At 32.8% G+C, this 54,372-nt stretch overlaps 1 protein-coding gene, 1 long non-coding RNA gene, 1 other non-coding gene and 2 pseudogenes across 4 annotated transcripts in view; 2 read left to right on the top strand and 3 right to left on the bottom strand.

Annotated features, from left to right (window-relative positions):
• LOC107843686 (protein ABHD11) overlaps nt 1-1,342 on the bottom strand; it is a 9,177-nt gene extending 7,835 nt beyond the window's left edge. Inside the window, exon 1 of the mRNA XM_047397295.1 lies at nt 1,019-1,342. Coding sequence (XP_047253251.1) covers nt 1,019-1,250 — 232 coding nt within the window. The 5' untranslated portion in view covers nt 1,251-1,342. The remainder of the gene's footprint in view (nt 1-1,018) is intronic.
• A 14,500-nt stretch (nt 1,343-15,842) lies between these two features.
• Nucleotides 15,843-15,922, bottom strand: TRNAL-UAG. The gene has a single exon. It is a non-coding gene; the product is annotated as a tRNA-Leu (tRNA).
• A 399-nt stretch (nt 15,923-16,321) lies between these two features.
• LOC107844615 lies at nt 16,322-18,537 on the top strand (annotated as a pseudogene).
• Nucleotides 18,538-19,399: 862 nt separating this feature from the next.
• On the bottom strand, nt 19,400-35,479 carry LOC107844616 (annotated as a pseudogene).
• A 3,597-nt stretch (nt 35,480-39,076) lies between these two features.
• LOC107843687 lies at nt 39,077-45,465 on the top strand. 2 transcript variants are annotated; one of them, XR_007045445.1, is made up of 4 exons: nt 39,077-39,234; nt 41,086-41,293; nt 43,895-43,936; nt 44,808-45,465. It is a non-coding gene; the product is annotated as an uncharacterized LOC107843687 (long non-coding RNA). The 2 variants fall into 2 exon arrangements; XR_001666504.2 differs by having other exon boundaries at nt 39,115-39,328.
• The last annotated feature ends 8,907 nt before the right edge of the window (nt 45,466-54,372 follow it).

The raw sequence follows: 54,372 nt of genomic DNA, 5'->3' as shown, positions 1-54,372 counted from the left end.
AAACACAAATAAATTAAGACGATTCAACATAACTGATCGCAACTGATTTTTTGACAACCATGGTGTCCAAGCCAGCTTTTGCGCACTTTCGCGCACCTTGACTAAATACACAGGATCACAACTAATTTTACCGATAACTGTGTTGTCTGGGCCATCTTGCGCGCACCTCGACTAAACACACTGAATAAAATTTTTCATAATCATGGTGTCCGAGCCAGCTTTCACGCACCTCAACTAAATACACAGAATCGCAATTAATTTTTTTGATAACTGTGGTGTCCAGGGCAGCTTTTGCACCTCGACTAAATATATGGGATCACAACTAATTTTTTATAATTGTGGTGTCCAAGCCAACTTTCGCACACCTCGACTAAATCCACGGGATCACACCTAATTTTTGATAACTGTGGTATCTAGCCCAGCTTTCACGCATCTCAACTAAACAGACGGGGTCGCAACTAAATTTTTTGATAATCGTGGTGTTCGGGTCAAGCCAGCTTTCGCATCCCTCTTCTAAATACACAAGATCGCAACTATATTTTTGATAACTCCGGTGTCCAAGCCAGATTTAATGCACCTCAACTAAATTCACGGAATAACAACTAATCTTTTGATATCCGTGTTATACTCGGGATTGCAACTAATTTTTTAATAACCGTGGTGTCCGGACCAGCTTTCGCGCCCCTCAACAAAACACACGGGATCACAACTGATTTTTCAATAACCGTGGTGTCTAGACCAGCTTTCGCGCTCCTCAACCAAACACATGGGATCACAACTAATTTTTTGATAACCATCATGTCCAGGTCAACTTTTGCACACCTCGACAAAATACACGGAATCACAACTATTTTTTTAATAACCGTAGTGTCCGAACCAACTTTCACGCAACTCGATTAAATATACGGAATCACAACTAATTTTTTGATAACTCTGTTGTTCAGGCCAACTTTCACGCAACTCGACTAAACTAACTAGCTTGAAATGCAGAAATAGATTGATTAATTGACTAAATTACCTGCAGAAAGTGAAGCAGCAAGAGAGCGAGAAAAAGATCGCCAATTTCGACCGGAACCTAAGAGGCCGTGGAATATAAAAGCTGTGAAATCGTACGGTTTTTCCGGCTTAGACCGGATTTCATCGAAAGCTATGGTGGCGATGGACCGTTGGATATATGGCGTTGATATGGTTAGAACCCGGTTCAGCAATCTAAGGCCCTTGACCGGTTTGGTTCTGCAAATTGTCGACATTATTGGTCTGCTTTTTTCTCGAAAGCTCGTTGTTTAACTGCACCAAGAGAAAAAAAATAAATCTTACTAGTAGTCAACTTGTTTCATTTTTTATTATACTGCAATTTATGTATTAATTCATTTTTAAAAAACATAATACATAAATTTGCTTTTTAACTTTATTAATGTCCAATTTTAGGCATGCATAAATAGATACTTAAATTCATATAAAATTGGATAAGTAGATATATGAGTTTTATGTGGCGATTTACGTGACCAATTGGTGTCGTACAATTCTGTGTATTATGTCACATAAGACTCGTATGCCTACTTATGCAATTTTATACAAATTTGAATGTCTACTTGTATAAATCTAAAGTTGGAGGTCATAAATGTAAGTTGAGCCCAAATTAAAAAACATGTTTATGTATTAAGCCTCGTAAAAAAATGATACGTTTTATATTTAAAAATAATTTAAATTTACATTTAAATTTTCAATTTTTCTAGTAAGAAATTTTGTAAGTCTACAAATATAATTATAGAGCGGGTAGATTTTGAAGTATCTTTTTTCAGCTGATTTACAATTTAACAGATTTTTTCAAACTTTTTTAGTCCTCTAATAATTTGGTGCACCTAGCAAACATATTCTTAATATATTCTTCTTTATTTTGGAAAAGTTTGAAATCAGTAAAACTTTAAAAAATTTCAATAAGTTTGAGCCCTAATTACTCCATGTTTCTTCTTTTAATAAATTTATGTAGAATCATTGAATTTATCATTTTTAGATACATTCTTAATTATCCGATACATTCAATTATTCGATACACTTAGTGTGAAATATGTGCATTTAAAAAGGAAAGTAACAGAAAATTTGTTCAATTAATAGAGTAAATCACATGACTTTTGTTTAATTCTCTTTCGAATATCCTCAAAATTAGGTAATCAATTCAAACTTAGAAATTCGAAAAAAGAATACGACTTTTGTTTGTTCAAAACTACGTATAAATCAATTAATTCATTCTTAATATAGAGTTTATCAACAACACATAACTCATATTGATACATAAGTTATGTAACAGAGAACTCATTCAACAACACAAAAGCTATTTCGATATATAAGATTGTACGGTACAAGTTCAACTACAGACACATACCAACACATATAGATACAACCGATACATATATTTAATGTATCGCAGTATAAATTCAGCAAAACAGACACATACCAATACATAAATTCGATGTATCTGTAGTTCAATTTTTCAGACCCCACTTAGTGGGAATATACTGGGTATGTTGTTGTTGTTGTTGTTGTTCAATTTAGTATTCTCGATACATAATTTTGGAGTAGTTTTCACCAGAATCATCATTCTTATGTGTCAATAATACAGAAAACAGTACGATACATGATTTTTGTACCTCTTTTAGAGGCTCTCATAATGTATCTTCATGTCATTCACCATTCATCAATAATGACGGGACCTAAGATGAATTAGATAGGTTTTACACTTTTTTCAAAGAAAGAGGAAAGGTTGGCAGTTCAGGCTTCAGATGGAATTCAAGGATAAATTCAATAAGACAGAGCTTCCTCTGGAATAAACCTACTTATTTGATTGATGTTCAGTTTCCCCCACTCCTAAGCTAAGTAAGGAGCGAATAAAGCTCTTTGAAGGACGGATACCTCATGAAATCCCGTACACGACTTAAAACGAATCAAATTTTTTTTTAAAATTTTAAAGTTAACTCCAATAGAAATTCAATTAGACGACAAGAAAAATAGAATTTTAAAAGAAAACTTGAAGATTCGTTTAAAAGAGGTTCTTCGTCGGGACTTTGTCGACCCTGTGATGTTGATGTTTATTGTAGTTGCATTAAAGAAGTTCTCCTTTAATGGAGAAATTGAAGATGAAATGTGTGGGGTGGGTGAGAAGGGGGATAGGGAGGGGGACGAATACAATTCTGTGAGTTTATGTAGAAAGTAGATCTTCAGACTTGAAATAAGGAGTTTGGACAATCGATTTTGTGATGTATCCAATGATTTTAGGAAAAAGGGTAAGTCAAGGATTTAAGTAAATGATCAAAAGGATTGAAACTTTAAGTAGTTAATGCAACCTAATTCGACTTTCTTGTCTGATTTGATGATTGACATGACAAATATTTTTTAGTTTAAGTGATATCACAATATAACGTAACTCGACAATTCTTGAGATTAAACATCATAAATTTTGTAAGTGAAATATTTTATTTCAAAAGAATTTAATTAATGTATTTTAGAAGTTTCTTTACTTGGAGAGAAAGGAAAAATTACTTGAAGGGAAAGGAAAGAAATAAAAGGAAAAGAAAACAAAAAGAAAGCCATACTTTGAAAGAAAGAAAAAGGAAAAATAATAGTGTTGAATCAGTGCTATAAATAGTTTTCCCTTCATTTTGCAAAATTCAACCATCAGCACATCCTTTTCTCTATAAAATTTCTTTTCTCCTTTTCCTTAGTTCCAATTTAACTAACTATCACCTTATTATTATTTTTGGTTTAATGTTTTAATTTGTTAGTATTTGTATTAATAATTTTATTAATTTCTGTATTCTCTGATTAATTAGAGAAGATTTATTTAACTTAGAATATCCTCTAATTAATCAGGGAAGTGTTTGTTTAATCCTGAAAAAATATTTCACACTGCTGAAATAATTTCTTAGGACAGTGCCCAGCACGACTCAAGTATAACTAATATATTACTTAAAATCATATCGTTATAATATTTATTTAATATTTAGTATTATTAACTTGTTAAGAAGTAATTATATTACTGTTATAGTTACTATATTTATTATAATATTATTATTGAAGTAGTAATATTATCATACACTATTATATTATTGTACTGTTATTATTATTATATTAACATTTTCTTAATGGTTTAAACACTATTATTATTGGTATTTTTACCATTGTTCCCCAACAATCTAAGAAACTATTGCATATAATATTGGTCCTAAGACCGTTGATAATACTGATGTTGGTGTTGATGTGCTTGTTTCCATTTTAGTCAGTTTGTCAGAAATTATGATACTGCAGAATACAGGTATGAAAATAAACTTGGTTATACTTCTAATGCTAATAATAAAATCTTCGTAGAAGATGCATCTCAATGCAAAAGAATATGTGAAAGAAAAGACAATTCCGCTAAGTCAAAAATAAATTTAACTGAAACGGATGATATAATAATTGCGGTCATTTCAGAAATGAATATTGAGACCAACGCGAGAAATTAGGTGGTAGACCTGGTGCTACTAGGCACATTTGTATAAATAAAAATGATTTTGTATCATACACCCAAGTTGAGAAAGAAGAAGAAATTGTTTATCTTGGGACCTCGAGAACTATTCAAATTCTTGGAAAAGACAAAGTTCTTTTCAAACTCACATCTGGTAAAACTTTGGCATTGAATAATGTATTACATGTTCCTAATATCAGAATTAATTTGATTTATGTGGCATTATTAGAAAAACTTGAAATAAAGGTTATATTTGAAAACAATGAGGTCACACTAACTAAAAGTAATATTCTTATTGGAAATGGACGTTGTAATCGTGGATTATATATGCTTAATACTCATACTGATATTTCTAAAAATATTTCTACTTCTACGTATTTGACTGAGTTTATTTCTTTATGGCATGCTAGATTAGGACATGCTAATTTCTCTTATATAAAGAATATAATCACTTGGTTTGGTAGCTAGTTTAAACTCAAATAATTACGATAAATGTGAAATATGTACCGAAGCTAAAATTACTAAAAAGGCATATTTTTCAGTTAATAGAGAAACTAAATTATTATCTTTGATTCACACTGATTTGGGTGATTTAAAACAAACTATGACTAGAGGTGGAAAAAGATATTATGTAACTTTTATTGATGATTTTTCTAGATTTATTAAGTTATATTTACTTAGAAATAAAGATGATGCATTTGATGCTTATAAATCTGAAGTTAAAAATAAGCTTAGCAGAAAAATCAAGAAATTAGATCTGATAGAGGTGGAGAATATGTATCTTTAAATGCTCTTTATGAAAAAAAAAGAAGAAATTATTCATGAAATAGCTCCGCCTTATTCACCTGAATCTAATGATGTAGCAGAAAGAAAAAATAGAACATTAAAGGAAATGATGAACTCCATGTTAATTAGCTTTAATGCACCTGATAATTTGTGGGGTGAAGCTATTTTATCTACATGTCACTTACAAAATAGAGTTCCTCATAAAAGAACAGGTAAAAACCCTTATGAATTGTGAAAAGGTTATAAACCTAAATTAAAATATTTAAAAGTATGGGGGGTGCCTTGCTAAAGTTTTTTTTTGCCTAAATCTAAAAAGAGAAAAATAGGTCCTAAAATTGTTGATTGCATACTTATCGGGTATGCTGAACATAGTGTTGCATATAGATTCCTTGTATTGAAAAGTGATGTACTTGACAGTAATACTATAATTGAGATAAAGAATGCCGAATTCTTTGAACATATTTTTTCACTATGTGATAAAATCTCTCATGCACCTGTCGAAAGAGAAAATGAATCTAACTCTAATATTGAGGAACTGAGAAGGAGTAAAAGGCCTAGAAAAGAATATTTTTCTTATGGAAATGATTTTCAAACTTTTCTTGTTGATAATGAACCATCAAATTATTTTGAAGTTGTATCTTCTTCTGATGCTAAATTTTGGAGAAAGACAATAAAAATTAGATTTGATTCTATCATGAAAAATAATACATGGATTTTAATTGATTTACCTCCAGGTGCAAAACCTATTGGTTGTAAATGAATTTTCAAAAAGAAATTTAATACCGATGGATCTATAGATAAATATAAAGCTCATTTAGTAATAAAATGATTTGCTCAAAAACAAAATATTCATTATTTTGATACATTTGCACCAGTGACAAGAATTTCCTCTATTCGATTACTAATTGCCTTAGCATTAATTCATAAACTTTTTATCCATCAAATGAATGTAAAAATAACTTTCTTAAATAGTGATTTAGAAGAAGAAATTTATATGGTTCAACCAGAAGGATGTGTAGTTTTGGGACAAGAAAATAAAGTTTGTAAATTAATCAGATCTCTTTATGGCTTTAAACAAGCTCCTAAACAGTGACATGAGAAATTTGATTAAGTTTTAATAAAAGATGACTTTTCTTCTATTGAAGTGGATAAATGTGTTTATACTAAAATGGTAGACAATAATTATGTGATAATTTGTTTATATGTTGATGACATGCTTATATTTGGTACATGTTTAAATATTGTAAAACGTACCAAATTATTTTTATCTACTAACTTTGATATGAAAGATTTGGGTGAAATAAATATGATATTGGGAGTTAAAGTTATAAGGAGTGGCGATGGAATAATGTTAACACAGGAACATTATGTTAAAAGGATTCTTAAGAAATTTGAATATTATGAGATAACTCCCGTAGCTACTCCTTATGATGCTAACTCTAAATTGAAAAAGAATAATGGTGATCCAGTTGCCCAGTCTAAATATGCACAGATTATTGAGAGTCTAATGCATTTGATGAATTTTACCAAACCTAATATAGTGTATGCTGTGTGTAGACTAAGTAGATATTCTCACAACCCCAATAAAGAACATTGGTTTGCACTAATGAGATTAATAAAATATTTAAAAGGAACCATGAATTATGGTATCCTATATAGTGAATTTTCTTCTACCTTAGAAGGATATTGTGATGCAAACTGGATCTCTGATTCAGATGAAACAAAATTTACTAGTGGTTATGTGTTCACGTTAGATGGTGGTGCAGTATCGTGGAGATTAGCTAAGCAGATGATAATTTCTAGATCAACTATGGAATCAAATTTTGTAGCTTTGGAGTTAGCTGATACTGAGGTTGAATGGCTAAGAAATCTCTTAGCGAATATCCCTTTTAAAAAGAATGATCTGTTGCCTCATAGCCCTTTTAAGAAGGATGATTTGTCGCCTAATATCCCTTTGAAAAAGAATGATCTGTTGTCTAATATCCCTTTAAACAAGGATGATCTGGTGCCTCCTGTGCATTTACATTGTTATTGTCAAACCGCAATTGCTATTGCGAAGAATAAATCTTACAGTTGTAATAGTAGACATATGAAATTGAGACATGATGTTATTAAGCAATTGCTGAGAGATGGAAAAATTTCCATTAATTATGTGAAGTCAGAAATGAATTCGACCGATTCACTGACTAAACCCGTAGGAAGAAAATTAATTCTTCAAACATCAAAAGAAATAAGGTTAAGGCCAATATGTCTGTCAATAGAGATGCTAATCCAACCTATGTGATTAGAGATCCCATGAAATAGGTTCATACGGGTAATAACAAGGCGATATTGACACTGCGCACTTATTGAGAGTGTTCGAACTGCTACTAAAATTGAGGGATGAGTTGTTACAGAGACGGATCTAGAATTTAAAGGTTATGGGTTCCCAACTTGTAATTTTTACCACTAGACCAATAACACACTTTGTTTGTAGGTTTCCGAAAACCCGCACTTTATGTTGTGCATCCGCCCCTGAGTTATTAACTCTTAATGAATTCATAGCCCTTACGGGTGGTGTATTTAAAGCAGTGTACACTTAATGAATTCACCTATATGTGAAGTGGAGTGAGGTCGTTCCTATGAGACTTTTGGCCTTAGTCTCTAAAGCTCATATGAATACCAGGCACGCGCATGACCTATTGACGCAAAACCGCGTTGAACAATAAAATTACGGTCAAAATATGATTGATAAAGTTTCTGGCTTACAACAAAAATTATTCGGTTCATAGAAATATTATATTTCACCGATAATTCTGTGAGTTAAATTTTATTGTTCTAAGTTTGGTTTATAGTCCAGAAGACACCAAACCTACTGCATTTTGTCCATGCAAATCCAACAAATTAAAATATTTTTTAATAAATTCTTTTGAAATAATGTAGAGATTGTAGGTGAAATATTTTATTTGAAAAGAATTTAATTAGTGTGTTTTAGAAGTTTCTTTACTTGGAGAGAAAGAAAAAATTACTTGGAGAGAAAGGAAAAGAAAAGAAAAAGAAAGCCATACTTGGAGAGAAAGGAAAGATAGAAAAAAAAAGAGAAAGAAAAAAGAAAAATAATAGTGTTGCCGTCTCAAGCACTATAAAATTTCTTTTCTCCTTTTTCTTAGTTCTAATTTAATTAACTAGCACCTTATTTTTATTTTTTCTTTAATGTTTTAACTTGTTGGTATTTGTATTAATAATTTTGTTGATTCCTATATTCTTTGATTAATTAGAGAAGATTTATTTAACTTAGAATATTTATTTAACTTAGAATATCCTATAATTAATCAGGAAAGTGCTTGTTTAATCCTAGAGAAATATTTTATACTGCTGAAATAATTTCTTAGGACAGTGTCCAGCACGACTCAAGTATAATTAATATATTACTTAAAATCATATCTTTATAATGTTTATTTAATAGTCAGTATTATTAACTTGTTAAGAAGTAATTATATTACTATTATAGTTACTATATTGATTATAATATTATTATTGAAGTAGTAATATTATTATACACTGTTATATTATTATACGGTTATTATTATTTTATTCACATTTTCTGAACATTTAAAATATTATTGTTATTGATATTTTTACCATTATTCCCCAACAAATTTTTGATATACGTTTTTGTTCTAGTCTTTTAATGAGAAAAATTATCGAAGTAAATTGGTCTTGTTTGAAATTTTAACTTTTGCAATAAAGCTTCAACAATAATATGATGAGCCATGATCTATGCTCCAATTACTATAAGCAAATAACAATTGGAGTTAATACATAAAAAATGATCCTAAACTTGACATCAAATTATAACTTTGACCTTAAACTTTGACAGTGCACAAATATGATCTTTAACTATTCAAAACTGCATGAATATGACATTCAATCCTACGTGGCAAAATGCGTGTTCAACACGCAAAATTGGGCGAGTCCAGCTTAAAATCTAAGGGCATAATACATAAATATGACCTTAAAATTTGATAGTGCATAAATATGACCTTTAACTATTTAAAACTGTACAAATATGACCTTTAAATGACTTTTCACTATTATTTTTTCATTATTTTTCTGCTCAAAAATAAAAATGACATCTAATTTCTTTTATCATTGCGGAAAAAAAGCAATATTGAAGATTTATTAATTAGGCGGGTTAGCCTCATACGAAAAAATTGAGCGGATATGTATATATATTATAAAACAGAGGACGAATTTAAGTTATATAATATATCTAAATATTATTTATTTAAATATTAAATTAAAGATGAAACTATACTAATAATAAAAAAATTTATAGTTTTAATAAAACGTTATTAAATTAATGTTATTAAGGATAGTAGTAGCAGTAGTATATTAAATTAACGTAATTAAAATGTTATTAAATTAACTTTATTAAAACGTTATTAAATTAACGAGGGGCGAACCTACGTGGTTGCCATGGGGTTCAACCGAACCCCATCGGTAAAAAAATTACGTTGTATATATATAAGATAGAAAATGTATATTTATGTACGTATATTAATGTTGAACCACATGAAACAAGACACTTAGATAGCCCAGTGATGTTATTTGCTCTTCTTGGGCGCTTCCTTCAGCCTACTGTGCGGGTTCGATCCCTGCTAGTGACTGTTTTTTTTAATTAAAAAAAAGTTAAATGTTGCTGCTATAGAAATAAATAAAATAATAAAAAAAAAATTTAAATTAAAAAAAAGTTAGGTGCTGCTACTATAGAAATATATAAAAATAATAATAATAATAATAATAATAATAACGACGTCGTTTTAACACAAAAAGCAAAACTTTGACAGTGCACAAATATGACCTTTAACTATTCAAAACTGCATAAATATGACATCTCTCCAAATCAGCCCTTTTAACAACGTGGCACCGTGTGATTGGATTACCTTTCCACGTAGGCGCGAGTGAGACTCACGCATGGGGTTGCAAAATCGGAGGTCATATTTGTTCAGGTTTTGAATAGTTAAAGGTCCTATTTGTGCACTATCAAAATTTAAGGTTAAAGTTATAATTTGGAGTAAGTTTAGAGTCATTTTTATGTATTAACTCTAACAATTGTGATGTCAAGTTCTGATACTAATTGAAACTGCAAGAGCAGATGAATCGTACTCCCTCCGTATCATTTTATGTGTCGTCATTTGATCCGGCATGAAGTTTAAAAAAGAAATGATGACTTTGTAAAGTTTATAAAATTATCTCTCTTAAAATTTACTTTTTAATTGTTTTTCTGATAAAGTAGGACTCACTAAGGATAAAATGAAAATAATACAATTAAATAGTTACCAAATAAGTAAAGATTACATTCTTTGAGAGACATATAAAAACAAATGACTACATATAAAATGAGACAGAGGAGTAACTTTTTCCTTATAGTCGTTTGTCAATGAGACGCAGTAGACTATAAATCACATTAATAATGAATGTTTGATAGAAATGCAAAAAAAAAAAGAGAGAGAGAGTGAGACACAAAGTAATATAAATTTTTATATTGATTCAGATTCAATTTATGTAAATTATCCAGCATGACTAGTATTGCAAGAGAGTTTCTTCGTAAACTCTTTAAATATTGTCGTGTCTTCAATCTTGTAAGGCACTCAATTTCTTTATCTTTTTTGGTCTTTGTGTTGATGCAGCATTTCATAAACAACAATTTTTCGTCTTTATCATCTTCTTCTTTTTCTTAAAAAAAAAATAAAAAATAAACTTAATTACAATACTTATTAAAAATAAAAAACTTGAAAAATGCTTGAAAGTGTTTATAATTTGAATATTGAATTTGATTTATTTTAATGACAAAAAGAGTAGAGAGCATAAGGTGAGGGAAAATGGGAGATAAACCTGTCAAACGGGCCGATTCAGTTCGTTTCAGCCGATTTAACTCAATCAAATCGGTGGGTCAAGCCCGATTGAACCGGCCCAGTCAGCCTGTGGGCTATAGGGTTGTCAGTCCCCGGCAAAGATTTTGACTCAATGGACCGGCCCGATTATAAAATCGGATCAGGCCCACCGGGTAACCAGATCGAACCTGACCGGTTCATTTATTATTATTTTTATTTCTAATTGGACTAGCCATTGGGTATTTGGTCCAAATGGACAACGACTATAAATCCGTTGGCCTCAACGGCCTTTTGGCCATTTACCCTTTTTTCAAAAAAAAATAAATAAATAAATTTCAAAAATTTAGTATAAATACCCCTAACTCAAAATTCATTTTTCATGCAATTCTAATTCTCTCAAATCCCAATCTCTCTCAAATCTTCTAATTATCTCCTAAAGTGTTCAATTTTATTTTTAATTTTGCAATTACAAATACAAGAAAAAGTTTCTAAAGTCACAACTTTCGATACATTCGTAATTTGGTATTGTAGTTCCATCTCTTAACTTTAATTTCTAATTAGTATATTAATTGTTGAATATTTATTTTTATTATTTGTTTGTATTTGAAATATTTTTAGTTTATTTTTTAATATGGATAAAATAAGAAACCTCGGTAAAAGTATGTACTCACGATATGGATTATGCAGAAGCTCAAAAAAATTACGATATAGAAGAAGAAAATGAAGTAAATGCGTTTAATTTAGATGAAAATGGTGATAATATTGGTGAGACACCCGTAGTAGGAAATGCTAATGTTAGATCTGAATCGGTTAATCGTCCTCCCCGTCCTCCCTGTGCCTCAAGAGCTCGTAGAAAAACTAGTATTGCATGATTTTTTAAAAAAAAATAGAAGGAGAAAGTAAGGTGCAATGCAATATTTGTGAAATGATATATGAGCATAAAATCGAAGGCAATAAAGGGGTACAGGTTCGTTGATGAAACATTTAAGAGATAGACACTCTACAAAGTTATTTATTGCACAAGGGGGTGAGGCTGTTGGTGGGCCAACACAAACTAGATTGAACCCAACAACCGGTCAATTAACTAAAAAATATAATAAAATGAAGGACCGGGAAGAAATAACGAAAATGATAGTCGTGGGTTGTTTGCGTTTCACTTTTGCTTCTTCTGATATTTTTATTCATTATATTCAAGCAATTTATAATCCTATGTTTAATGGTATTCCTAGAAGTACTTGTCGGGCCGATATGTTTAGGCTTCATGCACAATATGTTTATTATTTATCTAAATTATTAAAAAATATTCATTGTAGAATTGCTCTAACCTTTGATCTTGATCTTGCCGTTAATAAAAATGATTATTTAACCATTACTTGTCACTGGATAGATAGTAATTTTGTTATGCAAAAACGTATTCTAACTTTTTTGTATGATAAAGATCATAGACATACTAAAAAATTTATTTCTGAATGTATTACTAAAATCGCAGAATATTATGGTATTGAAAAGTAAAAATTATGCATTGCTTTTGATAATGCATCTAACAACAAGACTGCTATTGAGAAGTTAAAAGCTGACCTTTCTCCGCCGTTACCTGCAATATTTCATGTTAAGTGTGTTTGTCATATATATATAACTTAATGTAAAAGATGGTCTTGAATTTTTTGAGCTTAATATTGAAAAGGTTCGGCTTGTTATTGGCTAAAATAATCGAAGAGGTAGAGTGAGAGATTTAAAAGTTAAACGTGAACAAAATGGACTTAGACCGATATTAATGTCTGAAGAATATGATATTAGATGGAATTCTACTTATAATTATTTAAAAACTTGTCTTGCTTATAAAGTTCCTATTACTATGACTTTTAATCAATTTTGTGGTTCTTTTTCTGAGTGTATGCTACATGATTCTGATTGGACTGCAATTGATGATCTTTTTAAGTTTTGGAAAGATTTTATATAGTTACGGTTGAATTTTTCGGTGTTTGTTATCCTACTGTTTGTAATATTTTAGATTATTTAGCCGACATTTCTTGTTTGCTTAAAGATTATAAGGATAGAGAAGGTTACAAAGAAGCTGTTGGTGTTACGTTTGCTAAATTTAAAAGTATTTTTTTCCGCTTTCCTCAATTTACTTGGTTGGTGTTATACTAAATCCATGCATGAAATATAATACTATGTGCGACTTTAATACTGTTATTTATAATTCCTTAGAGATAGAGCCTCAAGAAAAAACAGATTTGTTTACGGCTATGAGTGATGCAAACATTTACTTAGAAGCATTATATAATCATTATGTCGATTTAATTGATGTAGTTGTACCAACAAATATCACTCCAATTGTCACTCCTCAAGCTCCCGAGAGCCATCATCTTCTAAAAGGCCGGCACATAGTGGTTTTCCTGATTTATTTTAAGATTTAAATATTTGGGACAGGGTTTCTCCGTCAACAACATACACAATAAATTATCGGGAAGAGCTTAGATATTATCTTCGACAGACGGCAGAGGATCGTAGAGCAAGGATCAACGCATTGGATTGGTGGAAGAATAATGAAAGACAATAGCCTGTGCTTTCAAAATTAGCTAGAGATATATTGAATGTTCCAATGTCAACCGTTGCATCGGAGAGCACTTTTAGTCAGGGACGACAACAACTTGGAGACAATCGACACTCACTGGGAAGCAATGCTATGAATGTTCTAGTTTGCCTTAGAGATTGGATTAGAGCGGAATGAAGAAACCAAGGAATGGAGGTGAAGCCGAAAGACGAACAAAATATTGAAGAAATTCTGACTTTAAGGGAGAACTCAGCACAATCGAGTCCAATGCATGATTTTGCCTCATTGATTTTGATTCTCCTATGAAAGTTTCCGTTAATATTAACATGAACAAGTTGAAAAAAATGATATGAAATTTATAATTTTTCATTCATGTAAATTATAAGTTTTGGATCATTTTTCAATCAATAAAATACAACATTCATTCTTCTTTTTTGGTTGCCCAAGGTATCCCCACAGCCGGCAGCCGTGAGACTAATCCTCTGTTCCTCGGTCAGCGCATTTTATGGTAGGAAACTGGCCATAAAGTTTGCTCCATTCGCCAGAGGTGGGGATCGAACCTCCGACCTCTTGCTTAAGGGACATAGCACTGAACTACTATGCCAACTCTGGTGGTTAAATACAACATTCATTCACTCCTTACTTTGAAATTTTTTCATTTAAATTGAGTTTCTTGTTTGAATTAAATACTTTTAATATTTAATAATTTAACATATTACTATTAAACTTTACACTATGTAATAAACATAACAAACATATATACACATATATTCTACATATATACACAAGTGGTATTTAAAGTAATATATATATATATATATATATATATATATTATACATATATAGTGTATATATCTGGTATTTTAAGTTGTATATATTCTACCTATATGTCTATATAGTATATATATTCTATAGACTAAAATAATATATATTTAATGTGTATAAGTTTGTAAAATAGTATAATACTATAATATGTAATGTATGATACGTTACTTTTAATATATTACTATCAAACTTTACACTAAGTAATAAACATAACAAACATATATACACATAGTGAAAAAATAAATATCTTTTTAAGTTCATCAAACTTCAAACTAACAAAAAATATAGGTTGTATGTATATTATGTAGACTATTATATATATTGTAGTATATATTTAGTGTATATATGTCGTATGTATATTATGTAGACTAGTATATATATTTAGTATATATATGTTGTATGTATATTATGTAGACTAGTATATATATTGTATTGTACGTATATATGTGCAGATGTTTCCTATGGAATCTAAACTAGTATCTATTTAAAGTATACATGCGTATATCTTTTAGAAGTAGTATATATTTAGTGTATACATGTTGTATGTATATTATTTAAAATAATAAATATATTGTATTGTACGTATATATGTGCATATATTTCCTATAGAATATAAACTAATATTACTTAAAGTGTATACATGTAATTATTTTCTAAAGTAGTATATATTTAGTTTATATATATCGTATGTATATTATGTAGACTAGTACATATATTTAGTGTATACGTGTTGTATGTATATTATTTAAAATAGTAAATATACTATGGTGAATGACAACACTCCTACCTAACTAACCTTCTACTTTAAAGGGTCGTCGTTCGGTCGGAACAAGTTATTCCGAGATAATTAAATCCTAAATTAGTTATTTCGGAATTAGTTATCTCACGATGTATAGGGGATAACTTATTCCATCACTATGATATAAATGATAGAATTAGATAATCTCAAAATCAGTTATAATACTTTCAACCAAACACAAAATAAAATAATTCTATATTTTATTCCGGACAAACACCAAACTATTATATTGTTATAACTCACATCAAACTAGTTAACAATTGGAAAAAGCACATATTATATACAAGAATATATTTGCACAAATTATATACTAATAACACAAATTAACTAATATGAGGTGAGAGAAGTTAACACAAGGAAAAGCACATATTACATATTATATACTAATAACACAAATTAACACAAGTTAACAATTGGAAAAAGCAAATTCAGAATCAAAACAAAAATATGAGGTGCAAATATTATATACAAGAACATATTTGCACATCAAAGCAAAAATGACAGCTGTGGGATTTGAACCCACGCCCTTTCGGACCAGAGCCTAAATCTGGCGCCTTAGACCACTCGGCCAAACTGTCACATGTCTAATCGGTACCAAATATTAATAATTCATCCTATGTCAAAAACACGTAAACTCACACTTAACAAATTAGATCAGATTTAAAGCACCTAGTTAGCTATAAGCACATCACCCATTGACAATTGATACATAACAAGAATAATACTACTTTTCTTTTTAATTTAAACTCATAACATGAAAAAATATTTTGATATACTTAATATATTTTTAATTTAAAATTATAAAATTATAAAATTTATTTTATTTTCTTAAATTTAGTGTGAAAGTGAATTAGGTCATTTTTTTAAATCTTTTTAAAAGAGAGGAATAATAGCAAGAAGAACGAGACAACGCATTCTTGAAATCTTCATATATAGTTCCGAGTTTGGAAGAAACCTATTATCAAGAACTTTTTTTTTTTTTGACAACATGAAGAGAACATCAACAAAATCTTCCCAACAGAAAGCTGATGACTCCTCTTCACAATCACATACAGATATTCTTGATGATCAGAAGCCAAAACTTGCAACTGTAGCACCACCTCCTCCTATTGTTGCATCTGTAAATGATAGAATAAGGCCACTTCTTGAATGTGTTGACAAGCTGCGCCACCTTAACATCATGCAAGAAGGCATTCAGCTTCCAACAATTGTAGTTGTTGGTGATCAGTCTTCTGGTAAGTCCAGTGTTCTTGAATCTCTAGCTGGAATTAGTCTCCCTAGAGGACAAGGCATTTGCACTAGAGTCCCTTTGATCATGAGGCTACAAAATGACTCAAAGATTTCAGCACCAAATCTACGTTTGGAGTACAATGGAAAGTCTGTCGATGTTGATGAGCTTCGTGTTGCAGATGCCATTGTTCTTGCTACTGATGAAATTGCTGGACATGGTAAGGGAATATCGAACAAATTGTTGACGGTTGTTGTGAGGAAAAACGGTGTCCCTGATTTGACTATGGTGGATTTACCTGGAATCACCAGAGTTCCTGTTCAGGGCCAGCCTGAAAATATTTATGAGCAAGTTTCTGATATTATCATGACGTATATAGCACCTAAAGAAAGCATAATCTTGAATGTTTTATCAGCTACAGTTGATTTTCCTACTTGTGAGTCTATTAGAATGTCTCAGAAAGTTGACAAAACAGGTGAGAGAACTTTGGCTGTTGTGACGAAAGCCGATAGAGCTCCTGAAGGGTTGCAGGAGAAGGTTACTGCTGATGAAGTGAACATTGGGCTTGGCTATGTTTGTGTAAGGAATAGAATTGGGAACGAGACGTATGAAGAAGCAAGAAGTGATGAAGCAAGGCTTTTTTCAACACATCCCCTTTTGTCCAAGATTGATAGGTCCATGGTTGGGGTTCCTGTGTTAGCTCAAAAGTTGGTCCGAATTCAAGCAACGATTATTTCAAAATGCTTGCCTGATATTGTGAGAAAAATCAATGACAAACTTGCAGCCAATGTTACTGAACTCAGCAGGCTGCCTAAGCATTTAAGTTCCGTAGCTGAAGCATTGACAGCTTTCATGCGTATTCTGAGTTCTTCCAAGGATTCACTGAAGAAAATTCTTGTAAGAGGGGAGTTTGACGGGTACCCTGATGAAAAAGAAATGCACTGCACAGCTAGGCTGGTTGAAATGCTTGATCAATACTCTAATGAGTTGCATGCCAAGAATTTTGCAAAAAAGGAGGATTTCTTGATGGAAGAGATTAATGCTTTACAGGAAACCAAAGGGATTGGATTGCCCAATTTCCTTCCTCGGGGCGTTTTCCTGAATGTATTGCAGAAAAGAGTGAAGGAAATTGCTGCAATGCCAGAGGATTTCATTGGTAAAGTGTGGAGCTACGTGGAAAGGATTATTATCAAAGTCTTGATGTATCATTGTGATAACTATCCACAACTTCAGAGTTCTACCAGAAGAGCTGCTCAAAATCTGATTGCAAAGAGGAAGGATGAATCAGTTGATTGGGTAAGGAAGATCATTGGGATGGAAACACAAACTGATTATGCTTGTAATCCGGAATATGTAGCTAATTGTAGCAAGTTAATGGCTCAGCAAACGTCATTCATGGAGATAATGAACGATCAGAGGAAGCATTCTGTACTAAACCTTGAAGGAGGGATTGGAGTAATTGATGTTGGTCATTTGAGGAAGCATCTAGGTGTGGTGCAGCAGGCTTTTGAACTGAAAATGAGAATGGTTGCCTATTGGAAGATTGTCTTGATGAGGCTGGTGGGGCGTTGCACATAATGTTCAGTATACAAAACATGATTAACAAGGACATGGAACATGAGATAGTTCAGGAGCTGATGGCACCTCAAAGTGGTGGAATAGAGAGAATGCTCGACGAGTCTCCACTAGTGGCAGAGAAGCGCAATAGGCTCAACAAGAGTGTGAAGCTGCTCCAGGAATCTAAAGAAGTGGTGTCCAATGTCATGGATAGGATATCATTCCATGGCGATCAAGAAAGGGATCAGAGTGTAAATATGTGATGTTGCAGTGGAACTGTGGAAGAACTTTCTCCTTATAGCCCGATATTCTTCAACAGTTCTACTTAGTATCAAAAACTACCTAGCAGTACAATCTTTTGGTTTTGTAAAAACTAAATATTTTTGTTGTGGAATGCCTACAAGTGTAGTAGGAATTGAAGTGTATGTGGCCCTGTGCTTGTATGTAGTCCTTGTCTTCAATTCCGTAGCTGTTAGATATATGTAAATCAAGTTTCTTTGTCTTCTTATTTGCTGCTTTTACTGAACCGTTTTGAACTTAAATTCGTGCTGTTTCCTTTTCGAGAAGTGCTTATTAATTCTGCAAAATTTACATCATTGAGATCAGAGCTCAGTATCAAGCTCCTATAAAGGGAAGGACGCGCTATATGAGATCAGAACCTAAGCTCTTAAAGCATTACTAAAAAGGAGACAAAAGAATTAATAGTCAGTTTGCCAATTAGATAATGTGAAACATGCATCCATAATCCAATTATTATTAACATTATTCAGAGATCCAAAGCATCTGTGGCTTCAAGATTGAGCTGAGCATCTGTGGAAAACAATTTTTCTATCTTCTAACACTCTATCCTTCTCAGTTCTTGTTAGATTACGCTCTCAGTTCTTATTTGTGAGATTATGCTGAGTGTATTCCTTCTCAGTTCTTAGGAAGTTCTTATTTGTGAGATTACGCTGAATTTGTTGTGTTGTTGTTACAGTGGCTTCAGAATGACACCATCTGGTGCATCATCCACACACAAGGCTCCTTTTATATTATACATTGTCTTCACTCTTCAGCAATCGATCTGGTGCATTCAAGTCCGAAACATCTAAAGGTTCAATTAATAGTTGAGGTGTGTTTCGATAAATAATTTGTGGTAGATCAGTTAGGTGAAGCTTGAAAAACCGAAATACTTTAGGTGTGTTTTTAACTTTCCACACAACTTTGCACAAAGAGGATCTCTTCAGATAAAAGTTCTGATTGATTCAGAACAGTTGATTCAGGGCAAAATAGCTTCATTTGCATTTAGCTAACAGCTAGGAAGACAAGAACTACATACAAGCAGGGACAGATACTACCCTTGGGGCCAGCATGCATTTTACAAAAACCAAAACATAGTAAAATGGAGTACTAGGTAGTTTGATACCAAAAGAACATGGACAAAACAGTAGAAACATTATTGATCTACTCCCTTTCTTGATCACCGTGAGATGAAATCCTGTCCATGATATTGGAAACCACCTCTTTGGACTCCTTGAGCAACTTTACACTCTTTTTCAGCCTACTGCGTTTCTCTGCAACGAACGACGATTCATCAAGTATCTTTCAATTCCACCACCTTGAGGTGCCATCATCTCCTGAACTATCTCCTGTTCCATGTCCTTGTTAATCATGTTTTGTATACTGAACATTATGTGCAGCGCCATCGAATCCACCAGCCTCATCAAGACAATCTTCCAATAGGCAATCATTCTCATTTTCAGTTCAAAAGCCTGCTGCACCACACCTAGATGGTTCCTCAAATGACCAATGTCGACTTCTCCAAGTCCCTTAAGGTTTCCTACAGAACCCTTCTCCGGATCGTTCATAATCTCAATTAATGCTTGTTGTTGGCCCATGAGCTTATTGTAAGTTGCTAAATAGCCAGGATTACACAGCCCAATCAACTGATTCGTTCTTCTTCTTTGCAATCAGGTTCTGAGAGGCTCGTCTAGTAGAAGACTGGAGTTGTGGGTAGTTTTCACAATGATGCATCAAGACTTCCGTAACAATTTTCTCTATGTAGTCCCACACTCTTCCCACAGAATCCTGCGGAATCACAGAAACTTGTTTGAATCTTTTCTGCAATACACTTAGGAAAAGATGTCAAGGAAGGAAGTTGGGCAATCCAATCCCATTAGTTTCCTCTAAAGCTCCAATCTCTTCCACTAAGAAATCTTCTTTTTCGTCAAAATTCTTGGAATGCAAGCATTTCAACCAGTCTAGCTGTGCAGTGCATTTCTTTTTCTTCAGGGTATCCGTCAAACTCCCCTATTAGAAGAATTCTCTTCAATGACTCCTTGAATGAACTCAAAAGTGTAAATTTTATTCATGGTCACTTAACTGTGTATCTATTAAGTAAAAGTCATTTTTTTTTTCATTTATTTTATCCATGATCATTTAACTTTGTATGTCAAAAGTCACTTTTCTTTCATTCATTACACAAAAATCATTTAACTTTACTCCGACCATCACAAAAGTCACTGCAATCGAATTTTACAATAATTCCATCGAAAAAATGATGTGGCAATCTTAATTAGTTCTTAATGAGAATATAACATATTACACATATCTTGACATTTTTTATATGTGTCCAACCCAATTTTCTTTATGGCTTATATAACGGAGGAATATCAAATTTTCAATAGATTAGGCTACCAATTGAAGACTATTTTCATGAAAAAAAATTTGATTGATATTTTTATGAAACATTTCATAATATTGCATTAATTTGTCAAAAAGGCACATCGAAAAAGAGTGATAAACAAGGTAAATTCTTCAAAACACATAAAATAAAAATACATTTATGATATATATTTTTTTAAATATTTTAATTCTTTGAAGATAAATAAACATGCTAAAGATAGTTTTAAAATAAAATCCTTTTAATTGTGTCATTGAATAAGTATTGTCAAAATTTGTACAAATAATGTTATATCAATAGTTTTGTTAATAAAAGTTATAAAATATAGTACTTTAATAGATAAAGAAATTATATGATATCTAATTTCTATATTTATCAATTAAATTAATTAAACAATATGTAATTTATCAGAAATTGAATATTATAATAAAAATTTTTAAGAGAATTAATCGATTAGTCAAACAATTAAAAATATAAAGACAAACTCAATAAATAGAGTAGTTTATCATAATATTATGATATATCGAATGCAAAGACCCAAGTGGCAGGAAAAAGAATAGGTGAAAAAAATAATTTTATCAACTACATATCACAATTTTAGAGGAAGAAAAATAATTTTATCAATTACATGCCATAATATTAGAGGAAAAAAATAATTTACCAACACATGTCTCAACTTTAGAGGATTTTAAGAGTATATAAGTATAATTTTATTTCATAAAAATATCAATTAATTTTTTTTTTTTTTTATGAAAATAGTCTTCACTGGGTAGCCTAATCTATTGAGAAATTGATATTCTTCAGTTATTTAATCCATAAGAAAACAACACATATCACAAGTTTAGAGAATTTTAAGAGTATATAACTATAATTTTATTTCATAAAAATATCAATCAATTTTTTCTTTTATGAAAATAGTCTTCACTGGGTAGCCTAATCTATTGAGAAATTGATATTCTTCAGTTATATAATCCATAAGGAAAATCGGGTTGGGAATTTGGTAAAAAAGGTCAAGATATTATAATATATTATATTCTCTTAAATTAAAATTAAGAGCTAATTAAGGTTGCCACGTCATTTTTCGGTGGGTTTATTGTAAAATTCGGCCATAATGACTTTTGTGTAATGGCCGGATGAATAAGAGAAAAGTGATTTTTGTGTAATAGACATAAAATTAAATGACCATGGATGAAATGAAAGAAAGAAAAGTGATATTTGCGTGATAAATAGAAAGTTAAGTGACCATGGATGAAATTTACCCGAATACACATGAAAGCCGTTAAAGCTTCAGAAACAGAACTTAAATGCTGAGGAAGCCTGTTGAGTTCATCTAGATGCGCAGCAAGTTTGTCACTGATTTTGCTTTCAAATTCAGGCAAAGATTTTGAAATTATTGTTGCTTGAATGGACACCAACTTGTGTGCCAAAACAGGAATGCCAACCATGAACTTATCAATCTTGGACAAAAGTGGATGTGCTGTAAAGAGTCTTGCCTCATTTTCCCTAGCTTTTTCGTAAGAATCATTCCCAATTCAATTCCTGTCACATATGTAACCAAGTCCCAGTTCACTTCATCCGCGAAAACCTTATCAAGCAATACTTCAGGAGCTTTATCTGCTTTCGTCAAACAGCCAGAGTCCTCTCACTTGTTTTGTCCACCTTTTGAGACATCCTAATTGACTCAAGTAAAGAAATCAACAGTAGCTAATAAAAACGCTTTCGGAGATCGAGATCATTTGTCTTGATAATATCAGAAATTTGCTCCCTGAACAGGAACTCTAGTTATGCCAGGTAAATCCACCATGGTCAAATCAGGGACACCAAACTTTTTTACAGCAAGTGTTAAGAGTTTGTTCGATATTACCTTACCAGGTCCAGCAATCTCATCAGTTGCATGAATGATGGTGTAACGCTCCGAGTCTGGCACCCCGAACGCTACACGGTGTTCATGACCTCGAGGGACCACAAGCTAACCCTTTTTGATATCTGTAACTGAGCACTGCATAATATACTAAAATAAATGCGAAAAACTGATGGAAACTTGCCATAAGGTTCAAATACTTAAAGAACAACTGAAATAAAGTTTAACAATATCAAAACTAAAACATCTGGCTGAATAACTAGTTTGAAAACTCTGTAGTCTGAAAGCCTTTAAACTGTCTAAATAAGGAGTTGATGGGACATGTCCTCAACTAACTCCAACTATTGAAATACTGAAACTGGTAATAAAATGAAATAAGAACCATCCTCAAATGACGAGGACTCACGGCTAGGTCTACTGCTGCTGCCTGAAACTGAGCTGCTAAGGGTGCTCTGGATCTCGTGCTTCTGAACCTATGGTGTAAAGTAAAACACCATAGTGCAAATGCGTCAGTACGTGGAAATGTACTGAGTATGCAAGATGAGGTAAGGCTAAATGCAAGGGCTTATGCATGAACAATTACTTAACTGAATAACACAAGAGTACTGAATGAAGACATATGCATGAATGCACAAACCATAACTGAAATCATCGTGACACTGAATACTGAGACTCGAATACTGCTTTACTAACGTCTGAACTTACTACCAATACTGAGATGCTGAATAACTGAATCTACTCATATCAATAACTGAGTTCTGAGCTTGCTACTATCGACTGACTAAATCTGAAATTAAATCTCTCTAACGGATGATCTCTGAATCTACTTATAATGATAAGGAATGATTGTATCTAAGATCAGAACTATCTAGCGGAAGATCTATGAATCTTTTAATAATAGAAATGATGGATTGAGTTTGAGATCAGGCCTATCTAATGGGTGATCTTTGGATCTATTAGTATTGATATTGATTAACTTTATGTGAGACCAGGCCTATATAGCGGGTAGTCTATGAATCTATGAAACTATATAAGTTCTTTACTGAGATGGATTTTCTAAAGTTCTGAGCAATAAGAATGGGAGTAGTATTTAGCACCGAGTTGGGTATGATTTCATAGGTCTCATACCGCATAACTACACACCACCTTTAGGTTTATGATTTTCCATAGTGGGCTAAGATAGTGATCACTTAAGTTAAGGTTCTATTCCAATGGCAAGAGTAAAACAACTCTCCCCAACGTGGGTAAGACGTTGGACTCCATGATAGCTCACATGGTTTATCTCAATTAGAAGAACCTCCCAAAGTCCCTAACTCTTAAATCAAAATGTCAAAATAGTTTTGGGAAAACTAAGTGTAAAGGCTCATAAATTTACTCAGACATTGTTTTACTTAAGACTATAGTTATCAGATTTCTTCTTTATGTTTTAAGATTGAGAAAAAGTGAGCCCTTTTCACTTAGCCTACATAATTCGAAGGACAAAACAAGAGTATAGTTTATCAGAACTAAATATGGTGGCTCACAAGAATTTCTTTACGCCTCATTACTCATGTCATATGATTTGTCAGTTTTTATTATTCAAGCCAAGGTGAGTCACTCACATTTAGCATGCAATTTTGAAAGTTTATTTGAATTATTGCATTATTGTTTTACTTATACATTCACCCCTATATGCTCAGTACATTCCAAAAGTACTGATCCGCATATACGTCTATGTGCTACATTGTTTAATGATGTAGGTATAAGTTGTAGGGTGCATATCAATCAGACAGTTGTAGCTTCCAGTCAGCAGGTGATGATTCCTTTTGATTCAAGGTCTGAGTCAGTCAGAATTTGTGTAGTATTTTATTTTCTTTATTCATTTAGTTGTATTAATTCAGATAGTTGGGGTTCATGTCCCGACTACCTATACTCAATACTAGTAAAGGCTTCGTAGACAGTCAGTAGAGTTAATATAGTTGATTCAAGTTTTGCTTTGTATAATCAGAGATGTATCATTTCAATATAACTTTGTATTGATCATATTCAGAAAAGATTTAACTTTCGCATTATTCTTTCAGACTTATGTATTTATTTCAGTTGCTCATGAATTATGCCAGTAGAAAGGGTTAACTTGGGATCACTTGTCGTCCTAAGCATCGTGTGATGACTAGGGGTAGTCTCGGGTTATTACAAACTTGGTATCAGAGCACAGAGTTCAAGTTTCCTAAGGTGTCTGTAAAGTCGTGTCTAGTAGAGTCTTGCATAACGGTATAGAGACATCTGTATACAAGGCATTTAAGTCGTGTCTACAAGGCATTTAAGAAAAGTTTCCTTTCTTTCACACTCTAGGTCGTGCTTTAAAGTTGTTCCTTTAGAAACTTCTATTGATTCATGTGTTGATCCATACTTCTCCATCTATGATATATTCTTGAGATAACATGATTAGCAAGTTCCAATTCCTCCTAAGATGATGCTCTCAGTAACTTCAGAAGTCACATAAGGGGCTTGAGAGGAGCTCGCTAGTGTGTTATAAGTTCCTCAAGTTGAAAGTTATTTTCTCATCTCCATGAGTCCTTCAGTTAAGAAAGAGTAAGATATGTCTTTAGATTCTTCATTAACCCTTTAATACAGATAGTGCTCATAAGAGGAAATAGTATGAACCTAGATTGTTACATAGAGTTTGCATTCAAGAGATTTTGAAAACCTAGAGTGTTGTGATTTATAAGTAGTACAACCTTCTTATAGTTGGAAGTATGAGTTTAGAAGTGTAGAGAAAGGTGGTGAGGGTGATTGATTGAATATATATAGCTGAACTTTTGTATACGATTGAGTTAGTAGTGAAGTGATATGTCCTTGTGTGGCGCGTTACACACCAATAAACAAGATTCAACCCGATGAGATTTCGCAGACACCCTAGGATGATGAACCATGCTCTGATACCAAGTATGTCACGACTCAAACTGGGGCACTGGCCATGATGAGCATTCCGAATCATGAAGGCCCAAACACCTTTCTCTATCTGGCAGTCATGCACAATGTTCATACAATAAAGAAAGATATGAAAATATAACTTAATACAAAATTATGGTCATACTCTAAACTCAATTTAACAATAAGAAATTTAAAATCCAACAACTCTAGACAATATCTAAACTAGTCTGCGAAATCCTTATTACATGCTAAAATGACAACTGTCTAAATCTAGGCCCCAGTAGACCCAAAATAAAATAAATTACATAGTCTGGAATAAATAGGCCTTCTAGAATAAAGAAGGCTCACCACTACACAATCTCTTCTCTCTAAAATCTTTACTACTTAGCCAGACCTCTAGATTGATCCTCAGACCCTGAGAGATAGGGGGTCAATACAGTTGTACTGGTATGCAGAGTAAATCCAAAATAATAATTTTTATTCAACATAGATGAGAGCAATTTAAAACAGTTCATAAATATATCATATGTTAAGAATCACATGGGCATATTTAAAAGACTCTATAAAATCATCTGAACTCTGTGACATACTCTTTATTTTACTTCTGCACTAGGTGGTATACCCTACAACTCTGAAATTCCATGGGCTATATGAAATCTGCCATTAACTCGGCAGCCAAGCTCCCAACCCAAGTTTGCCGCAAGGGTCGGAGTCTCTGTCTCTACTACGCCACAGGACCATCGCCAACGTACAATAATAATATACCTGTATCGGCAAAATATGGTTTTAGGCAATGAGTCGATTGACTCGTGCCTTCTTCGGGTAACCACCTAACCCTCTTTAGGACCATTTTTAATTCTTTAAAACATGTATTCTCTGAAATCAAACTCTGAAAACTCTAACTCTGGTATGGATACATCTATATGGTATCGTTATACCATTGACTTGCAAGTTGCATCTCTGAGCCATTAATAGCATATTAAAATCTCTGTTTTCAAAACATAAGGTTTGGGACCACCATATCAATAAATCAAATCAAAGAATCCTCTTATAAATCAGGTAAAATCATGCAAACAACTTTCTTGATCAACTTTTCAATAATACAAAGTGGTCATGTCAAAGTTCTTATTCACAAGCAATTCTTTCTCTTTAACACAAAATATATTTATATAAAGAAAACACCCTCTCATCATCTCTACATCATGTTCAAATACTATGACATTGAGAAAACTACTATCGAATCATAAAACATGTATTTCAACTCTTTTCCGACAAGATCATAAACTTTAATCAAACACAAGAGAGGGATTTCATAATTTGTGCTCTCAAACAATCTTTAATTTCAATTTTTCATACATATATATACATGTAAATCAATTTAAGAGGGGGAGCGGGGACGAAAGGACAAAACAACAATATCACTAAAACATTCAGAAAGCATAATTAAAATCATGGGTTCCAAAACTCCTTTCTAAATTTATGCTTGATAGCTTTCAAATCATATTTGAAAGTTTTCAGCAAGCCCATATAGTTTAGGATAAACCCCACGTACCTTAGATTTCGTAGTTAGAAGAATGGAACCTAGGTCTTGATCTTTTTCTTGGAATTTTTGATCTTAGGGATGAGTTTCTTAATCTTTGGGGAAGGAGTTAGAGTTTTATTTTGAAAGAAAAACTGAATTATATCGTGTATTATGCTTTTGGGGCGTGAATCTTATGTTATGGACGAACCTTGGGTGAGGTAAAGGTCTAAATTGCCCTTAAAATGTGAAAACAAAACCTGAAAATTATGAGCATGCGACGGAGCGTGCGTCGCACGCTAATTGTGGGCAGCTACTGCCTCTCTCACAAAAATGGCTGTAACTTTTTGCCCGGATATCGATTTTTGGCAAAATTAGTATTGTTGGAAAGATAATTTGAAGAAATTTCATTTGATATATAGTAGGCCCTCTAATTTGATATATACAAGGAGTTGTGGTCGATGAAAGTTGACCCAAGTTTAAACATCCACTGAAACTTAATCGCTAGAAATGTTTTCAACTCGTCTTAGAGTTAGGGGAATTTTATGACTTCAATTCATATTTAAAGGTATTACCACACTATAGAATTGATAACCACACATATATTAATAAGGAATTATCTAGTTCAGGTCTATACACATAGAAATGACGGTCTATATTCTAGCCCGAAAGTACGAGGTATTACATATATGGAGGTGATCTAGTAGGCTTGAACAGTGCATGTAAGAATTTAAGTTTTTTGATTTGAAATTTAGCATGATGTTGTAGGTATGATGTAGATGTGTGCCCAAGGTGTTATAGGGTTGCATTATTTTTGAAGTTTATTAAGTATTGTGCGTGGTCAATAGTGCCCTTGAGTTTTTTAAGTGAAAGAAGGTTAGTATATGGTAGATGGTGTTCTTAATATCTAATTTGAGGTGTTTTGTATAGATGGTGTTGAGTTTGTAAGTATGATTTTGATTCTTACGACTTGGAGAAAAATATAAGTATAGAGGTGTGATCTTGGTAGGCTATGATTTTGTGTTAGTAAGGTAGATATGTTTGCTAATGAGAGTGTAAGTCTTTGATAATGATTATTGAAGCTAGAAAGTTAAGAATAGTATGTATCAAGGGGGTGTTCAGGAATGAACTTAGTATAGTTTGTTAAAAGGTTGGGAATATCCATGTTAAGTGTTAGAATCTAAGTTTGAATCTTTGAAGATAGAGCTAATAGAAAGTAGAGTTGAAGAACTTGATGGTGTGAAATCATGGTATGGTGATACTCCCAAAGATTCTAAGTTAGTAAGTATTCAAATTATTAGATGATGACTATTAGGGCCATAGAAAGATAGAGTTGTATCTTAGAATGAAGTATTAGCAGTGAGTTTTACACTTTCAGGTATAGTCTTTTAGGGTAAGTTTGTTATTTATGTGTATTGTTATACCCTAGACTCTAGAGTAAAGTGATTACAGTTTAGATTAGAGTTTAGTAAAAGGTTCCACAGACTTAAAATGATGATCTAAGGGGGAGATGATAGTAGTGATAAAAACTTATTGAGATGGGTTTTTTCTTGTAAAGGAAAGATTGTTGCCTGCTTGCTGAATGTTTGTTTTATATGAGGCTGTAAGTGTGAAGTAAGATCAATACTAAACTTTTGATATGCGTCATGGTTAGTTGAGATTTTGTATGTGTCTTATTAAGAATAAATTCAAGAAAGTTGTTAATGATAGAAGTTTAGAGATTACGAGGAAGAGGTTTTTTTGGGTATTTACCTAGAAGTTCTTATGTGGTTAAAATGATAAGCTTGAATGTTATGTGGGTATATAAGTGGATGGGCGCACTGTTCGCTAAAGATTTCCTAGTAAAAGGTTGAATTTTGTTATCGAAGTGATAAGAAGAATTATCTTAGAGAGGAAAAGTTGTGAAAATGCTTGGGGTATTGAATTCATGGTCCAGAATAGTCTTGTAATGTTATGTGTAGTACGTTGTGATTCAAGTTAGGCTTGATCATAGTGAGAGAATTTAGTTCAGATTAGATATTAGTATATGAAGTTATATGTATCTGTGTGAGCATGATATTCAATGGGAGAAAGTATAGTTGAAGAGAGTATTTGAAAAGTGTTTCTAAGCTTGAAAAATTAGCAGTTGCATTTTCTAAGCCCTAGTAATTCTAAATTAGTTTATGTTTAATAAGCCTATGTCCATGTTACAAAGATATAGCTATACTAAGAATTCCTTCTTCAGATATCTCACTCAGATCATAGCCAAGATTCTTTTTCCTTAATGTTATTATAACTTCTTGCAAAGAGTGCTGAAGAAATATTCCAGTTGAGTATAAGCTTTCAGTAGAATTCAGTTCGTATAGCCATCAATTTAGTTTAGTAGTCAGACAGACAAGTTCCCATTATTTTCCATATTTTCTACTCCTGAGGTAATTCATTCACATCCATGCAAGTTGCAAATTCAGTTCAGTCCAAGCATTATGTTTCAGATTCATCTATCTAGTCATGACTCAGTTCATAAGTGTTCAGAACATAACCTCAGTTTTCCAAGTATTGCAGTCCAGATAGTGTAATACCCCTTGTACAATCTTATTCTTGTTGTCTTATGGTTCATGTTTGCATGTGTCATCACTCGCAGATCTATATGTACGATTGTATCATGAACACCTCAAGTGAGTTCTAAACTCCAAGCATGAATCAGTTCCTGATGGTCAGTAAAGTCAAGTTAGCACAGAATACAGCTTCATGATAGAATTTTTAAAGTTTCAGCTCAACTATATCCTTCATTAGCAGACACATTATTCCATACTGTTAATGTTTCAATAAGTTCCTAACCATCATTCGAGGACGAATGATTCAAATGGGGAGATAATGTAACACCCTATATTTTTTTTGCTCTAGCATTCTAACCGTTGTTCTTACGCGTATAAGTCCTAATACAAATGATTCCTATGTGAAAATAAGTTTTATGATAATTATCCTAGTGTGTGAAGTGTCTAGTAGGTGAAGAACGTTCATAGAAATTACTTAGAGCCAAGTTGAGCTAAGAACGTTAAATTAGTCCAACGTTTGGTGTTCAATTCTACAAGAGTCAACTTTGAAAGTGTATAACTTTTGATGTATGTAGAATTTTTCAGCTGAAGAGCCACTAAATTGTATATAATTGAATTAACTTTTCAACGATACCGATTTCGCCTTAATCCGATACCCGAGCAAAAAGTTATGCTCATTTTTGTGAGAGGCAGTAAGTGTACGATGGGCAATATGCCGGCAAACCAAACTTGGGCGATGGGTAATGCAACACAAATCCTAGCTTGGGCGATTGACTGGGCGACGTCTAAGTCATTGCCAAGTGCCAAAAACACTTTATTTTGACTTAGATCAAGGGTATTGAAGTCATTTCACACCCCTAAACCGTCCCTAATCACTCCAAATCATTATAAGGGGTTTTAAATGCATTATTTACAATCCCTAAGCCCCAAATCAGTCAAGTTACGATCCAAAGCCGTCTTTCATTCCCAAGAACAATAACAATATTCAAGTGTTTTTCACAAGAAATCAAGGAATTTAAGCTTAAAGGTCCAATCTTTTCACAATTTCATCGTCATTAAGGTATGTGGGGTTTATGAACAAGAATGCCCTTTTATCGTTGTGCCAAAAACTTGATTTTTATTTAAGATTTCATATTTTGCAAATTAGGGTTCATACCCAATTATCATTGTTTAAAGATTTTGATGTTACAAGTGACTTAAATGTTGAATTGCATGTCTGTTTTCACATCTTTATGTGTGTGATATGATTTTACAGATTTCCAATTAAGTTTTTAAGCATGATATTGTGAGTTTGATTTTATTACTTTGAATTTTGTTGAAGTATTTCGAGAAGTATATTGAGCATGACATTTTACTATGAACTTGCAAGGGTTTAAAGCATGGGTTTTTACGCCCTAAGTCTAAGTATTGATATTTCAAGAAGATTATGATTTTAAGCCTCTTTTATAAGTTGTTTGCCAAAATTTATGTAAGAAATTGATCTTTTCATCCTAAGATAAGATAAGGAATCTACATTGTTCATATAGTTTGAAATTTTAAGAAAAATAAGCATAAATGGTTTCATTATAACTTTTGTGCTGTTTTAAGGTGGATTTCCTAAAGTTCTGAGTGATAAGTATGAGAGTAGTATTTAGCACCGAATTAGGTATGATTCCATACGTCTCATGCCCCAGAACTATGCGCCATCATAGGTTTATGATTTGCCTATAGTAGGCTAAGATAGTGATCACTTAAGTTAAGGTTCTATTCTGATGGCAAGGGTGGAACAGCTTTCCCCAATGTGGGTAAGACGTTAGACTCCATGACACCCCACATGATTTATGTCGGTTAGAAGAACCTCCCGAAGTCCCTAACTCTTAAATCAAAATATCAGAATAGTTTTGAGAAAACCAAGTGTAAAGGCTCACAAATTTACTCAGACATTGTTTTACTTAGGACTACATTTATCAGATTTCAGCTTTATATTTTAGGATTGAGAAAAAGTGAGCCCTTTTCACTTAGCCTGCATGATTTGAAGAACAGAACAAGAGTACAGTTTATTAGAACTAAATGTGGTGGCTCACAAGAATTTTTTTATGCCTTATTACTCATGTCATATGATTTGTCAGTTTTTATTATTCAAGCCAAGGTGAGTCACTCACATTTAGCATGCAGTTTTGAAAGTTTATTTGCATTATTGCATTATTGTTTTACTTATGCATTCACCGCCATATGCTCAGTACATTCCAAAAGTACTGATCCAGATATACGTCTATGTACTACATTGTTTAATAATGTGGGTATAAATTGTAGGGTGCATATCAGAATCAGATAGTTGCAGCTTCCAGTCAGCAGGTGATGAGTCCTTTTGATTCAAGGTCTGAGTCAGTCAGAATTTGTGTAGTATTTTATTTTTTATTCATTCAATTGTATTGATTCAGATAATTGGGGGTCATGTCCCGACTACCTATAGTCAATACTAGTAGAGGCTTCGTAGACAGTCAATAGAGTTAATATAGTTGATTCAAGTTTTGATTTGTATAATCAGAGATATATCATTTCAATATAGCTTTGTATTGATCATATTCAGAAAAGATTTAACTTCTGCAGTATTCTTTCAGACTTATATATTTATTTCAGGTGCTCATGAGTTATGCCAGTAGAAAGGGTTAGCTTGGGATCACTTATGGTCCTAAGCATCGTGATAAGACTAGGGGGTAGTCTCGGATCGTTATAGCAAATGCGTAGTCCTTTTGGGATACTGATGCCAGCAAGGGATTCAAGAGCACTAGATTTTCCAGATGATTGATCACCAACTACTACGATCGTTGGCAGTTGAATTCCTTCTTGGATTATGTCAAGGTGATAGAGCCTATCAGTACAATCAAGAAAAGGCCTGATTCTATCATTGACAGATGCAACAATTGGAGAAGGACTACTACTTGGTGATACATCAATTGTAAGTGACTATGAAGAGGAGGAATTGATTTTTTTTTAATATTGGAAGGTTTTATTGATGTTTTTGCCATTGTTTTCTTGATATAATATTTAGAGGGGTTCGTTTCAAATTTGACAATATATAGAAGATTTTTCAGAATGTCTTTATTGGTTTCTTAATTATTGCTTTTATAGGTACTAGAGTGAAGTAAACCTTTACAACTTGTTTAGATGTGATGATTAACAGGATAATGATGCTCAAATATGAGAGAAATGCAAAATACAGAGAAGTAGGAGCAGAAGAGTTTAGAAGAATAGAGAAGTAGAAGAGAAAGAAGAAGGAAGAATCATTGTAGATTAGTATTGTATTCAATCTGATTAATCTGAGTTAGCTTTACATGGTCGATATAGATATAGAAAAAGATAGATTGATAGATAGAGAGATATAGGAGTAGATGATAAGCTTAACTAAGGAGCCTAGTTAACTATCTACCTGCAACAGTATAACTAACTTCTAGCGTGTGATAGTGTAACTAACTTCTTGAGTGTGATAATTAACTTTCCTTCCTTCTATTCTTTGATATATAACTTTATTCCTCTATACTCTACCTCAAACTTGGCACTGCAAAGAGATTGACAAGGCCAAGTTTGGAAATAAGATATTCATGTTAAAACTTAGTCTAGCCTTTAGTAAATACATCTACAGGTTGATCATGAGTGGATATATATTCAATCTTGATCAGTCCTTATTGGATTTTTTCCCTCACAAAGTGAAAGTCTATTTCTATATGCTTAGTCCTCTCATGGTAGAAAAAATTTACATCTATCTGTAAAGTTGCTTTGCTATCACTGAAGATGGTCACTGGTAGTTGTAGTTGAACACCTATATCCTTGGTCAAGCCAACCAGCCATGTAAGTTCTGCAACTGTTGAAGAAATACTTTTATACTTTGATTCTGCTGAGCTTTTTAAAATAATTATCTATTTTTTTGACTTCTAAGAGACTAGTCATTCACCTTGTTTGATAGTAAAGTCAGTAATAGATCTCCTGGAAAAAGCACATGCAGCCCAATCTGCATCACAATGAGCTGTGAGAACATCTCTTTTTGAGATAGACATTAGAAGACCTTGTCTTGATTTTTCTTTTATGTAGATAATCCCGAGTCCTGCACTCATGTGAGACTATTTTGGAAATTATAAGAACTGGCTCAAGGTCTATACACTGTATGCTAAGTCTGGCCTTGTTACTGTGAGGTATAACAGTTCTCTTATTATCCATTGATACATTTCTCGATCAGCTAGTACTTCATCTTTCGATCTTGTACCTTTTGAGACATGTTGATCATACTATGTAGTTATCAATTTTTCTGTGACATCAAATGGTGTTGGAGCTGGTTTGGCAGCATTGAGACCAGTTTCTAAAATAATTTAAGTGCATACTTTCTTTGGTGCATTACAATCCCTTCTTTAGACCTTGCAAACTCAATTCCTAGGAAGTATTTCAATTCTCCTAGGTCTTTTATCTTAAAGGATTTTTGAAGAGCTTCCTTTGTTTCAACGATCTAATCCAACTTATCTCCAGTTACTAGTATGTCATTAACATATACTAGTACAACCATTATACCATCACTGTTTTCCTTGATATATAGTGAATGGTCATATTAACTTTTCCTGAACTTGCAATTGATTAGAGCTTGAGATCATTTTGCATTTCACTATCTTGGTGTTTGTTTCAACCTATACAAAGATTTAGTAAGTTTGCATACCTGTCTATTCTCCCCCTGACTTCCAAAGCCTTGTGGAAGCTCCATGTAGATCTCATCCTATAAATATCTTTGTAAGAAAGAATTGAACACATCCATTTGATGGATGTGCCAATGTCTAGTAGTTGTTATTTCCTAAACTATTCTTAGTGTGACCACTTTCACTACTGGACTGAAGGTTTTTTGGTAGTCTAGTCCTTTTTTTTGCTGAAACCTTTTGCAATCAACCTTATCTTAAACGTTTCTATCTTCTCTGAAGCTTTGTACTTAATATTATAAATCCACTTGCATCCTATGGGTTGCTTATATACTGAAATTAACTACCATCCAGATGTTGTTACTTTCAAGTGCAACCACCTCCATTTGCATAGCTTTCACCCACTTAGAATCTTTCACAGCTTTCACATAGGATGTAGGCTTCACAAAATTAGAGAAATGAGATAAGTAGTATTGATACTTAGCAGATATATTATCATAAGAGACATAATTATAAAAAAAGCATAAAACATTGCCATTGATAGTTAATGACACAAAATCTTTCAGCTATCCAGATGGATTTGAACCCTGGTAGATTTTTCTTATTCCTGTTGAGCAGTTGTTTGGAGTCTAGTAGTCATCCTTGTAGCGATGGGATATAGCACAGATTTTTCTACAGCCTGTTGTCTGGTAATTGATTTGGTTACTCTTCTTGTTGTAGTGGTAGAAATTAGAATTTGTTGTACAGGTTGGTCTTGTGTAGTGTGTTGTACACATTGATCTTGTATAGTGTGTTTTACAGGTTGAGCATGTTTAGTACTTGAATGATCTTCAGTATTGTTACTTGTGGATTTAAGTTGAAGATCATGACTAGGTTGTGTGCTAGTCACACCAGTAGTATCAATTGGCTCTACATCAGGATCATAAGTAGGAAACAAATGTTGTATAGGTTGACTTAGATTAGTCATGAATGAAAATATGTCTTCTCCTAACACAACATTCCTATTTTAACTAAGAAAATTTTTGTTAGTAAGGTCATAGAGAATGTAACCCTTCTTTGTTTCTGAGTAGCCCATGTAAACTGCTTTCTAGATCTAGGCATTAGCTTGTCTAATTCATTGACAACTTTAGCATAAAATAGACACCCTAGTACCTTCAGATGGTCCAACGAAGGTTTTCTATTGTACAACTTCTCATAAGGTGTCATATTATCTAACATAAAAGATGGAAGCCTGTTTATCAAGTATGTTGTTGTTTGTACACAATAACCCCAAAATTTTAAAGGTATATTAGCTTGAAACCTTAGAGCTCTTATCACCTCCACTAGGTGTATGTGTTTTCTTTCAACCACACCATTTTGTTGGATGTATAAGAGTAGAAGGTCTAATGTTATTCCTCGGTTTACAAATAAATCATTACATAAGTTGTTAATAAATTCAGTTCCATTATCTACTCTGATGACTTTTACACATGTGTCAAACTGATTATGCACATAAGCTAAGAAATGCTTAAAAATAACTACTACATCAGATTTCAGTTTAGCAGAAATATCTAAGTCATTCTACTAAAGTCATCTACAACAGTTAAGAATGATTTATGACCACCACAAGTAGAAATTTTGTATGGACCCCAAAGATCCATATGTAATAGATCAAAAGGTTTAAGGCCAGAGGTAACACTAGTAGGAAATGCTAATCTGGCTTGCTTATCTAGTGGACACACACTACATTTATTGATAACACCATCCAGAGAACCATTTTTATTAGGAAATATTTTACATAGTAACCTATATGGAACATGTCCAAGCCTCTTATGCCACAGTTTTAGGTCTATTTTATCAATTATCTCTGTATTGAGCACACAATTATCTATATTACTATGTCATGGTAGTCTTTGCTTCAGTAGAAAACAAAGTCTGTTCTTTTCTCTATCAATCTCCTTTATCTTTCCACTCTAAAGATTCTAAAACACACAGAAGTTAGGAAAGAAAGTGGCATAACATTTAAAATATTTAGTAGCATGTGAAACTGACAAAAAGTTATATTTGAATTGAGGTAAATGAAACATATTTTGTATAGTGCTATTATCAGAGATACTACTAGAACCAGTGTGTGTAACAAGTGACATATCACCATTAGGTAATATGACTTTTGAGGATGACTGACTCATATATTGATCCTTTATTAAAGAGTTCAAGTCTACAATCATGTAATTTGTAGCATATGTGTCAATAATCTATTGATGTGGTTTATTGTAGACCAACAAGGCACTACCAACACCTGACATATTAGTTGCACTGGTAGAAGATACTATGACTTGATTTTGTTGTTCCAGAATTTTGCAAATCTAATTATACTGCCCAGGTGTAAACCTTGGTGGGAACATCCCATCATTTGGTACAGGATGTGAGTTTTGATATGCACCATGGGACCGAGTCTGTTGAGGCTGCATCTACCAATTTTCAACAAAATCATTATGAGCACTGGAAGCAACCTTTCTTTGCTTGAGTTTGCTATCATAGCCACCTTTGAAATCATTGAACATTCTTTGATCTCCATTTAGGATGACCAAGTGGATACCCAACTAGCTTGTAGCAGTCCATCTTATGTTAGCCTTTCATTTTACAATAATCACAAATAGCATTAAGATTGTAGTTGGAAACATAGTTTTTTTCCTTTTGATAACCATTTGGATATCCATACTTAGAGTACATTGCAACAACTTCAGTTGTATTAGAAGCAACACCAAGAAGTCATGTGGCATGAACAGCTTGAGCCACAGACTTCTAACTTTCATCACTCATGATCATGGAATATGCCATGTTAACAGTTGGTCGGGGTATCATTTACAATATTTGGCTTCTTGCTTAAGAGTATGAATCATGCAAGCCCATTAGAAACTGATATAACTTTTTCTTTTGAAGATAAGCCAAGAACTCTTTTGATTTTTTCACAGTTACAAGCAGGTGATGGACTAGTGACTCAAACTCATCTTATAAGTCTTTCATCTTAGTAAAATAGACAGAAACAGATTGAACCCATTGAGACATAGCTGCAATTTCTTGACGCAAATTATAGGTTTTTGATCCATCTAGTTTATCAAACCTTTCTTTAAGATCAACTCATATATCATAAGAACTCGAGGCATATACTACCCCTCCAAGAAGATTACTAGATACTGAATTCATCAACCTTGACAATACTATTGCATTAACTCTCTCCTATTGATTAGATAAATTAGTAGAGAAACTCTCTTTCTTCTAAGAACCATTATTCATTCCAAACTTATTTATACCTAACAATGCAATCCTAACTGCTTTACTTCACACAACATAGTTTTTACTTCCCTTTAATTGAAATGAAACAAGTAAAGTACCTGCGATATTAGTAGTGGAGAGATACATGAGATGATTAATATCCAAAGTAGTAGACGTAAACTGAAATGTAGAGTTTCCATTAGCAGTATTCACTAGAGGTACAACTAAAGTACTAATTCCATCCACACCAGTTGCAATTTCAATCAATTAGAGAGAATTTGCAAAAAATTTATCCGATTTTGATGTTCTTGAATTCAAGAATTAATGCAAATTCAACTGAGAAGTAGGATCGAAGTTGAGTGCTGATTCAACTCAATATATGCTCTGTTACCATGAAGATTAACAAGATAATGATGCTCAAATATGAGAGAAATGAGAAATACAGAGAAGTAGGAGCAGAAGAGTTCAGAGGAACAGAGAAGTAGAAGAGAAAGAAGAAGGAAAAATCATTGTAAATTAGTTTTGTATTCAATCTGATTAATTTGAGTTAGTTGTGCATGGTTGATATATATATATATATATATATATATATATATATATATTAAAAGTGTGAAGGACCTTAGAAATATTGTTTGAACTTTTTGCCATTCATTAAAAGTATTTGTTTTAGACAAAATTGTCTTTTCACTATTTTTCTAATATTTAAGATTTAAAAATTTATTAAATATTTATATTAAAATATTTTTTTATTAGAAGTCATCAAAATTAATGATACCTAATACCATATTTTATTAGTTTAAGAATTCTAAATCAACTAAAGTTGATTTTAAGAAGATTTGAAAAATCTAGAAATAAATATGAAAGCATTAGAATAAGAAAAATTTAAGAAATACCAAATTTTTAAAAGTTTTAAGTAAATAACCAAAGGTTTTCTAAGGATTTAACTTTTAAAATAAGATAAGATTTTAAATATAGAAAAAATAAAAAATAATCATACTACAAATATAGTTTGAATCGATGCATCTTTCTTAGCCTCTACTAGCAAGGAAAAGACGTACTGCAAGACATACACAAAAGTGATGATCCATTAACCATTTGAAACTCCTGGATGTATATATATGTGTGTTTATAATAAAATATATGTTATGTTTATATTATTATTGTAAAATGTAAAAGGTCTTTGGGAAGTGATTTGGATGTTTTTCACTTCATTAAAAATTTTCATTGACAAAATTGTCTAATTTTAACTAACTTCCTACAACAATATAACTAACTTCTTGAGTGTGATTGTGTAACTAACTTCTTAAATGTGATAACTAACTTTCCCTTTTTTCTTCTTTGATATATAACTTTAATCCTCAACAGGATGGTTGTTATTTATTTAATTTAAATTTCTACTATTTAGATGAGCCACTTGTCTACTATATAGAAGAGCCACTTGAGAACGGCCAATGGCAGGTTCGTAATATATTCATTATGCAAGGGTAATTATTTTATATTTTCATTCAGAAATTTGAGATTTTTACCTAAGACTTAGGCTTTACGTTTGGGTTCTAAGGGTGAATTCTATTTCTCATTTTACAGAAGGGAGCAAACAATCAAAAGATTTCATATAAAAATAGGGGCTTTGTGGAGTTCAAGTGCAAGAAATGACAAGGAGAACAAATAAGATACTATTGTGATACGCAAATAGCTTACGTCGAGAGGTAACGAATGCTATTACTTCCTGAAGGGCTCTGAGGTCCAGTTCTCACTTAAAGAAAGAGTTGACTAATCTCATATAACAACTTGGTGATAATGGTTACTTTCGTTTACTTTTCTCATCCTATACACATTTTCCTATTTCTTTTTTCTCTTGATCTTGCAATTTTCATATGCTTTTTCAGTCTCTTGCCAAATCTTCTTCTATTTAAAATTTGATATGAATATTTGGGAGTTAGATTGTAGTTATTTACCAGATACAATTGCGGTATTTGTTTGCTATTGTTTTAAAAATTGATTAAACATGTGTTTGATGGTTATTTGTGTTATGTTTCATTTATGGAAATTAGCGAAAGTTGTTTAAAGCCTCACATACTGAATTCTCTGACAGTTATGCGTGGGCTAATTAGTACAATAAGTATACTTATATAGTAATAGTCAAAGTACCATGTCTTGCTAGGATTGGGGGGATGATTTTTTTTTTTTAAATTGGTAACTTTGTATATTTCTCCAAAAGCAGTGCTTACGCTATACTAAAATCATATTTACATTATTTACTATACTATTCTGCAATCTCTTATCTAAAATGAATCTAGAACATCAATTATAGAGATAGTATCATTTGAGTACACTTGATTACATAAAAAACGTAGCAACAAAAGACAATTAAGCTTAATATTTTACATACTAATCACTCTACTCTTAAAACATCTAGCATTTCTCTTCTTCCATATAGTCCACCAAGTACTTGGAATGAAGGAAGGATTTGATCAAGTGCCTATAACCTTATGGAATATTCATTCCATTCTTTCTGTTGATAGATTTCTGTGAGTTTCTAGGTTGTTAATTGACCACTTGGAGATTCCTACTTACTTATTTGTGGGCATATTTGCCATAGAAATTCAAGTTTTTTGATGAAAAGTCAATTAGGAAGAGAATTTATGTCCAGAGAAAAATTTCTAAAAATCGTCATAGATATGCAAAAAAAGGCCAAGGTGGCTCAACAATAGTTTCTAGATGGTCATCTATGATACCGTATTTTACTTTCACCTATTATACGATTCTTCATTAATTTCTTCATCCATTTGACACTTTAAAATATTTCTAGCTGCTCAATGGTCTGATGCAATTTGCTTATCCCTAGGTGCTTGTTGAGATAATTTTTAATTTTCTGCTCGAAGGTACTTCCTATACCAGCCATGGTAGATGTAAGATGGATCTACTAATAACTTTACTACTAACTAGCTTATTTGTCTATTATCCGGAAGAGTGGATTTGGCTTTAGTTTTACTTGCATATGCTCTGTTCCTTCATGTTCTATTCCCATGTGTACAACTTGAATGTATAGCACTGTCGATGGAAACTGCTGGCCTTGGACATTTGCTTAAATGATACATATTTTAGTAAAAGAATATCCACACATACATTTTCCCGGTAGAAATTTATTGTTGATAATCTTAGTCACAATTACATACACTACATGTTCAAAGGCTACGAAATTTGGTGGTTATATGTTTCTTGTATTATCTTAACACTTGATTGATTGATCTTGATCTTAAACTCCCTGTGTAAATGTGAATCATAGCAGTCCCAATTTTCCTTTGGACATAATCCCTTTTAGCTTCTTTTCTAAAGGAAAAAGTTTGCCCTTTGGCATCTTTATTGCAAGATTGCCCTTTTATTCAGGCAATTAAATTATCACTGCATGCGCTTAATATTAATAATAACATACCCATTGTAATTCCACAAGTGGGAACTACACTCGCGCGCTTATTTTATCTTTACATTGATATTACTTGTAGTACTTGGTTTCGCCAACTAATTGATACCATTCTTGACATAACCTTATTCTCTAGGGTTGAGCAACCCTGAGAAGTAAATATTTGAAATTTCATGCAAAAGATGCTTGCTCCAAAAGTCTTGTAGATGATGATGATTAGAGGTCATTGCCGTCAAACATGGTAGCCTGACAGATTTTTAACAGATCGATTCATTCCTTTTGGTTAATGGACTTGGTCAATATTGCTGTTGGGAATTGCCTCTGCTAAACGTCACAACCATTTTGTAAGTTACCTATGCACTGATAGTTCAAGTCCATTATATAAATTACCTACGCACTGGTAGTTCAAGTCCATTTATTAAGTTATTGTGTGCAACAAGTTGAAGAAATAGTTTCCGCAGTTGTTGTTGTTGCATTTACAGATCAAAATATTATAGCTATAGGAGATTCATAGGAAGAGATTACATAGGTCGTTTGTCGCAGGGGCAAGAGCTTTTCAAGCATCTTCGATTTAATTATATCAGCTAAACTTTAACAAAATGCATCGGATTTTGTTATAATGTAAATACAATGTACATTACTAGGGGTGACAATTTGAGCCCATATTTGTAAAAAGAGTCCATTTAACCCATAATTAGTGAATTGAATCACTCATATTTCAAATGGGTAAATATGGATTTCAACTCATTTTAAAAGCTCATACAAATATGGACAAAATGGATAAAATATGGGTACCCATTTAAACACAGAGATCACCACCTATGCTTAAAATTTCAGTTTTTTTCTTTTCTTCTTCTTTTTTTCTTTCTTTTTTCCTTTAATTTGCTTTTTTTCTTTTTCATTTTTTTATTGTTTTACTCATTCCTTATAATTTCTTTTTTCTTTCTCATTTTTTCATCTATTTTTTTATTTTTATTTCTTTTTTCTTTGTATTCTTTTTTTTTCACTTTCCCCTTTCTCATTCTTATTTCATCATTCGTATTCGCTTGAAACCTACATAGACTAATAAATATAAGCTTCTAATTATCCCATTTAGCCTATATAATTCATAACATCTCTTATCAATTAAATATAATCCATGGTCTCACTCCTTTATTATTATTTTTTCTATCTTTTATTTCTCTTTCTTTTTTTGTTTTTTCTTTCTTTTTTCCTTTAATTTACTAATTTTTTCTTTCTTTTTTCCTTTAATTTACTTTTTTTTCTTTTTCATTTTTTCCATTTATTTTTTACTCGTTTCTTACACTTTTTTTCTTTCTTCTTTTTCGTTATTTTTTTCTTTTTCAATTTTATTTCTTTGCATTCTTTTTTTTTTTTTGTATTTCCGTTTCCCCCTTTTTCCTTCTTGGTTCGTCATTTTTGTCTTTTTTCTTATTTTTTTATATTCTTATCCTCATCTTTTTTTTTGTCATTGCATTTTATATTTTTTTACTTTAAATTTATTTGTATCATACTATATATTTCAAATAAATTTATTATTTGTATTTGAATAGTTTAGTTGTCAATATGTGCAATTTATCATTTGAATTTATATACAAATAAGTATATGAATAAAAATCAACATGTGTTGTGGTGCAGTGGATGAGACTGCTCCACCCTTAACTAGAGGTCGAGGGTGCGACCTTGGTTATAGAGAAAACTCTATTGGGAGCGCTGCCACCTTAATGGGCCCTGCAACGCCCGATTCAGATTAGTCGGGGCTCCAATGCAGGCACCGGACACCGGATGAAAAATAAGAAAAAAGTATATGAATTAATTATATTTTTTTGAGACTAAAATATATATGGCTGAGGATCCACATAGCTCTCGAATTATAAATGTTGGACGGATATAAATCAATATGCGCTTATGGTATTTTCGTTATTATAAAAATAAGAAGGAAACCAAAAATAGAAAAAAAAAAGTAGAAAGAGAGGTAGAAGTTAGAGATAGAAGAGAGAAAAAAGCGTAATGAAAGAATTGAAGAAAAAAAAAACAAAAAAAATCAAAAAGAAAAAATAATGAAAAAGAGAAAAGGAAAAAGAAAAAAGATGATGGTGAAAACAAATATACTGAGTGGTTACGATATTTTAGTCATCATCCATAATTTGTACTCGACTTAACCATGTTCTTCGAAAATAAAAAAAATATAAAACATAAAATACAATTAAAACAGAAAAAAATGAGAAAGAAGTAAAAACAAAAAAATAAAAAATAGAAAAAAAAGGAGACTAAAAAGGAAAAGGAAAAAAAGAAAAAAGAAAGAGAAACAAAGGGAAGAGGGTAGAGATAGAAGAGAGAGGAAAGAAAAGAAATGACAAAAAAATGAAAAAAGAAAAAAAAAAAAAGAAAACCGGAGGCTACATATAGAAGAGAGACAAAAAAAACTAAAAAAAAATGGAAAAAAAATCAAGTTGATATGATATAGAAGTTTTAAGTTTTTGATTCAGGAGTTAAAGTGGGTTGAAATCATTCTTACCCAATCCATATTTAACCAAATCCATATTTTTTCATATTTATATGGGCGGATTGCAATCCAAATCATTTTTGCTCGATCCATATTTAACCCATCCAAATCCAATTCAATCCGCTCATTTGCCACCCCTAGTTATATACCACATAAAAGGAGATCAGAAGGCAACCATCACAGAGAATTGTGGATCTTAATGTGGCAAACCAGCTTGTTAAAGAAAGCAAACAAGAGAGCTGGTATCTGAGAATCAAGATGAACAAAACTACTTATCGAATTTAACTGCGTGTCTTGAACTTTATTTTTCAGAATACACGTATCAATTCCTCAATTCCTACACCTACCCACCTGTTTTCTTCATAATAAATTTAATAAGTCTATTCTCTTTCCTCTGGTTTATATTTCTTCTTATGTATTCTTGTGCATGTGTGTGCAGTGTATATAAAAAGAAAGAGAAAGCATATGTAATGTCTACCAGGTATGTCTCTTTGTTTTCAATTTTTAAAATGAATGACAAAGAAAAGTTAGTTAAATAAATTGAAACGGAAGGAGTAATAAGCTCGTCTTTTCAAATAAAGTTGTATAGTATTTGATTAAGCATACTACTCCGTTCTTTGGGGTTAATTTACAGGCTTGACTGCTGTTTTTGTTTCAACATTTCTTTCAATAATTTGCTTATATGAACTCTTAATTACTTGTTAGAAGTTGATTGGAGACCTAATTAAGAACATATTACGTTGTTCAACATCTTTTCTTTTGTTTAATCAACAAATTTAAGTTTCTATGGTAAAAAAAAAGTTTTCAAATATATATAAAAATAAAATAAAATTCCTTATATAGTAGAATTGGAGCAAGAATTCTGTTTTTAGCACACTGACACAGATAATATTCCATACAGTAACCAAGTTGATTCTGCTTCTTGAGACCACCTATGGTGACGAGTCGTGATGATGATGGTGTCCTCACTCAATTACAAACAAGTTGAAACTGATAATATGAATTTTTGTAAACCATGTAGCTTCAATATTTAAATTCTATGTAGTTCTATGTACTTTCGTGTGACTTAAATGTTTTGAGTCATGAAATTAGTTAATGTTCTTTGCGTCATGGTGGATAACCTACATCACATTCCTACAAGATACTTTGAACACCAACTTACCTTATCTATAAGATTTTCGGAACATAGCAGTGGTTCAAAACATTTCAATATCTATATTTATAAGTGTTTCGCCTTTGAAAAAATGATCCAAGACTTCTTTGTTAATTGAAGTATATATCTTTTATTTTAGATTTTGTATGAAATAATCCTATGAATATTAATCTCACATCTTCTCTATCTTTTGTAACAGGTCTTAATCTTATCATTAGCAATCAAAATAACCGACTACACGATGCATCACACTTCCCTAACATATGGAGAAAAAATATCTTATAAAACTTCACTCCTTAGTAAGTACCGTCAAATACTTATTATATAAAAATTTATCATTTTAAGTACCGTCAAATAGTTATTATATAATAAGTTATAATTTTAAGTCAATTCATATTTATATTTACATTTATATTGACTTCTTTTTGTTTTCATCTATTAGGACTGATCTATTTTTTAAGATGTGCTTCTATTTCAGTCTTTTGGTCTTGATTGTTTCTTTGTCCCTTCTTTGAGGAGATCAGTTGTGGTCGGAATGAGCCACACTTTAATTAACTTAACTGAAAGTGATAGACATGGTGTACTATGTAGTGATAGACATGGTGTACTATATAAAGTAAGTGTTGTCCTCACCAGTCTTTGATGCAATTTGGTGAACACCGGTGTTAAGCTTTAACATCTGAGACATGGAAAAATTGGCTTACAACTGTTGACACATAAAATTTGATATGGTCAAGCAACTTTTGTGCGGTGTTTCTTAAAGACAATGCTATATTATGGGAATCTCTCAAACTAAGAGAAGGCTTAACCAGCTGATGTTTGCAATGAGGGCTATTAGTATTTCGCAAGTGAAGAAAGAAATGATACAGAAAGGCCAAATATGTTGTTAATTGGCATGGCAATGGCTACTCAGTAATGACAATATGATGCAGGAGTAGCCTAAAACTTCTATTTTGTATGATCTGTACTTTCATATATGTGCACCATGTTGATTTTTTCTTGTAATGTTGATGTTGAAGGACCAGAACCATCCATACAGTTGAGATTTGGTTCTTTTCCCCGACTTTTGAATTGATGAGATTGAAATACAATATCATTTACATTTGATTCTCTCCTCACAATCTTGACTGTCCTTATGTTGAAGGTTAGATGTTGAAGATGGGAAAAGTATCTTGAAATGCAATAAAAGCTAAGCACTTAATGCTTGCGACTCGCCCAACCTTCGCAACAACAGTAAAGTTGTCCAAAAAAAATGAAAACCCCACTGGTCAAGATGTTTTCCATCCTTACAGTGTAATTGACTACATCTCTGCATTGTATTAGTTTTGTTTCCGTTTTACTCACATTATCAATATGATTATGTTTTAAAATTATTACTGAATCAATTTTCTCTTTTAATTATCATGAATATATTTATTTACACAAGCTCAAACATGTAAGCTATTGCGTTGGGCCCGTGCTCAGCATTGTGTGATTAACGATTAGGTTCCATTGTTACCTTTTTCTCCTCATTTTGATTTATTATTTAATAATATTATTTGATTTTTTATTCTATCTTTTTCTAGTAGCTCTATCTTTATAAGGTTATTTTTAAATTATGGATATATAACATTATATAATGAAGAAAAACAATAGAATATATTTAAATATTATATTTATTAAAATGAAGTAACAATATAACTCCCTCGTTTAAAAAAGAATGACTTACTTTCCTTTTTAGTCTGTTTAAAAAAGAATGACTCCTTTTTTTCATCAACTTTTTAATTTCAACTTTCCACGTGACATGTTTAAAACCACAAGATTGAATGACATTTTAATACGTTTGACATCTCTTTAATTTAAGACTACCAGATTCAAAAGTCTTTTTAATTTTCTTAAACTTCGTGTCAAGTCAAACTAAGTCATTTTTTTTGAAGCGGAGGGAGTAATACAATACATTATAAACAATCTGCAACAATTATCCAAACAAAGTACAAAAGGGCAGTCTGGTACGGTGCAGCTTTTGCTATGCGAAGAGTTCGGGAAAGAACCGATCACAAGAATTTATTATATGCAGTTTTACTTTATATTTTTAAGAGTTTATCTACAAGACTTGAACCCGTAACTTCCTAATTTACATGACTAACAACTTTACTCATTACTTCAATGTTCTCCTACAATTATCCAAATCGTGTGTCAAGGAAGAAATGAAGCGTCAAAAAGAGAACAAATAGTAACCTTCTGCCTTCTGCTCAATTAGAAAGAACAAAATGACGAAACACATATAGTAATTCTTATTCACTCTTGATTTAGAATATGAATTTATATTAAGTAAATTTAGCTGCTTAATTAAATACTCCTTCCAATGCATAAGTTGTTAGAAGGTGGTTTGGTGGTGGGATAAATTCAGTAATTCAGTGACTAATTTTATCTCGCTTTTGGTGTGTAGCATTAGCTAATTTAAAATTACTTTGTCTTAGTATTTATATCAAAATAGTGAAATTACTATTTCATAGGAATATTATCATTTATAGTACATTACTATCAACATATGAAACGTAAGGTCAAATTAGTACTGTGAAATATCTCAACTCGACAAAATAATTCTATGAAATATTTTAATCTCTTATAAAAATAAAAAATAATTTTATGAGATATCTAAATCCATGGCCATGGGATTAAGAGAAGGAGGAGATCTCTTTGCCAAACTTCACGTTACCAAACTTGTATCTCAAAACATAAGTTAATGTCTAATATTCTAAAAATGAACTTGTGTTCTTTATGCCATAACTTGTTCTTAGCAAATTATTTTTATCTTGTGAATTTTTTTTCTTTTTTTGGCCCTGTGATTTTTATTTTTAATACTAAAAATTCTATTTCCACATTTTCGCTCCTTTTGTTTTAACTTATTTGAGTAGTTTCTTTTTTTGTCTGTTTAAAAAAGAATGATTTTTTTCTATTTTAGCAATTATTTTATTTATTTTTTAACACGACATGTTTAAGATCAAAAGATTAAAGAATATTTTAGTACATTTGACATATTTTTAATTTAAGCCCACGAAATTTAAAAATCTTTTTTATTTTCTTAAATTTACTGAGTCAAACAAGTCAATCAATTTTTTTTTTTTAAAAGTAGGTAAATCAATTTAAAATATAGAGATACATAATTCAAAAGAGAAGAAGTACTCTCTAGTTTCACAGTAGTTGACCCTTGTTATCCTCGCAACTCATAAGAAATCTTTACTTGAAAGTGTATTGTACTAAATTAATTTTATATAATTTGATTAGTACTATTTAATACAAAGAATAGAACTACATATAATTTGAGGTAGAAATATATTGATAATATAGACAGTTAGTGATGAGAATATTGTAATAAGTAGTTAGATTAGAGGGTAATATGGTCTTTACAAGCAAGATCCAAAAGATGGTTACCAACTTTACTCTATATAAACACTTCTCTGTAACAGTGAAATCAATCAATGAAAAAATACACTTTCTCTCCTCACTCTCAGATGGTTGCTCCTAATTGAAATAACATAGCTCCTGTAGCTCATTTTCTCATGGTATCAGAGAGGGTACTTGCGTACATAAATCTCTAGTTTGATCCTGGTTGAGATCACAATTACTGAGGCTTGGTAGGAAGAACGACCATGGAAGAAAGCAGAACTACTTAGATTGGACAATCGCAGACCACACAAATAGATTACAACCATCTGTTGTTTCTCCAGCCCAGTGATACTCCAGGCGCTGTGCTTATTGGATTGAAATTAACGGGACCAGAAAACTACACATTGTGGAGTCGTTCTTTCACAATTACGCTGTTAGGGAAGAACAAAGTAGGGTTTATTGACGAAAGTTGTTTACGAAGTTCGTACAAAGGAGATTTGGCAAAACAATAGGATCGTTGCAATGCTCTAGTATTATCATGGATAAGCTGCACAGTTGTACCTGAGTTGGTCTCGAGCATTTTATTGGCTTCCACTGTGAATAAGGTATAGAAAGACTTCAAAGAAAGGTTTGACAAGTCGAATTTCACTAGAGTTTATCAATTATGGAGAGAAATTATGACTCATACTCAAGGTACAGATTCTGTAACAACATACTTCTCAAAAATGAAAGACTATTAGGATGAATTGGATCTATTAGTGCCTACTCCTCCTACTTGTGATTGTGTAGAATCAGGACCTTATATTGCGCATTTGAACAATCAACGTTTGTTGCAATTTCTCATGGGGTTAAATGAAAACAATAGTCATGTGCAGAGTGATATTTTGTTGAGAACTCCAATTTTGTCTTTAAATCAAGCATATGCTGTGGTTGTGCAAGAGGAAAGTCAGAGAATACTAGTAGTAGTAGAAATCAACAGAGAATCCTTGAGTCTATTTGCAGGAAAGAAACAAGTTCAGAATTACAAGCCAAAAAACCTGGTAATAATGTAAATAATGCATCAAGAGATACTTGTCGAAGCTGTGGTTACAAGGGCCATTTAACAGAAGATTGCTACAGAAATGTTGGTTACCCAGCTGACTTCAAGAGTAAGAAGAAGATGCACGGGACAGAAGGGGGGAGATGTGCTCATCATGCTACTGCCGATGAACCAGGTCCTAATGATGGTCATTACTTGTCAAACAGTCAATATGAACACTATAAGAAGTCCAAGAAAGGGAGAAGCAGGGTTTGCCTAGACCAGATGAAGCCACAAGCAGTTACTCCTCAAATATGACAGATATATCTGCTTTACTGTCTAAAATAGATGGTTGTGACTGGATAGTGGATTCTGGAGGCATCACACCATATTACCTCTCTTAGAAAGGTTCTAAATGACCTCAAGCTTGTTGATAAAAATACAAGTAATGCAGTACAAGTGCCAACTGGTAGTAAGTGCAACATAACTCACATAGGAGACACAGTAATACTGAAGAACCATACTCTTAAAAATATCTTATTTACTCCAGATTTCAAGTTTAATCTGTTATCTGTCTCCAAACTGACAAAAGAGTTGTGTTGTTCAGTCAACTTCTATCCAAAGTTTTGTATGTTTCAGACACTTTATAGTGGCAAGGTGTTGGGGATTGGTAGAGAGAGTGATGACTTGTATTAGTTGAAGCAAGTTGATTCTATTAGAGCTTGATACATGAATTCCTAGCTCGAGACCTTTCACGCGAAACCAAGTACGTGAGTTGCAATGACTCCAAGCCTTGTTTACATTCTTGACCATGTGTGAGGCCCTTGTGAGCCCATCTAAGGGCCTATATTTAATAAAATATGAAGAGGCCCACCAAGACACCCCAAACCCACTCACTTAAATGCCAAGGTTATTTTGGTATTTGTCCCTCCTTTCTAAGGGACTATATAATCCATGTAATAGGGCTAGTTTTGCTTTAGTTCATTTCTATTATTCATGAAACAAAAGACTTGTAAATTTTTGACTTCTCTTTCTTATTTGGAGAGGCCAAAACCGAATTCTCACTAGTAGAGTGATACTAGTGTTGTATCTTGGCTAGAAACTAGGTTCTTGGGGTTCTTTGAGTTCCTCTTGGTCCAAGTAAGAGATTTGTATTGATATTTATTAGTCTTAGGGTCCTTTCTCTTGTTAGGGTTCTTAGATTAATGAATATTGTGTGTCAAGTTTCTATCTCTTTCTTTGTAAATCTTGTTAACATTATGTTGTTGAATATAAAAGTCTAGTGAAGCCATGCGGGGCTCTTTCGATTCACTAGCAATATTTTTTGTGTTGTTCTTGTTGTTAAGCTCACTTTTCTAGTTCAAACAAGTGTTGCAAGCCTAGTGAAGCCGTGTGTGGCCATTTTCGATTCACTAGCACTTTGTTGTTCATCTTGTTGTTCTTGTGTTGGTTGGAATGTCTTGATACACACTTAGTATTGTATCATTTTTGGTATCAAAGCTCAAGGCTAGGGTTTGTTCTTACAAAACCAATCTTGGAAAACTCTTACCAAAAAGTGTGTTCTTGAACATTTTGGTCGAAAAATTGGTTGTAGATCTACAAAAGATTTTACCTTTTTAGTTTGTTTCTTGTGCTGATTTATTCTTCATCAACACAAAAAGTGTATAAATCTAAAGTTGAGATTAATTGGAAGAGAATTGTTGTTGTGAAAACTTGAAGTGGTCGTGAGTTTTGACTTGTGTTGGGGCGTTGGAAGTGACCATTGTGGTGTATTGTTGTTATGATCTTGAAGGTGTTGATGTTGTGTTCATCCTAAACTTATCCTCATCTTATGTCTTAACTTCTATAAAAGGAAATAGATCCCAAAAAAAGTTGTAAGACCAAATTGAAAAAAATTGTTTGTGAGAAGACTTGCCAACATCACCTTTTCAAAACTTGACAACCACTTTTCCTTCAAACAAGGAACCTTGTCTTGTGGGACTAGTGAGGTCAAACATCACCTTTTGAGTTTGAAAAAAAAGTTGAAAAAGGTTACAAGACCTTATGTTTTCCATCCCAATAACAAGTCATCCATTACAAAAGATCTAAGGGGACTAAGACTTTAAGTTGATGAACTACTTATGTGGACCCGTGGCCAATGACATGCTGCCACATCACCTAAGTTACTATTCACATGATAATTAAGCTCACATTTGGATGTTCTAATTTCTAATTATTTATTCCTAGTTTCCTCTAATTGACTTGAGAACTAATTAACAAACTAGTACATTCCTACTAGCTTGTCAATTAGTCCCTTGAAGCCTTGTGTTCGTGTCAACGTTTGTTTGTGAGCTTTTGTCTTTTGAATACATTGTAACTCTTGGATATATTCCGATGAGAATTCTTTGAGTTTCAAACAAGAATCTATTCCGGGTAAGATCATACTCATACCTTATGGATTCACGGGTTCCTAGCCAATCTACAACATTTATGGAACTTAAGTGTGAGTGAACCAAGAGAGTGTGAGTGAGGAGAGAGATTTTAAACTAACTTGTTTGTTGATTGTGTAGGTGATACCTTGATAATGGAGGGAACCACGTCTCAAATCGTGGATTCTAATGAAATGAAGAAATGAGGGTCACTCTTGAGGCTATGACCCGAGCTCTTGAAAGGTTGAGTACGGAAGTGGGAGCTATAAGGGGAGAAGTAACGACTATTAGTGGGAGGTTAGAACAAGTGGAGAGTCAAAGAAACTCTCGTCCTTATACTCCTCGACATATTTCGTCAAGTGGACATGATAGAAATTCCTCCGCCATCGTTACTCCCGAAACATGGCCATAATTACCAAATCCTTCACTAGCTCCACTAAATGCCGCAAGCCAAACCACTGATAACCCTCTAAACCGAGAGTTTAATAGAACAACCCATTCCCAAATGCCTCAAGTTTCACAAGAGGTACTCGGACATCAAATGCCTCCACAAAATCTGAACCCCCCTTCCAAGCTCCACTAAACCAAAGACCACCACCTCCATAAAATCCAATTCCTCCGAATCAAGTTCCAAATATTCAAAACCATCCCGTCCACCTTGAGGAATATGGTAAAGAGGATTATGAAGGGTATAGAGCCTTTGACGATGCCTAAATGAGGGAGAAAGAGATGAGAGGGGGTCGTGTGGATCCAAAGAGATACCGAGGGTATGGAGAAAAGAGAAACCGACACCTGGAGAGAGACGTAGACATCAATACCATCAAATTGAGCCTACCTATCTTTAAGGGTGAAAGTGACCCCGAGGTGTATCTTGATTGGGAGTCGGCGTGTGATAAAGTGTTTCAAGTGAATGATATCTCGGAGGATAAGAAAAATTGTTATGCCACAACTCATTTTGAAGGCTGTGCTAACACTTGTTGGAAATACGTCAAGCGGTTCGACAATGAGTTGGTAGAGGGACAACCACCACCATGGTTTCAGTTGAGGTACCTAATGAGGCAATGGTATCTTCTTGAAAGTTATCGTCATGAGTTTCTTTCTAGGTTGTACAATTTGCGCCAAGGGAATCGAAGTGTTATGGTATACTATGACGAGTTTCAACAACTCATGTTGAAGCTTGATCATCGTGGAGAACAAATTGGCTATGACATCATTTGGTTCAAGTGTGGGTTGAACAAAGAGATATCTACTCATTTGATACTTCACAAGTTTGATACCATTGAAGGGATTTTCCAAGCGGCTCTTAAGATTGAAAGGGAGCTTAAAGAAAGGTTGTCATTCAAGGCAAAGAGACGTCAACCTCGGGTTGGTCGACGAGCAAAGGTATGGTTCAACCATCTTTGGGTTGGCCCAAAAACAAGGACCAACCCGCCACTATAAGGATGCCCGAGCCTAAAACAGTCCACAAATTTCCTCCCCGGCAAGAAGCTCACAAGTATCTTAATCCGAAAAGGTTCCAATATTTCAAGTGCCAAGGTTGGGGACATAAAGCCAATAAATGTCCAAACCAGCGCAATGTGATCCTAAGGGAAGAGAGATTGTATAACCTTAGTAAGGAAGTGGGTCTTGATAAAGAAGAGAATGAGGTCGAGCCTCAAGATAGAGAGGAACCCGAAAATGATCCACATGATGATGATGATGATTATGAGGATGCTTATCCGCTAGAAGGAGAGTGCATTGTTCCAAACTTTATAGTGAGGCATGCCATGATTAGTAAGGTAAAAGATGATCCTAGCCAATGGGAGAATCTATTCCATACTAAATGTCTTGTGAAGGGAAGTGTGTGCACTATGGTGATAGATAATGGAAGTTGTGTGAATTTGGTTAGTGTTGCAATGGTGAACTTCTTGAAATTGTCGACTACACCTCACATTAGTCCTTACAAGTTGCAATGGTTGAATGAATGCGGCGAGTTAAAGGTCACAAGGCAATGCGTGATACGTTTTAAGGTAGCCAAATACCATGACGAGGTGCTTTATGATGTGATACCAATGCAAGCTTGTCACTTGTTGTTAGGAAGGCCTTGGCAATATGATAGGTCGACCAAACATGATGGAAGGTCCAATCGGTATACACTTGAGAAGGATGGCCGCAAGGTCGCTCTTCATCCATTATTACCTAACCAAAAGATGTGAGAATTGAGGGAAAAAGGAAAGAAGGCTGAGAGTAAGGGGAAAAGAGGGGAACCCGAGAGTGAGGGAGTAGGGGACACCAAGGGTCTCCTAATTTCTAAGGGGCAAAGAAGTGTGGTGATGATGGATAGGAGGAAAGAATATTTATGGATCATGATGAGGACACTCCGATGGTCCTCTTGGATCATTGTTTTAATACTAACGCCACTAACATTTCCATTTCTCCTCTTATTTCTCATGTTTTGCAAGATTACGAGGATGTCTAAGGAACTACCGCAAAGATTGCCCCCATTTCGAAGAATTGAGCGTCAAATAAAATTTGTGCTGGGTTCACAATTGCCCAACAAACCAACTTATAGGAGCAACCCGATGGATACCAAGGAATTACAACGCCAAGTTGAGGAACTCCTCAACAAAGGGTATATTAAGGAGAATATGAGCCCTTGTGCGGTCCCGGTGCTACTAGTTCCCAAGAAAGATGGTACTTGGAGTATGTGCATTGATTGCTGAGCCATCAATAAAATAACGGTAAAATATCATTACCCTATTCCTAGGTTAGATGATATGCTTGATGAATTGAGTGGTTCGTGTTTGTTTTCTAAAATTGATTTGAGGAGTGGCTATCACCAAATTCGTATACAACCGGGTGATAAATGGAAAATCGCCTTCAAAACAAAATTTGGTCTCTATGAATGGATGGTTATGCCATTCGGCCTTACAAATACTCTAAGTACTTTCATGAGGCTAATGAATCATGTGATGAAGCCATTTATCGAA

This window comes from Capsicum annuum, chromosome 10 (genome assembly GCF_002878395.1).
Source record: "Capsicum annuum cultivar UCD-10X-F1 chromosome 10, UCD10Xv1.1, whole genome shotgun sequence".
NCBI classification, from domain to species: Eukaryota; Viridiplantae; Streptophyta; class Magnoliopsida; order Solanales; family Solanaceae; genus Capsicum; species Capsicum annuum.
The sequence above is the reverse complement of the archived record's forward strand: the minus strand, read 5'-3'. Positions and strand labels throughout refer to the sequence as shown.